Source organism: Lutra lutra, chromosome 14, assembly GCF_902655055.1.
Source record: "Lutra lutra chromosome 14, mLutLut1.2, whole genome shotgun sequence".
NCBI lineage: Eukaryota > Metazoa > Chordata > Mammalia > Carnivora > Mustelidae > Lutra > Lutra lutra.
The window spans coordinates 87,008,153-87,079,400 of record NC_062291.1 but is presented as its reverse complement, the minus strand read 5'-3'; the positions used below and the strand labels follow the sequence as shown (position 1 = coordinate 87,079,400).

The 71,248-nt window shown below is 54.2% G+C and overlaps 1 long non-coding RNA gene across 1 annotated transcript; it reads left to right on the top strand.

Moving 5' to 3' along the window:
• The first annotated feature begins 27,918 nt into the window (after positions 1-27,918).
• Positions 27,919-50,491, top strand: LOC125085197 (uncharacterized). Its single transcript, XR_007122804.1, has 3 exons — positions 27,919-28,073; positions 36,593-36,597; positions 50,478-50,491. It is a non-coding gene; the product is annotated as an uncharacterized LOC125085197 (long non-coding RNA).
• The last annotated feature ends 20,757 nt before the right edge of the window (positions 50,492-71,248 follow it).

Below are 71,248 nucleotides of genomic sequence, written 5' to 3'. Positions count from 1 at the left end.
AAATATGAGAAGTCAAAAATCAAGCCAAACAAAAACAGCAACAAAAAATATTTAAAGTTTCTGATAATTTCCCAAGAGCACACAGCACATGGAGGAATGGAGGAGCATCTCTGTGGGGGAAATCTGCGAGGTTCAGTGGGAACGGGGAGGTTAGGGTGTTCAAACCACACTCATGGGACGCCTGGGTCACCCAGGTGGTTACACGACTGCCTTCGGCTCAGGTTATGGTCCCGGAGTCCTGGGATCGAGTCCCGCATCGGGCTCCCTGCTCAGCTGGGAGTCTGCTTCTCCCTCTCCCTTTGCGTGCTGCTCCCCCTGCTTGTGCTCTCTCTCTCTCTCTGTGCCAAATAGATGAATGGAATCTTAAAAAAAAACAAAAAACAAAAACACAGTCATATCCTCCTCACCCCTAGTGCAATTAATGCTCTATGTTGGATAAGTAAAGTCCAGAAGACAGAATGAAAGAAGGAACTCCCTTACTAACCTCACAATACTAACAGAGATTGTAGGTAAAGACTATGAAAAGTTGATGTCAGTAAGTTACATAACTCAGATGAAATGCATTCCTATAAAGGTATAGTAGAAATTACTTAAAACTTAAAAAAACTTAAAAAAAAAAAGCTCCAAGTAAAATGCTCTTCCTAAAGTGATCAAGGAGGCTGATAAGTTCTATTTAAAAATAAGAAGCAACTTTTAAAAAAATGCAAACTGAGACAGACTGAAGAAGAAAGAAAAAATCTAAACAGACCTGTAACAGGTAAATTACTGAATTAGCAACCGAGACATTTAGAAAAAGCTGCAACCTAGATGACCTCACTAATGAATTTTACCAAATATTAAAGAATTATCCTCGATGCTTACGAAGTCTTCCAGGAGATAGGAAAGAGGGGACCCCTTCTCAAGCTATTCAATAAGGCTAACATGACCTTCATTCCAAAACCAGACATACACATGACAAGAAATTAAAAATATTGAATATGCTTTCTGACTACGGATAGGAAAATACGTGATAAGATAATAGCAAACCACATCTGACAACACATAGGAAGAATGAGACACTAGGACTAAGTGGGATGTTTCCCTGGAGCTCGAGGCTGGTTTAACGTCTGAAAATCCATCACCTTGACGTCCTGACTCAAAAGAATGAAGGACGACCTCTACAGGGTCCTGTCAACATCACGTAAAAACCATCTGATAAAATTCCACACCATCCTATGATAAGAAACGTGATAAAATAGGAATAAAAGGAAATTCCTCAACTGATGAGAGACATCTACAGTAAACGCACGTCTGACACAGTATTCCATGCTGAAAGAATGCTTTTCCGTAAGGCCTTCAACACAGCACAGTAGTCTGCCCATGCCTCTCCACGCTCACTCCCTTCTATTCTACCCTATTGCAAGTTCTCTCCAGGACAATCATGCAAGAAAATGAAATGAAACTCATCCATACTGGAAATGAAGTTGTAAAATTAACTCTATTTTCATATAAGATATTTTATATTAAAAATTCCCAGGGGTCTACTAATAAAATCTGTAAATGCTAATAAATAAATTAGCAACATCGCAGGATACAGAAGCAATACACAAAATCTACTGGTACTTCTAGTCACTAACAACAGGCAATTAAAAATGAATTCAAATAAAACATTTCTATTTATAATAGTATGAACAAGAATAAAATATTTATAGGAATTAACTTAATAAACTAAGCATAAGACATACTCTGAAAACTATGCTTGTAATAAATTAAAGTTTTTTTAAAGATTTTTTAAAATTTATTTGACAGAGAGAGTGAGAGAGAGCACAAGTGGGGTGAGGGGCACAAGGAGAAGCAGACCCCCCACTGAGCAGGGACACCCCCCGCCCCGATGCAGGACTCGATCCCAGGACTCCAGGATCATGACCTGAGCCGAAGGCAGACGCTTCACTGACTGAAGGGTGCCCCAAATTAAATATGATCCAAACGAATGAAGAGATGTCCCATGCTCGTGGACCTGAAGACTGACGATTGGTAAGAAGGCAATCCTCCGGTAAGTCGGACCTCCTCAAATCTGAGGAGCTGTGTGCTACGAATGACGCCATCGAGAAAGTGGAAAGACAGCCTACGGGAAGGGAGAAGATCAGTAAGTCGTACCTCTGGTGAGGTTAATATACACAGTTCGTAATGAACTCGTACCACTCAACAATCAAGAGACAAATAATAGTTAACAGTTGATCGCAGAATCTGAGTAAACTTCTCTCCAAACGAGACAGAGACATCACCAAAAATCGCATACAAATTCCCAAACATCAACATGATTAATTACTATCGAATCAAGACCACAAGGACGTGCCCCTCCCTACCCAGCAGGATGGCTTCCGTCTGGGAGACGAGTGCCCAGCGGCACCGGCGGGCCGGGCGGAGCGGGACCCGCGCACTGTTGGCGGGACTCCAGCCGGTCGCCCTCGTGGAAAACAGCCGAGCGCCTCCCTGGCGTATCAAACACAGAGTTACCCTGGGACCCAGCAACCTCTCCGAGAGAAATGAAAACACGTCCGCACCGAAACCTGTCTACAGTTGACCCTTGGACGATGCAAGAGTTAGGCCCAGAGTCCCTCGCAGTAGAAGGTCGTGCGTGACCGACTTTACCACAGCAGCTGCTGCTGACCGGAACCTCGCCAGACGCAGAAGCCATGGGTCAGCACGCACTGCCCATGTTCCATGCATGCATTCCGTAGTCTTATGACAAAATCAGCTAGAGAAAAGAAAACAGCAAGAAAACCCTAAGGAGGAGAAAACATGCCGACAGCCATGTGCCGTGAAAACCACGCAGCCGTGGACCCGCGCTGTCCGAGGGCGAGCCGTGTGAGTGGATGCAGCGGCGCCCTTTACAAGAGCCCAAGGCGGGAACCACTGAGCGCCGTGAGCTGATAGACGGGTAAACCCGTATTCAGCACATCCGGACCATGGACTAGTATTCAGCAGAGAAAAGGGATGATGTTCCGACAGGGGCCGTGACACGGAAGGAGCTTGGAAAACCTGCCAGGTGAAGGAAGACAGTCCCAGAAGACCACGTGTTGTACGACTTTGTTGATGCAAAATATTCCGAATTGTGACGGAAGTTGGTCAGCCCTTGTCAAAGCCTAGGCAGTGAGAGCCGGCAGGCACGGGGTTGCTCTCTGGGGTGACAAAGCTGTAGAAGTAGGTGGGGCTGGTGGCCATACAGCTCTGAATGCGCTTTAAAAAAAAAAAACCACTGAACTGTGCCCTTCCGGCGAGTGAACTCTATGCTGGGCAAATCAAATCCTAGTAAATGTTTAGAGAAAATGCGATGATGGTGATCAGACAACCCACGGAAAGTCGCGAGTGTTCGGCAAGAGATCATACGTGTCTCGTGGCTCCCACCTCCAGAATAGGAGGACTCAAACCTCTGTGGGGAAGGACCACAGAAATTCAGAGTCCAGCCCCAAGGGCAGCGAGGTAAGTGGTATGAGGGCGGAGGCTGCAGAGGCCAGTGGCTTCACCTCAGTCTATTTCGTCCTCGACGATACCAAACACGGACACGTGTCAGCCTGGACGGCCGAACCTCCATGTTTCTTTCATCTCCCTTTTTGGAGGCCGCGCTCCCTCTCCCCAGCATCCACAGCCGTCCTTCTGCCGTGTTTGTCTCTCTAGTTCTTGTCATTTGGTACACAGATTTGCATATTCGACTGCTGTCCCCTACCAGCCTCTGGAAGCCAGTCTCCACGGGGATGGTGACGTGGGCTTGTCACTCTGTGTTCTATCGCTTGCCTGGAAAAATACCCAGCACATGATAGGTTCCAAATAAACATATGCAAAATAGTAGATAGAATTTGAGAACAGAAGAGGAGACAAGATACTATCCTGTGGTATTCCTGCTCTGGTTGACTCTAAGCAGGATGCGAATTATCGGTTCCTGGGATGTTGGGCAGAATTCACCAGTAGGAACGTCTGTGTCGAGAACTTAAGGCTCTGAATCCCTAGAAACGAGTGAGGGATTGTGAAATTAATGTTTGTTAAACAGAACTCGAACCGGTAAGGGTTAGAGATGTATTACATTCGGGATGAAAAGCAATTATTCTTTTGGCTCCTGGTTTGAGGCCGCTTAGTGTGTGAATTTCCAAGCACACCCTGCACGGCGCTGATTTCCCTGATGAGAACGACCGCCATGTGGTGAAGACATCAGCTTTGTTGGATCAGTTTTATTTTATCCAGAAATAAATATTTAAATGTAGCATTGTCGCTTTGTGTTTGGATAAACGTCTCACCGAGGTCCTATCTGCACGAGTCCCCAGAGCGCTGACAAATTGGGGTGGACGTGTGTCGCCGACCGGCTCTGCTCAGTGCCCCGCACGGACAGTCCACATGGCAGGTCCCCTCTCCTCACGCTGACAGTGAACTCATGACACTATGGGCATCAGAATGATGTCCATCTGCTCCTGCGTGTCCAGAGCAGGGACCGTATCTTCCCATACACAAACCAGCACTGTGCCCATGTCTCATTTCAGAAAAAGATAAAACATAGGGCCCGGGTCTTCCAAAAACCCACGCCCAGGGGCGAGGTGGCTATGGAATGGAGACTCTGGGGTGAAAAGAGCTCATTTTACGGGTAAGTGGTGCCTGCATTCCACTGGTCCTGGGTCCAGCAGCATCTGGGAGGAAAGTACACAAGTACTTTTGGAGCAGCTGGAAACACGCAGCTCAGTAAATGATTTTTATGGGGTGACTCTTCCATTCTGCCACTTTTTACCATTTTCATGTGACCCAGCTGCAGACCGAGGACCCATAAAATCTGCCCCTCTCCCCCCATCACCCCACGCTTGGGACTGCTTGAGAAATTTGACTGAATTGTGATTGGAAATTCTGTGTCGACGGCCGCCAGTCAAATGGGGTCCGAGCTTCCCCAGGAACAATCTGGACACACATACGGGCAGTGCAGGCAGCAGGCTGGGTCCTCCCAGCTCTGGTCCTGGGGGGCACTCCAGGAGCCCCAGCCTGGAACAGGGGGATGGGCAGCCTGGGGTGTGCCGCAGGGGCCGGGTCAGCTCACTGGGGGCGCAGTGAGGTGCCTCCCCCACCCCTGGGGACACCTCCAGGTCCAAAAGCTACTTGCTCAGTTACAAGCAGTCTGAGGCTGTCCTCCCAGGGCAGCCCTGGGCCATGCATTTAGAAGGTGCACAGAAGCTCAGGTCTCTGAGAACTGAGACCCCCCAGGAGGGCGACCATGGAACTTACCACTCCCCACGCGTTTCTGATGGCACCAGAGGGAGCTGTCGAGAGTCACACTGGGAAACAAGGGTCAACTGGGCCTCCTGGGCTGACGGCTCCCCTGCCCTCGGGGGGACCTGGCCCAACCTCCTTTGCCTTCAGAGGCTCCAGCTCTGACCAGCCAGTGTGTGTGCAGAAGGATGAACCCCAGGGTGGCCGGACGGGACTGCTTCCTGTTCCGGCGCCACAGGCCACCCTCAGAGCGCAGCGGCTAAAAGCCCCGGGCACCTGACCAGAGCTCGTGCTTTGAGACCAAGAAGCTAGCCGAGCCCGCCACAGACGGCGCTGTTTCTGCCGGGACGGCCGGCGGTCCTCAGCAGCACTCCGTCGGGGTGGGCCTTGCTCGTGGGCCAGACGTCGCCGAAGCGAGGCTGCAGTGGCTCTGGCGGCCGGGGCTGGTGTCTCGGGTAGAGGGCTTCTCTGCGGCACCTCGGGGCTCCCAGGAAGCCTGGCACGAGACACAGAGCAGAGGCCACAGGTCTCCTGGGGCCTGGTGGGACCCGCCCGCCTGCCTGTGTGTTCTGATGGGCCAGGAGGCAGCCTACAACCTGGGGGCCCAAGGCCCGCACAGAGGGACTGGCAGGCCGGGGAGACTTGCCCTCTCTGCCCCCACTTGGCGGGAGCCCAGCTCCCTGTCTGTCCTCTGGCTCGTGCAGGTCGGCACGTTCCGGAGCAAGCCGGCAGTGCTCCCAGAGGCAGGGACTTAGGGAGACCTGCACCTGCTGGAGGCACTTCCCTGCGTCCCCACCTCGTGTGACTGACAGCCACCAGCGTGGGTCTGACCAGTCTCCTCAGCGCTGGTGACAGAACAGCGGCCCAGCCAGAACAGATGACCTTCCCATCACAGACGGAATGGGAGGGGCCCCACAGAGCAGACTGGGACCCCCGGCCTCACAGCACCAGGCCGAGGGCTGACCCTGGGAGCCTCCGCGCCACACCCCTAACCCCAGGGTGGAAACTCTCTCTCTTGGGTCAGAGTCTTCAGGTTCCTCGACGCACTCGACGTAACTGCATATTCTGCTTTTAAAGTCAGGTCTGTCCGGGGAGGCTGTGCACCCTGAAATTCCCCCTTTAGAAATGCACGCTCAGAGGAGTTCGGACAAAGCTGCTACCAGCAGAGACAAGATGCGGAGGTTCCCGTCTCCCTAGAGTCCGACTCCGGTGTCTGCCAACTGCACGCCCCTCCCCCCGCAGTCCTCCCGCCAGGGCTGGGTCCCGTCCAGAAGGTCCCACTGGTGGCCTCACACTCTGGGCCCCTGGGCAGCTCTCGTACTTGGCCTGTGCTGTGGTGTCCTCACGTGGCGGCAGGGGCCTCCGGCGAGTGGAGGAGTGGACCACAGTACGCTTCTGTCACAGCCCTCCCCGCCAAGGGTCTCTGGGCTTCCCCAGTCTGGGGCTCTTGTGAACAGAGCTGCTGTAAGCACTCACAAGGGGGTCTTTGCATCAGTGTTTCTTTCTATCCTTTTATTTCTCCCGGACAGCTGCGTGGGCGTGAGACTGATGTGCTGTGTGTGTGTGTACGTGTTCAACAGCTTTATTTCGGCTGAGTTTGCCCACAGAAAATGCACCCCGAGAGGGGGGATGGCGCAGCTGCGTCTCACTCTGGGGCCGGGGGTGTGATGCCGCCGTCCCCACGGTCAGGGTTCCGAAGGTCTCCCTCCCCACGAGCTCGTGCTACCCATGCACGGCGACACCTCCACTCCCGCTCCAGCCCTGAGCAAACCCTGCTCTGCTCTCTGCGTCCATACGTGGCCCTTCTCTGGGCCTTCTTTAGAAACAGCATCGCACCCTGTGTGGCTTCTGCACGCGGCGTCTTTCCTGTCGTGTGTGTTTGAAACTCGTGCATGTAGTGGCACTTAGCGGAGATCGTGACCTGAGCCGAAGGCAGATGCTTAACCGACGGAGCCACCCAGGTGCCCTGAAGATGGTCATTTTTATTCAATGATCCTGAGCAAATGGTTCCACGTAGCTTTCAAAAGTTGAAACAACCTCTCAGTCATTATAGGGAACTAGCTATATCTCTACTTAATGTTATAACTTAAAACTAAAATTTTCAATAATCTCTTACTTATGAGGGTGCCTAGTGGTCTCAGTTGGTTAAGTGTCTGCCTTCGGCTCAGGTCATGGTCTTGGGGTCCTGGGATCGAGCCCCGCGTTGGGCTCCCTGCTCGGCGGGGGGCCTGTTTCTCCCTCTGCCTCTGCCCGTCCCCTCACTCATGCTCTCTCTCTCTCTCTGTCTCTCAAATAAAAAATAAATAAATCAAAACCTTTATACAAAATAATAACCTTTTTACTTACAGAAATGTGTTTAATAAGGCCATGGACAGAACGATGAACACAAAATTCAGGGAAGCAGGGGGCAGGGAAGATGTGATGGAGGACGGATAGTCAGGGGCTGCCCCCAGATTTCTACTCCGTAAGCACAGAGACAGACGCGTTGCTGTTAATTATGTTGTTCTTTGTGCCTTAGAGAGTTGAGGTGTATTTTCTTGAACATACAAAATAATTCAAAACAAAAATTTTGAAGGAAAATCGCCGGCCCACTCTAAGAAGTGTTTTGGGCCCCCGCCGTTTCCCTCTTGTAGGGAAGGAGACGGCAAGAAAGCAAAGCACGTGCGAGCACATTTGGCGGTTGGAGCGTTTCTGCACCTTCCAGACCGTCAGAGAACATTTTGCATAAATGCTTAAGGACTGAAGTATTTAGAATCACCATCTACATAGCCCCACCCCTCCTTCTGAAGCCAGTTCATTCAAACATGATTTTTAAATGTGATTTAAGTAAAACTAAGCCAGCTCCTATCACGAGCACTGTGCCCGGCAGGGGCTCTGCAGACACCGGCTTCCGATGGCTCTTCTTCCTGCGTCCGCACGTCTCCAGCTTAGACGACGAAGTCAGGCCAGGCCGTCGGCGGAGCTGAGTTCCACTGACGAGACACATTGCTGAGTAATGTGGAGACGGGCTGTGAGGCCTGCGGTAGAACCAAATGCCACGGCCAAATGTCATTGGAAAGTTCGAAATGCTTCCCAGCTTCATGAATATTTAAATACTGACCATTAGATGTCTCCTTCATTTCCCCGCAGAGGACAGGCTGCGGGAGGCTGTGGGTCCCTAGGGACCTGGGCTGTGTTCCGTGGGAGCACCCTCAGAGAAGAGCATCCGGGGGGAGAAAAGCGTCCTCAGAGAAGAGCATCTTCTCATTCTGGAGAAGAAGAGGGGGCTTCGGTGGGTGACTAGACCTTAGCAAAAGCTCAGAGTCAGATGGAACTGCCCAGAAACCGCACAGGAGCAGCACAAAGTGAGTTAAGATGCATGAGCTCTCAGAACACCTCCCAGACGTTGGCTCACCTGTCCACCGCCATCCCCACCCCAGCCACACAAGGCCTCAGGTTGTGGGCAGAGCCCTAGGAAGAGCCGTGGAAGCATCCTGGGGCCACGGGCCAAGTGCCTTTGTTCAATTCCTGAATGGAAGGTTTGACACGTAAAGGACAGTATCTGCCCATCCCTGCCCTAGCGTCCCCCAGGTGAGAGGGGCCAGGCCGACCCAATCCTACCGCCAAGGAGACCCATCTGAGGCCCTATGGTTGCACACCCCCCCATTTTAATGAGATGCTGTGGGATGTGGGGTCATGTCTGGATTTGCCCCCCTCTCCAGGGCACCCCCTCTTGCAGCCCTGATCTGACGCGCATCTGAGTTTTCATGACAAACGGAGCTGAGGACCGGACTGTTGTCACTGCCATTGTCTTGTTGCCAAGATAGCAGTCCGCAAATGAGACAGTCCTCATCTGCTGGGCCTTTTGTGCAGTTACGGTAAACAGACAAGGATCCCACTGTCCAGGGACCCATCGTAGGATAGCAAGGGCCAGGTGCTGCTGCTGAAGCACGCCAGGGGAGCCAGGAAAGCTTCCTGGAGGAGGTGATGCCAAGCTGAGAGCAAAAGGACAGACACAAGTTCTCCAGGCAAACAAAGGGGACATGGTTAGCAGAGGTCGAGACCGAAACTCCAGAGGCCAGAGGGAACATGGCCAGCTGTGGAGATGGCTGTGACATAGGCACAAGGGGACTCGTGCAGAGACGGCTGTGATGTGGGCACAAGGTTACTCGTGCACAGTGGCTCTGCCATGAGGGCTGGAACAGGAAGCCGGTCAGGGGCACTTCCTGGCTCAGAGTAGGCCATGGGGTCAGAGCAGGAATGGTGTTGATTTCCCTGGTTCTTGGGCTCCTGATCGGTGAACAGTGAACGTCACCGGCACCGGTGTCCGCAGATGGTCATGCAGATTCCATAAGCCGACGGGTCTCTGTGTCGTCAGTGCGTGACCACGCAGGATGCTCCGTGGCCAAAATGTCAACCACTGTGGTGGCCACGGCCCTGCAGCCCCTACAAGGATGCTTGGCTTTGTCTCACGGTGAGTAAAGAGAATCCAGTGATATCTCGGTGTGACCGCACCGCTAGGGCGGGAGTGGGTGAGGGAAAGCTAGCGGAGCCGCAGCTGCTGCGACCTACAAGGCAGGGCCACAGCCTGCACTGGAACGGGACTGGAACGAACCTCAGTCACTAATTGAGAATTGGTGGAATTTGGCAGCTGACAGGATCTGAGGGGCTGCTGGGTAGGGAAGAGCCGAAGGACGCGTCCGACTGGGTCTTGAGTAACAAGGCAGGGACCATGGAAGTGGGCAGCACTGCCGGGGGACAGCCAGGGGGCGGGCAGGGCAGAGGGAAGAACCCTCCTGCTGGGGACTTCCTTCCGTGGCAGGCTTGCTGGGTTTGAGCGGTGGCTGTGATGCAGTTTTTGGAATGTAGGTGAGGTTGGTGGGGTCTGGAGCCAACGACCAAGAAAGAATTCTTGACACATCCTTGATGCGAAAGGTTTTATTAGAGCTCAGGGACGGGATGCAAGGGCAAGAAAGAGCTTCTGCCTCCCCTCCCCTGCCCCGGGATCATGAGGAGCGACTGATTATGTCCTTTGTGGATGGGGAAGTAAAGCGAAGGGAAGTTCCAAAAGGGCTTTCATCCGCTGAAGGAGACTCGCTGGACACCTGAGGCTGTTGTCAGGCTGAGTCTGTCTTTCCGTCTAGCGAGGCACTGACATTAGGACGCTGGGAGCTTCCTGGGGAGCTTCCTGGAGGAAGGTTATACTCTGCCTCAAGTACTCGTCAACGGGGTGCAGGTTATAATGCAGGTTATACATTGTTTTATCTCCACTTCCTTCTGCCTTTGTTTCCCACACCCACTGGATGGTCAGTAAGGGGTCAGGAGCTCTACCCTGGGGCAAGGTCTGGCCTGAACCCACCAGCGAACTCTCTGGTCTAGACAGCAGGACCAGGTTCGCAGAGCACAGCTGTGCACGTGTTGGCTCGCGTGGGTGGGATCCGGAGGGACCGGCTTTCCCTGCCAGACGTCCCTGCCGGCACCACGCGGCTGCCCTCCGCAGCCTTCCTGCGTCACGTGATCACCAGGTACATGGGACCGTGGGCTCCGTGAGTGCTCCAGCTTCCTGAGAAGTGTGTGCGCGGGTGTGTGCGTGTGCGTGCGTGTGTGCGATACATCAAACAGTATTCAATAGCTATTAGGATAACTGCATTTCTCCTTCTCTAGTGTAATTAGGGATTAGCTGCTATCACTCTGTCCTTTGTTCCCTGCTCGGGGCATGAGTGATTCACGCAGCACCGTTCACCGTTAGCAGCCCCCCCACCCGCCATAATTCTAAGGGCACCAACTACATCCATCTTCCCAAAGAAAATTACTAGCTGCTTATTTATTGTGGGCCCCGACAGGCTCGCCAGCTCTCATCCCAGAACGCGCCCCAGGAAAGAAGATGAGCCCCCTGGCAGGCCACTATCGATCATCGCCAGCTCCCGGCAGCCTGGCCCAGCTGGCAAGCGAGCAGACGCGGGAGCTGGTGGGCGGCTCAGGGACCCAGTTAGCGGAGCAATGGAAGAACGGAAGCTTTTACTGAGAGGGAGACTTGCCCTGGCGCGTTTCGCTCTCCGAATTTATGGGCCCGGAGTTGCTAACCGTCTGTAAAACAATCATTGCTCCTGTACCAGGGAGCAGTCTATTTTTAAAAGTTGAGGAAAGCTCTTTGAATACAGAGCGGAGTTGCAGTTCTGCAGACTGATTTATTTATACGGTGGCATCTTTCTCCTTTCAGTTGTGGGTGGGGCTGCGGCCCCTGGGGAGGAACGTCCGGGAGGACCAGGGCTCTTGCACGGACCTGCCCTTCTGACGGGCGGAGACTCAGCCCGTGTTCAGCATGGATGGTACTTGCTAAGCAGTCCCTCCTGGGCAGAGGAGCTGCCTTCACGGCTGGTGGGGGATGACAGTACAGCCCCCAACTGCCTGGGCAGGTGTCTTGGGCTTTTCCACCGACTGGTGGGTCTCTAATCGGTTTCCCACTTGCATGGCCCTGGGCGGGTCTATAGACCATTGCTTCTTACCTCCTTCTCTTTCTTTACATTCCGACAGCAGATGTGGGTGCTGATGCTGGGACACGGGCTTAAGGTCCCTCTCACTGGTCTGGTCGGGGGCTGACGCTGCCAACAACAGCCTTGCCCCTTTGATTCAATCCACAAATTCCCATTGAACGACGCCTACGTGCAGAGCATCTGCTCTAGGTGCTGCGATGTATACACAGGTTACAGAGGTTCACGTCCAGCGAGGGGGTCAGAGCTGGTCATGCTTAAAGCGATAAAGGAATCTAGATGGGGGGGGCTCTGATCATGGAGGGGCACGAGTGGCTCCAGCGCTTCTCTGGTCTGGGCTGTGCTCATCAGATACGTCTTGGCAATTTCACAGACGATGACCAGGGCCGGAGTGGAGCAGCTTAGTGACAGGACAGCGTAGGCTGTGTGGGTTCCGTCGCCTCCCCTCCAGCGCCCTCACCAGCCGGACGTGTAACCTGTGGACCAGGCCCGGCCTCGTTTCTGGGCTCATAAGGGGCAGGGGATCAGAGGGGTAGTACCTGCTGTCCACTTTGTACCCAGGGCCTGGGTGCTACGGCTCCTGAATGTCTCCTGGTCATTGGTATGTCCCAAAGTCAGTGAGAAAAGCATTCATGAGGTCAGAGTTGTTCCAGTCATCTCCACAAGCCTGCCTGTGCTGTATTTTTGACATTAATGACCAGACATGCCAGAGAAATCAGATATTTGAGCTTTACTCTGGCATCACTCTCAAAGATAGATCCTGACAAAATTATTTCAAGAAACCAATACACAAAATTGCATTGTGTGAGGATCTATTTTATGGCGCACATACGGCGCATCTAAACTTTTCTGTAAAAGTGCACCATCTTGGGGCGCCTGGGTGGCTCAGTGGGTTAAGCCGCTGCCTTCGGCTCGGGTCATGATCTCGGAGTCCTGGGATCGAGCCCCGCATCGGGCTCTCTGCTCTCTCGGGGAGCCTGCTTCCTCCTCTCTCTCTGCCTGCCTCTCTGCCTGCTTGTGATCTCTCTGTCAAATTTAAAAAAAAAAAAAAATTAAAAAAAAAAAGCGCACCATCTTGTGATGTCATCTCTTAGTGAAACTTAATGAAAGCACTGGAAATATGTGGGTCCTCATTGTTTTTCTTTAACCAGATTGTATTTTGAAATCCCAAAGCCCAGGACTTCTTTAGTGCAGGAGGGAGGAGGCCTGCTCAGGGAGTCCTCCTGGGAGGACTGCCCGTCTTCCCCGCCCTCCATGTCCCCCAGATCCTCAGAGCTGTTGGCCCACCCCATTGGTGCTGGAAAGGGCCCTCACTTCCTGCAGCCCAGCCTGGCTTAGGCTGCCCAAATCTCAAGGTATTTTCATCCCAAGGCCCAGGTCATGGCCCCACTCTTGTCCGAACTGGTCTGGAATGTTGGACAAAGGTCTTCAGTTCCCCGGAAGAAGTTTGGGCCCCAACAACATGCTGCCATGCCTTCAAATGAGGAAACGCTGATCATGTGTGACAGAAACATGTTCTGCTTTATTTGTGTTTGTAGCAGTTTTCAGTTGTAGTGGATAAGAAATTTGTAGTAGTTATAGAAGAATCGCTTTAAAATTCCATGAAATAACTCAGCTGTAATTGACAGATTGCCGGGAGCAAGGTGCAGACAGCTCTGTAAAGGAAGGACTCTGGGGGGGACCCAGTCCTAGGAGGGCCCCTGCTTATTGTGAAATTTACCTCCAGGACCCCCACCAGATTCTGACAGTAAATATCAGCTTCTGGCATCGGGAGGAGAAAAGGAACCACTCTGAAATGTGAGAGCGCCGTGTTCTCCACGAGACCCATTCTCAAGAGAAAGGAGCTAACCGGAGCCTAATGACCCAGGGAAGGCGACCCCAAGTTCATCCCACTCTAGCCAGCCAGTCCCAGGAGACGAAATTAGAAACTCTTGTGAAGGTCTCTGTCCAGGGGCAGAGACTCACTAAAAGCCTGAGACTAATCACGGCGCTGTGGAACACGTCCGTCCCGCTGGGCTCACCACCACTTCAATAACGGCCTAATTGCTGCGGTTCCTCTCCCCCCGGTACATCATGTTCTGCTATCAGGAAAAGTTACAAGGCACAGGAGAAAGCAAAAACATAACCTGAAGAGTCAGAGCAAACATCTGAACCAGACATGGTTTATTGAAGAGTCCAATGCAATCAATAACCCTCTAGCCGGACTAAGAAAAAAGGAGAAAGAGAACATAAGTCACCATCATCAAAGTAACAGAGAGGACATCACTATAGAGCCCGTGGAAATTGAAGGGATGTGCACAAATACAATAAAAAGTTCTACGCCCACAAATTTGATAACCTACTTGACATGAAGCGATTTTTTGAAAGACACAATCTGGCAAAATTAATACAAGAAAAAATAGGTGATTGAAATGGGCCTATATCTATCAAAGAAATTGAATCAATAATTAACCACCTTCCAAAACAGAAAGCTCAGGCCCAGATGGGTTCACTAGTAAATTCTACCAAAAATCTAAGCAGGAAATTACACCAATTCCTTTCAATGTGTTTCAGAGGATAGAAACAGAGGGAATAGTACCTAACTCATTCTGTTCTTATACCAAAATCAAAGACATTACAAGAAAATGACAGATCAGTATCTCTCTTGAACATCAGTTAGTATGTTCATATGTTCGACATATGTTAGTAAATCAAATCCAACAACATATGAGAAGAATTGCGCACCATGACCCATGACGTATCACAGATGTGATGGTCTGGGTCAACAATGAAAGTCGCTTAAATGTAATCCATCACATTAACAGGTGAAAAAAGAAAAAGCTGATGATCCCATCAATAATGCAGAGAAAGTATTTCATGCAATCTGACACCCATTCATTATTAAATATCTCTGTAAACTAGGAATAGAGGGGACTTTTCTAAAGTTGACTTATAAAAAGTATCTAAAACAACGTTTAATGGTGAGAAACTCCGAGTTCTCCCACTAAGGTCAGGAACAACCCCTCTTGCCACTGCTTTTCCCCATTACACTGGAAATCTTGTTAATGCAATAAGGCAAGAAAAGAAAATACAATGTATATAGATGGTGAATAAAGACCTAAAAGTGTCTTTATTTGCAGATGACGTGGTTATCCACATACACAATCCAAAAGAATTAATGCAGACAACAAAAACCCTCCTGGGACTAAGAAGTAATTGTAACAAGTTTTCAGGATACAAGGTTAACTTACAAGAGTCAGTTGCTTTCCTGTATATCATCAATGAATACGTGGGATTTGAAATTAAAACCACATTTATATTAGCACTTTAAAAAATGAAATGCTTAGGTACGAATTTAACAAAACATACAAAATTTTCATGAGGAAAATGATAAAACTGATGGACAAAATCAAAGAAGAACTAAATGGAAGAGTTTCCATGTTCATGGGGGGAGGACATGATATTGTCAGGATGTCAGTTCTTTTGACTGGCTCTAGACTCAGTGCACTTGCAGTACCAACTCAAGCATGTTATTTCAAGGACATGGACTATTTTTTTGATTCGACCTCTTTACCATTCCTAAGTGCATTTCCGGTGCTGGGGATAAGGGCAGAGAAACTCGTGGCTAATCATAGTTATTTACTCATTCACTTTTATCGCTTTCTTTAATGAGCACATTTTCTCGGTAATGTTGCCTTGATGTTCTCCTCTCCCGTCCTGGAAGCTGTTGTCTTGGATACGAAAACACTGACGCTGATGAATTGCATTTCACATTTAAAAGAATCTAAATTTCTGGCCGAGTGAACATTTATATAACGTTCTTTGCCACAGGCAAAACTTTTTTCTAAGGGATTTAATGATTCTTTTTTTTTCTCCCTGCAAAAAAGGAAGTTTTGATACATTTCAAATTATCCTCAGCTGAGGTGTCTGACTTTGCAATTATTCAGGAAACCGTAGTGTCTCATTACTCCAGCAGACTCAGTGATTCTCCACTCGCCTCCCCACTTTGACTGGTCCCCTTGGGGTCTCAGTGAGCAAATTCCCCAGTTTGACAGAGAAGCGTGGCTCTCTGGTTGAGCCGCGGTGGGCATGTGACACAACATGGCGGGGGGCGGCTCCTAGCCGCCATCCCATCTAACGCTGCCTTGTCCTTCCACTTGGATTTCCCCCTTGCTCCTCCCCACCAGTGTCTTTTGCTGGTTTCTTTCCTTGTCCCTGACCTCCCGAGGCCAGAGAGCACCAGGGCATAGTCTTCCAACTCATACGTCCAAGGGTCAGCTTAATATGTCCACTCGGGTGTGTGAAGAACAGCTCCAACTCAGCCCAGCCGCACCCACCCTTCCACTTGCTCTGGACAAAACCCGACAGTCATCTTTGATGCTTTGTTTTCTTCCACACCCACATCTAACCCATCCACAAATCATACTTGCTGTCTCTTGAAAACGTATCACGAAGCTGTCCCTTCCTACTACACCAGTCAAACCGCTTGAGCCCTGTGATATATTCTCTACACAGGAGACGTTTTTAACAAAAGTCAAATCATGTCGCTAAGATGCTTAAGCCCTGTAAGAGCTCCTCACGCCACTCAAAGCAAGATGTTCTGCAAACATCTAGAAGGTCCTTCTGCAACCCGTGAGTCCCTGCGGCACCCTGCACTGCTATCACGTGGCTCTGGCCACACCGACCTCCTGCTTTTCCTCAAACAATCCAAGCTCACTCTGGCTTTGACCTTTGTCCTGGGCACCCGTCTGCCTCAGATAATCTTCCTCTGTGCATTTCTTGGCTCAGTTCATTATCACCATCAAGTGTTTTTTCAAATATCAGCCTCTCGATAAGGTCTACTTTCCTGCTCCTATGTAACCCCTCTCTCTGGCTCTGTTTTTCTCCCCACTCAGGATCCGTCACCTTCTAACAGCATTTCTAATGTACATATTCAGTCTTCTGCTAGAGAGGAGCACTCCCGGGGATTGAGTGCCCTCGTGCTTCTCGAGGTCTATCGCCGCCTTTGGCACAAAGCAGTTTTCCCAGTAAATACTTGCTGAGAGAAGTCAGCCTGAACTGGATTCCGATCCCAGCTCTGGTCATCACCTTCTGTGTGATGCAGGGGGCTGGTTCACCTCTCCTGACCTCAGATTCCTCGTCTGGAAATGGAGCCCAACGTAAAGGAACTCTTGCAAAGATTACCCAAGGTACCATTTGCCAAGTGTAAGCCTGCTGTCTGCCTTGGAGTAAGTGAGAGGAGAAGCTGTCCATCTGGCCTGTATCCCACGGGGTTCCCTTGCCAGGCACATTCTCTTTTAGAATAAGCGTGATCTCACCCCTTGTCTGTTTCCTGTGGATGAGGAAGAGCCCATCGTAAGCCCCCCCACCCCCGCCAAAGGCAGGCACTTGCTAAGCACTTTCCCTGCATGACCCCATTGAATCTAGTAACAGTACCCCAAAGGAGGCACTGCCGTCGCACCCATTGCACGGACGAGGAACAAGCAGTACGGAGCCGTGACATTCCTCAACCGGGTCTCAAATCCCGTCCGAGGGCTGCCTGCTTCCAGAGCCCCCGATTTCACGGGAAACTTACCGCTTCTCTACCTGACCCACCCCGCACATGGGTTTCTACCAACACTGGCATCGCCAATGATTCTGTAGCCGGCATATTGGCACTGACTGTCACAAGTCCTTACCTGATTACATATTTGGGATCGACTCTGAAGGCAGAAATGCTTTTGAACATATTTGAGGTTCTTTGATGCTAGTTGCCAAATTACCTTCCTGATTTTTTTTTTTCACAATTTATAATCTTATCAACAGAAAATAAGAAATGTTCAATAAACAATATTATTAAAGACCATAGCTGTTTCGTTGAACGTGTTTTCCATTATATATTGTCAAATATTTGTTTTTAAATCTTAGCTTCATAAATAAGACTCTTACCAACATCTTGATGAATCAGGTGCTTTGACTTTTAGGAACCCTCCCCCCACAGATAGGCTTCTTTGATCAAAAGCTCATGATTCACACTTCAAAGTACACTTATCTTCCGGATGATAATGCTCCTCAGTCTCTCCGCAAACACTGAGGACTTGCTCTGCACCAACGCCGTTCTGGGTTCTTCCTCAGGATGGCCGCTCTGAAGTGCAGATGACTTCACTCCTCTCTGTGCCTTGAAATTCCTCATCATCTCTCATGACTCTTCTGTGACCTTGCCCCTAGGAAACCCCCCTTTCTCCAAGAAGATGCAGACACCCGTCCCGTCCCAGACCGCACAGCTGGCCAGGCAGCCTGACGAGCCCCAGAAACCCCACTGCCAGCCTGGGCCTCTTGCTGAGAAGACAGAGGTGACAGGACGCACTTCTCAGATGCTGTGTGGGTGGCGTGGGTGTAAGGGTTTCACTTTCACATCATTATTTACTGTATTTTGCTGCTATTCATCACTTGACAACATTGAAATAAGAGGTGAATATTTTCTATGAAAAAACAATGAGCTTTCGCAGTCCTTGGCTCTCTTTTTAGGGCCTCGTCTTCAACGTCTCTGTCTTCCAAGAAACTCGCATGGTGGTTGTTTGCTCATCAGAGGATGGTTCTTGCTGGAGGAAGCCCCTGGTGGCGTTTAAGCTATCCTGGAAGGCTGCACATCTGCGGCAGCCGGAGGTCAGTGCAGCAGCATGGGGTCGCGGCTGCAGGTGGTGGCCCGCAGGGGAGGACCGGGTGGGGTACCCTCGTGGCTTGCGCGTCTGTGTCCCCTCCCCTCCTCTCCAGCCACCGTCCTTGCCTGTCTTCTGACGCGACGCTGGGGCTTTCTCACCCGTGCTGTCCTGGAGCACACAGTCGAGAGGCCTGTGGTTCTGATCTCATTCACCCTCCACTTGGCCGATAAATTCTCGGGATTATTTAATTAAAGGCTCCCGCTGACACTTGCAGGAGTGTGCAGAGCCTGCGGGGCGGGGTAAGCCTGGAGAACTTGACGTTGTCTCTGTCGTGGCATCCAGCTGGCCTCGCTCTCGGCCACAGTGTAACTGGCTTCACGGCCACTGCTTTCATCAGCACCGCTGAGCTGTTAAATATCCTATAATTATGGGTTGGCTGGAGCGTTTGAAGATGTCGTTTTTCTTCTCAGGTGCTCAAGCTGGGCACCCACGGCTCACTACCTGGAGGGAGTCCTCTGTGCGGGGTGTGAGGGTCTCAGTGAAGCCTGCTGAAGCCCCGGGTGGTGGGGGGAGGGTTCACTGGCCCGGCTGGCTTCAGGGTCATAACCATCATTATTACATACTGTTTCCAGCCCCGTCTTTTAGCTTTCCTAGTCGCGTATACAGTTGTAACTAAGATCCCAAAGTCGCTGAAATCCACACACCCACAGAGGGACCTGGGGCCCTGCAGAGCTCGTCTTCTCAAACTTGGTGCCTCTGCAGGACGCTGTGACCGCAGGGAGAGAGGACTCGGGACAGGTCACGTGTGCCGCCAGTGTCCTCCAGAAGCGTGACGAGACCTTGCATCAGGGCGGAGGCCCCTTGCGACTCCTTCTTAACAGAGGTGCTCAGAGGGATCAGCTGGAGGCTAGGGAGACATGCAGAGTCTCAAGTGCCCCCGGACTTATTGACCCAGGACGTGCCCTGGAACCAGGTCCCCGTGCTCTACAAGAAGTCCTGGTTGGTCCGTGGGTGTGTCAGGCTCTCTGTGCAGCAGGATCACTTGGGAGATGGTTTTGAAACTCCCATGCTTGGTGCCCACCAGAAAGGTCCGCTTCCTGCTGCTCAGGGCGGGCAACGAGCCGTCCGTGCTGTAGAAGCCCCACATGAAGCAGGAGGAGAGACTCCCCCAGGGACAGACTGCTGACCCGTAGCCTCTTAATTTGGATTCAAGTTAAAAAATAACATCCAAACCAAGAAAAGCTTAAGCCATTGAATGCTGACTCAGAATGTTCTTGAAAAATAGTTAAGTTCACCATCCTGGTGGGCCCAAGGGAGAGGACAAAAGTAAACATGCATTTTGGCCTATTTAGGAAATGGAGCTATTTACTTCCTCAGTGCACCAGTGATAACGTAAAACTAGCAAATGTGACTCACCCCTTCCTGATGCTCCATCTTGCAGTGCAGATAAATTTAATGTCACGATGCTTTCAAGTCAAGAGGGTTTATAACAATGATAAAATTTTGACATAAAATAAATTTAGATCCAGGTTCGGTTTTATTTGGAGGCTGTAACTGACATCGCCCGGAAGGGCCTGGAAATCTGCGACAATAGATTCTGTGAATCCCGCAGTTTCTGGCCGGTTGCGTCCCAGCCTGAGAGGACACGGGAGGCCCAGGGGTGGCAAGCCAGAGACCACGGCTCTCCACGTGCAGCTTGTACCGATGCAGCGGGCCTGTGGCTCAGAGCCCAAGAGAGATATTCTCGTAAGAGGCTGTGCGCTTTTCCATACAAATTGGTTTTGTGCCATCATAATCACCACCAACCAGCACAAACGTTTCAGAGGCCTGGCCTTGATGCTAGGTCCTGGGAGAAACAGATTCTGGGCTCGCTCCCCGTCCTCAAAAAGTTAATAGGCTATTTGTTGACAGAAGTAGGGCCATTAGGATAATGTTCAACATAGGTATCATTGTCAAGTGCTCTGCCTTCAAGCAACGGGTAGTTCATTTATCAGTAACCATGTATTTTCCCCAAAACAAACTTTACTTTTTCCCTTTTTAAAAATATACATAATTTTGTGGGTTAGGCAATAGACTCATATGGTGGAAAAATGAAAACTCAGAAGGATATGTAACAAGGAGAAGCCTCCCCCCCACCCCATCTCTCCCGGTCTCCCACTCGGGTCCCCCCAACAGCCACCCTGAGGACTCTCCAGGATGTTTCCAGAGCCCTTGTGCATATACAAGGAAATATTAACACATCCCGTCTCTCGATGTAGCTGATAGTATACCACATCCACTTCCACACTCTGCTTCTCAATGAATCCATTACTCATCTATTGATTTGTTGAGCACCTACTGTGTTCCCTTCCCTGCTCTTGGCCTTGGGGAGACCACACTTGGCAAATCTACAGAGATCCTTCCCTGGGGAAGCTTCTCTATGACTATGAACACAGAGTAAGGACCCACGAGAGAAATTGAAGGACGGGAGGTGTTAAATGTTATTTAAAACAAACAAACAAACAAACAAACAATGAGGAGGAGAGGGATAAACGTGTGAATGAGCAAGTGGATAGAAGTAGCTTGTAGGTAGCCCATCAGTGTAAAAAAACAAGGCCCAAGATTCAAGACATCACAGGATTTAGCAGTTGTGCAAACATCAGAATGCAGAGTGATAGAGAGTCAAGAACAGAGGGCTTGCCACTCATTCCTCGAGTCTGAAGGACACCGACTGGTGAAGTGGGAAGGGGAGAGTTTTCCAGGCCAACAACACATTGACCTAACTCAACGGCCACTTTTGTAGGAACCTAGTCTCATCGCGCAGATGCACAATGATGAGGCCTTGCCTTTCCCAGCAACGTCCAAGGTCATCTCCAGCAAGTACCCACCATGGCCTGTGCAACCCAAGGAGCTGGTGGAGAAAGGTTATCTGGCATCATGCAAGGGTGAGGCCCGGCATAGGGGGTCCTGCAGCTTCTGGGAGCAGCGGTCTTATTCCCAACATCTTCATTGCATAGAGACGAAAGCAGAGCTGGATCCAGAGATCTCCTGAGTCCCCCCAGCAAATGTGTGGGCAGCTGTCTGGGTCTAAGTTCTGTTTGCTAAGCTCTGGGGCCATTTGCCCAACTGAGTTCTCACCCCTTAGAGTCCCTCTGACACTCTTTCCAATGGGGAAGGTCTGGGATCTCTTCCTCCTCAAAACTCAAGGCAGTCCTCATGCTTTCTCCATATTTGGTAATTTTTTGGATGCTTCTATTTGTCTGAGATCTCATTTTGGAAGGACTTTTTCAGGTTAGACCAATATCCCACCAAATATTTGGTTCCCTGACCAGCACCTTGACAAGCGATGGTCCTCCATCCTCTGCTTGATCTTCTGTGATGGTGAGGATCTCCTTGTTAGCAAGAAACAACTGCAGTTTCCTATGTTAGGTAGAAATTTGTCGCCCGTCCTTTCCTTTAATGGTCAATGGGCTGGGAGGAGTGAAGTGATATATATTTTTTTTCAGTGATATAGATATATATATATATTTTTTTTTTCCAGATGGCAACGTTTTCAGTTTTTGAAATCAGGTCTTTGAGCTTCCTCAATTGTCTCTTTACTAGTTATATACCCTTGGTCCTCCCCATCTGCTCTTCAGAGGAAAAAATTCGGGTAATACTGATGACCTGAGGCCCAACCAGTCTGTGGGACGTGAGCTCCCCTGTCCCTTCTGGGGACTCAGGGGCTTGGTGGCCATTTCTTCCAAGAGAGAAGACACGTCCAGCTGAGTCCTATTTAGCGGATGCATTTTACCCCTTTTTGATAAGGTATCACAACACTTTAAGAACTTCATCGTAGAATTGTACCCAAAATGGATATGGGCTTCACACAGGTGACGGCATTTGGCTGTGGCAGTCTTCCCTTTCCAACATTACAATATTTGCCATCTTCAGTGTCCTAGCATCCTTTATCACATTAAGCAGGCCATGTCCCGCTCCTCTCCCTGTCGTGGATGCGGCTCTGCGGGGTAAGGACAGAGCCCCTTTGGAGGAGCTGTGTCTCCTCATCACCCTGGGCTACCAGCTCCGCTGACGGATGTTGTTTCCACCTCATCTCCCATCACCATGGAGGAGGGGAAAGGGCATGGATTTTCGTGTCCGCTCTAACACCTACGAACCCAAAGATGTCTCAGAACGTTTCCAAACCCCGGTGTCTCCTGTGCACAGTGGACATGCGGTGGTCTGCCCACAGCGCTTGCCAGCCTTCACTGGAGACAAGCCTGTAATGCGTTCTGACATCAGCACAAAGTTGATTTTCAGTGTCTCCCTTTCCCTCGAAAGAGGACCGTCTTTTGGCCACCTCAGAACATGGAGTGTGTACTTGGCAGAACTCAGCTTCTCACCTTTGTTTGGCCACATCCTTCACCAGATGAGGGAGAGCCAGCTGCTCTCTCCAACCTCACTCAGCCCCATCAAAGGGCCTGTGGAGGAAGGAGAAGGGAGAAGCCAGATGTGCCTGGGCAGGCTGAGCCCCGGGGGCTGTGCAAGCCCTGCCCCCTTCTGCGTGGTGATGCACGGCACTGGTTTTCATGGCTAATTGTTAATTGTTTGAAGGACAAACTGGAGGAATAGTTCAGACCAACCCCTTCCCCAAAGGTATAAAGTAAGATAAAGTTGTTAGAAACATACCACAGCATAGACATAAAAGCCACGCACAGTTAGAGGTGCGCACGGAGTACGTCCCCACTCATCGTCGCAGCGGGGGCTGCAGAGGGACCCACGCTCTTTCGTATTTGCACATAAATAAAGCAATCGGTGTGTGCACGGTCACGTATGTCAGGTCTGGAATTTCTCAGAAATGCAACATGGTATTAGAAGGGGTTTATTAAAGCCTTTTTCACTGAAAATGATCAATAACGGGGAAACGCTTACCTTGAACACTCTGACAAAGCCAGGAGGTGAGTAGAAGAGGACCCAGGGGAGGGGTTCAAGCAGGATCAACCCCAACAACACAGCAAAGGCTTCTCGCCCACATCCATGATGTGCTCTCCTGCTTCACCCAGCCCTGAGCCTGGAGGGACCCGAGCTCTCTGACCTGGGGAGCCGAGCTGCAACGCCGCACATGTCGGTCGGACTCCGTCCCAAGCCACGGGCTTTCCCGCACACCACCCAGGGGCAGGTGAGAAACAAGCCCGCCCCCGGGACCTGGGCTCATAATTCTTTCCTGCAGACCCACTGCAGCTCTTGGTCAGTGTCCGTACGGAAAGGAACTGGCACTGGGTTGAGAGCGTCTAGCATTCGGGTACCTTCTTATAACACAACGTCGTACCAATGCATTCGGTGTGGGTTTCTGTTTTCAGATATCTGGTTGAAACTAGTTACTGTCAAGAACAGTGACACGTTAAAAAACAGAAAGGCTCAGTGGAACGGCCAGACCCTACATCCCCTCAATGCGAAATGCATTGAGTGGGAGTTAACGCCTCAACGTCCGGACGTGACGTCTCCCATCCGTGGGAATCATGAGCAAAGAAGAGGAACCAAGAGGACACTCCCCTGGCTTGGATTTACACACCCTCGGAGAGTCTCGCTTTTCAGATTTTACTCTATGAGAAAAGTACCTACTTTCATTGCTTAAAAAAAATAAAAAAAAAATAGAGGAAGTACGAAGAAAAGTCATTCCCCCCAGAGCTCCTCCACCTGATTCCCGCCGTGACAGGACATCACAGCGAGCGTCCGTAAGCGGGATGGAGAGCGGGGGGAGGTTAGTCAGAAAGCAGAGCGGGGGCTGGGGGGGGGCAGTGCTGTCGCAGGGACAGAAATGGGCAACCGTGGGTCTGGTGGTTCTGTGCGGCGTGAGTGGGCACAGGGTGAGTAAGAGGACCGCGGAGCCCTCTCGAGGGCTTGCATTCTGGGTGGCTTTGTTGCTCTTTGTCCCTCCTCCTTGGGCAAAGGGGATTTTTCAGACGCGGGTGAAGAGAACAGACTAGAAGGGATTTCTCTTCCTTGTAAGGCCAGGAGAGCGTATCTGGTTCAACTGGGGGTCTTCAACCTCGAGCACAATGTCTACCGTGGGGTGGGTGATTGTGGACACAAGGGCTGCGGAGTGAGGGTCCCCACGTGCAGGCAACCGGGGAGAAAGAGCGGCGCTGGAAGTGGGTTCAGAGCCCGGGAGAAGAACGTGGAGCTGCTGAGAAAGAAGGTGGCCCGAGGACGGTCTTTAAAGGACGCCTCTCTGGGTGTTGGCGCTCGCGTAAATGACCAGTGCCTGAACCCCCTGGGGAGGTCGCGGATGAGGACGGCTGTGTGGGGGAGCGCCTCTTTCCTCAGGAAATCTCCAGAGACTTCAGCTGTGGGGCGGGGGGCAGACGGACTGTGGATGCCCACCATGCCAGCCGCAGTGGCCCTCATGGAGACTCCGAAATGCCCCGTTTCCTGAGCTTCCTGCAGTCGCAGCCACCGCAGACCCGGGCACATGGCTCTCATCGTCCTCCGTGTGGATGTGCCACGGCGGAGAAGAAGTTTTACGTCACCACAGCAAGCCAGTGCCACTGGCTTCCCATCCTTAGAGGATGGGAACACCGTGAAAAATCAGGAAACCCCCTTTTCTGAAATGAATTTCCTGAAAAAAAAAAAAGCATGTTGGAATATTTATGACGAATTTCTCAGTAAGCGTTTGGAGAAATGCAACAAGAAACCATGAAGAAGAAACTAAGAAAAACTCGTGTGGAGGCACAGACTCACGACATGTGGCGGGGAACCGAGCAGAGCCGTGCGCCGCTGACAGGAGGCAGGCAGGACCGTGGAGGGTGCCCCCGGCTCTGCAGCCACAGGTCCAAGGGGGAAAGGCGGGCAACAGAGGTATGGAAGACGTCGTGGCCAGAAGCTTCTGAAGGCACATGTGGAAGACCAGACAAGTGTGCAGGACGCCGTGGGCTGTTGGTGGCTAGCCAGAACGCAGGGGTGTCCAGGGCCGGTCACGGTGGGTGACCTCAGACCCATGTGTGGGGACGGGGCACTGGGAGCCCCGTGGGCTGTGGTGGGGAGTTTGAGCTCCAGTCAGCCAACGACACAATCTGGTTCCTTCTTCAAGATTAAGAGCAGTGGGCACCATGACGGGCCACCCAGCGCTCTCCTGAGAATCAGTCTTACTCCCGTGGCTGCTGGCAGGGCCGCCAGCAGGTGACTCAAAGCTGTCAGCCCTATTAAGGGGCGGCCGTAGTAAAGACGGCTGCCAGGCCCGAGATGACACCTCCGTCCAGGACAGTCCCCCAGCCCGGCTGCTGTGGAGGGTCCCCCCCGACTCCAGGACTCCCTGGAGGGTTGGCTACTGCTTTTCAGGGGCCTCACGGCCCCTCATCGTCTCCGTCCTGCTCCTTCCTGTGTTCCTTCCACACGGGTCACCCCGGCACTCCGGAATATTTGGGAATGTCCCCTGGGTTGGGGACTCCTGCTGCACAAGACGAATGCTGTGTCGCGAGAGGACAAACCTAGTCCCAGTTCCAGAGATGTCTAGGCCAGTCTCGGGAGAGAGGAAACTGCACCTGGGTGTTCGCAGCAGCCGTGGAGATGTGGGACGCACACCAGATGCAGGTCATATGGGACCTCACAATCCCTGTGGTTTTCCAGCTCTTTCTAATCAAGGGAAGTGTGGCCCTGTCATCATCGGGATGAGGGTCCGCAGCCCCACGTGGTCCGTCACACGCTTCATCAGGGCAGCCCCTCAGCCCTGTGAATATGGAGACTGCCCCGGATTAAGGCCCCTGAGGGCTGTGAGCGCACACACATGTGCACATCGGGGGCGGGGCGAGCGGGGCTCACTCACGTGTGTCTGCTGGAACTAGCCCGAGCACACCTGTGTGAGCCCCCAGTGTGCTCCGGGTTCGGCTGTCCTGCTGCACTGTGGCGTCTCCCAGCACCGGTCTGTCCACGCTAGGCCCAGGTACATCCCGGGCACATGGTGAGGGTCGTCACCCCACCACCTGGAGTCTCTCTAGAGGTTTCTGATGCCACGTGTCGCCACCTCCCCAGCCCGAGGCGGGCTCCGGGCCAACCTGCTTGCTCGGGGCTTGGAACCACAAAGCACGACTTTTTATTTACGTCAGTCACAGCTTTTTCCCTAATCCCCCGTCCCCTGAGACTTGAAGAAGTGCAGCTATTGGAGCTAGAAACACGAGGAAAATCTAGCTAGATTCTCTATTTTGTAATTGGAGAGCCGGGGCCCAGATTGCTGACACCCGCTGCTGGTGGAATGGGGATGAGACCCTCGTCCCCCGATTTCTGCTCCTGGTGGCTCCTCTGTGCAGCCCCTTCCCTCCATGTTCTAAGCCCCCGCGTGGCCAGAAATACGGACAGAAGGCACCACACCGCAAACTCCATGCAGTACATCCCCTAAAGTGGGCGAATGGCTTTCTCGTAGAAAGATGACTTTTAATGGGTTATCAGGCCTCTAGTTGTCATCGCTGGGCCTGTTTCGACAATTCCATCAAATCAGGGAAACACTGAAAGACAGCAGTCTGTTGACACAAATGGCCGCTCCCGGTGCGTAAGTCGTCTCCATGTGTCTGATGAAGGGGAAAGTCTGAAAGCTCCTGTCAGCTTCACAAGGGGAGCAGGGAAAGCAGCGTGGGTGGGAGCACCCTCGTCCGGCCCCTGAGCCCCGCCCAGAGCTGGTGTCCACGGCATGCTCTGGCGTGTGCGTACGGTGGCCACACGCACCTGCTGAGACGCATTCTCTGTGTGCCAGGACCTCGGGTACGTGTGCAACGTGTCTGGAGTGCACGACGCCAGGGCCACCACCTGAAAGCATGATGACAAGAGCCACACACCTGCGGCCACGCCTCACAGGGGCACAGGACGGCAGAGAAGAAGGGACAGGAGGTCCGCATCTGGCCAGTTGGGTCCTGACGGTTTGGCCCGGGAAGAGGAAAACAGCCTCCTGTCTCACGTGACCAGAAGCAGTTCATTCTGTTCCTGCCAAGCCCAGGCAGGGGCCTGCGGCTGCTGGCGTGTTGGGTGTGGAGAAGGGTCAGGAAGCCGCGCCCCGGCCAGCAAAGCCAGCAGGCTCCCCGCGCCCCGGCACTGAGCTCTGCCTGTCTTCCTCCACGTGTCTTCACTTTGTCTTTTTTTAAATTAGGTTATCGGGTAGATTTATCTGTTACTTTCCTCAAAGAACTAGGATTTTTATTGATAAATTCTACACTTTTTACTTTATTAATTTATAATTTTATCTTTATTACTTCCCTCTTTTGGCAAACTTTGTCATTCCATTTCCAATGTTTTTTTGTTCTTTTTTATTATTCAAATGGAAGACAATGAATTTTCTTCTAGTCACTCTTCCCTGTCCAGATGCTCCGACACACTGATTTTATTATCTTCGTTTCCCAGTTCTCCCACCAAGTATTGTATTTCTTTCCCCAGGGAATTGTTTTAAGAGTTTAGAAACACGGGCCCCTTGGTTAGCTCCGTCAGTGAGGCACCCGACTCTTGGTTTTGGCTCAGGTCACAATCTTAGGGTCGTGGGATCGAGCCCCGCCTCGGGCTCCGTGCACAGCACTGAGTCTGCTTGTCCCTCTGCTTCTATTCGGCCCCCAATGATGCTCATTCTCTCAGTCTTATTCTCTCTCTCTCAAATAAATAAGTAAATAATTTTTAAAAACACCTCCAGAAGGAAGATCTGTGTGACAAGGGTGTCACTCATTCCTGGTGGTGTGGCACCGTGATCAGCGAATGCCTCCACCATCGTCCATCTGAGGACCCGCTGGGATGTCCATTGTGACCCCATGTCTGCTTGACCATTGTCGCTGTTTTACTCCTACGACATTTTCTCTTTTTCCTGCTCATTTTCATTCCTGTTCTTGTCGATTTCCAAAGACTTTGCCTACTACCCCTTATTTATTACCTCTTAAAGCAAACGCACCCCCTCTTGGGCGCTTTCTGGCTTTGTCTCCACCTTGGGCAGGCGGCTCGCGTCTCCGCTCTGATGCCACCTCACGTTAAGTCAACTCCCCTTTCACGCGTCTCTGGGTTCTGCCTGTTTGTCTTCTGAGTTCCTGAGATTCTGCCTGGCCGTGTGCTTTGTCCTCACCCTACGCTCCTGCGGGAGTAACTCATCCGGGCTGAGCCGCGTCCGGGTTTTCCTGGGCTCGCGTGTCTGCATTCGGAGAGAAGTCCCTCTGAGGCCGGCCGGCCACTCCTTTCCCCTCCGCGTGGCGCGTCCAGTCTCTGGCCGAGCGCGTGTGAGGCTCACAGGAGGCTGGGGCTGGGGGAGAGGAAGGCTCTGGGGCCTCCAGGGCTTTCTTGGGGCAGGACGCCTGCTTCTCCAAGTCTGAGGAGACCCACAGCTTCTAATCCACGATGTTCTTCTTTCCAGAAGGTGCAGAGGTTGGGGTTGGGGGATCTCCCCATTTCTAACACGATGCCTATCTTTGGCTTGTTTTCCCTCCTCAGCACACACCTCGTCACCTCACTGCTCGTCGGCGCGTGTGTCCTCGTCCCGAGTCATCGCCCTCTCCGGAGGACTGGGCGCTCCCAGGCCTGGTGCTCGTGCCCCACACAGCCGCCCTCCAGCTCCTCTCTTTGGCTCCCGTGATGGCCGGTGCTTAGGCCCGCGAGTACCGCTCCGCTCGGTGGGGCCGCTCTTGCTGGCTTCCCCTCCCTTCCGAGCAGAGTCCGCCGGGCTCTGAGCGCGCTCCGGGAGGACTCCAGGATGCGGGCGGTTATCTCCACACTCACCAGGTAGTGGACACGCGCGTGGTGGCCCGTCCTGCTGGCGTGGGGGCTGCGGAGCTCCCCTACACGCAGGGGAACTCGGAGGCGTGCGCACGGACAGGGATCAGCGTCCGCTGTTACCATTTTGGAACCAGAAAGCACCTTTCTCCTTTCTGTCATTTCTCTCCCGCGGAGCCCTGCTCAGACCTCACTGAGCTACGGTGCGCGTGCGGGCGCGACCTCAGTCTGTGACAAGCGTTCGTGCTCCTATGGCTGCGCGCTATAGACCTTTTCTCTGCGTCCTGTCCCGTTCAGTGGGCGGTGTCACTCGTTCGTGTGTTTAAGTGTTCTTCCATTACTGGATGCCGATAAAACAGTTATGTTTTTCTTTATTTAGAATTATTTCCTTAACCTGGATTTACAATCGTGCAATTAATTGGTGAATCAGTATGAAACATTCCAAGGTCCTTTGCCTCGTTTTCAAGTCATTCTCCAAGCCGTTTCAACGGCGTAAACTCCCAGCTGTATTTGGAAGTTTCTGGTGTTTGACCAGGACTTGTCCCCTCGAATGGCTGCTGACTGCGTTCTACGATGCCTTCTCTGCTTGTTGGGGGAGGATGGCCACAGGAGAAATTCACACCAGGCCGTGCAGGCAGAGCGAGGCCGCCGTGTCAGCCTCTGGAGGCTGTCTCGGGGTGCCGGTGTGGCAAGTGCCTGGCCCACCCCTGCTCCGGTCCCAGGGGCCCTCTTCCGCAGCTGGTTTAGGTCTGGAGTGCATGTGAGCAGCTCCAGGGCCCAAGCTTCCCCTCTGGGTCCTGTGTCTTGGAGGCTGGGGGGGCAGTTCTTCCTAATGGATTCTCATTCGTCCCTGCTTGTCCCATCTGTCCACCTTTCCTTCCAAACTGCTGGCCTGAGGATCGAAAGGGACTTAGGGTCCAAACCAGACACAGAGTCGCAGCCTTGAGCAATCTCCCTACCTTGGCCATGCCGTGGAGGGCCCAGTCCTTTTGTGTATCTGCTCTTGCCACGGCTAGCATCCTGCTTCTGTGACCAAACCCTGCCCTCCCGCTCTCACCATCAGCAGTGGTCCTGGAGGGGCTGGAACGGCATGTGTTCCCATGAAGCACAGTCATGGGGCCGGGCTGTCTGCCACTAATCACAGCCCTGGAAAGTAGAGTGCCCAGAGGGGCTCCAATCTGGGTCATCACAAGCCCACTGTTCTCCATTAATGACCTCGGGGGCGTCTTTGACACCAGCTGTGAGCATCTGGAAGCCAGGGACTGTCTCCTTTGCCCCCATCCTGACCCCAGTGCCACACAGTGCCCAACACATGGTGGCCGTTAGATTAACCTTTAAGGCCATCAGCCTCTCGGCCTCATTGTCTCCCTCCTGGCCCAAAGCTACTCTGAGGCCTATGGGATCCTTTTACCTGCTTGAAATGAAAGGAAGACCATCCATCATCCGTGGAAGGCTTGTGGGGTGTAATGAAACACTTAGTGCAAACTGTCCTGATGATAACTGGTGCCGCTCAGACAGGAGAGAGTGGGAGTCATCTATCCTGTGCAGTAACCAAAACCACAAAATATTTATTGAAAAGTTTTTTAAAGTGTCATTCTACTTGCAAATGTTGTGCCGCAGACATATGTCAACCAAGTATGCCTTCGGCACGAAGACGCAAGCGAACAGAGATATTTTAATTTGAGCTACAGTACGCGCCTCGTCTGACAGCTTTATGCTGAGTCTCACGGCCTCCGTATGCTGCGGCCGATGACGAAGCTGTCTCCTTTTATTCCCAGCACGGAGAGCGGGGTGGTAGGGCAGGGAAGAGGCCACGCAGTGAGCGCCTACTGGGTGCCAGGCATCGAGGTCAGTGATCGACTTTGCATTTTAGCAAATGCTCCCAGGAACGCTCCGAGAGAGCCTCGTCCCCCACGCGCATACGGGGAGACAGGCTCAGACGGGATGAGGAACCTGTCCACAGCCGCGCAGACGGTAATTGGCAGAGGCGCGGTTTTATCTCAGAACCGTGGAATAAAAAAGCTGTTGTTTGTTTTCCTTAGGCCCAGAGATAGCAAGGCTGCTCTCAGCAGGCGGACGAGACAGGAGGGCTGCACACACTCAGCATCTCTGTTACTGTCCCCGGGTAGCCGTCCCCAAGCCCAGAGGAGAGAACAGGGAAGGGCCCCAAAGCAGCAGGCTGGGGACGTGGAAGGGGTAGTCCTCCTCACTCTGGTTTCCAAGGAGGAGGCACATCTGGTGCAGGCAGGAGCTTGGACGAGCAGGGAGGCACTGGACGGGACAGCCAGTCCGGGCAGGGGAGGGCGTCCGCGGGGCTTTGGAGGGTCCCACTGTGCTGGAGGACAGCTCCACGCTCCCTGTCGGGAGGAAGCAAGAGGCGGCTGTGTAGCCACCCTGCCTACAAGCCCCCCACGGACACCCGCCTCAGGACACGCGGACCTCATGGCTGGGAACCTGTTCCACTCCACCTGTGGGTCCCAGTCCCAGTTCTCATGGTCTACACTGCCAGGGGACACCAGCCACAAACAAGCCACTTCTCTTCTTATCTGCCCCGTACATGGGAGAGCTTCAAGGTAAAGTCCCTCCCCAATTAGTAGTGCGCGTCTCTTCCAGAAGCCTGTCCACATCTGCCCTGTGGGCTTACAGCTGAGACATCGCGGGCTGTTACCCTGGGCTGTAGGAAATTCACAAACCCCTGAAAGTCCATATAAAATTCAGTCTATGTGTGCCTGCGTGTCTGAGTACGTCTATGTGTGTCTGTGTGTACGTGTGTGTATATGTGTGTCTGTCTGTATGTGTACGTGTGTGTGTACGTCTATGTGTGTGTACATGTGTGTCTGTGTGTGTGTGTGTGTGTTAGAAAACCAAATTCCAGGGTCCACCCCAGAGCAACACATCAGAGACAGGGGAGTGTGGACAGCAATGTGGGGCTTAACGAGCCCCCAGGAGACACAAATGCCCGCACAGGTCTGAGACCACGGCCCCGGGACGCAGAGGGAAGGTGAGCAAGGACGCAGCTCCGGGGCCTCCAGCAGAAGGCGGGCAGCGAGCAGAGAAGCAGCCATGAGCTGCCTCCCACGCCTACGGGCCTGGCGCTGATCTGAACCGTCACATGCTAAGTGACTCTTCATCTTCCTAAAGTGCTCACAACCATCTGCTTGTTTGGCTTGTGACAGGGATTTGTTTTTATCGTTAATATCAATATATCGAGGCTATGTGTGCTAAGAAAATTAGTTTCATATTTCAATCACATCACAAATGAGGCAGCGCAACTAGAAGCCATCTTCCTGGAGGCTGGGCGCCCCGCGCGGCAAACAGTGATCCGTCCTGCCAGCGAGCATCTGTCCGCCGACTGGACGGGTCCCCGTGGAGGTTCGGGGTCTGCCGGCAAGACGGCCACAGGCTCCTGGGACACGGCGGCCGCACAGCACCTCCGTGTGGGCTTCTTCGTGGCAAAGACTCTGTCCCGGACCAAACTTTGAACGTTCCTGGAGCCCTCTCTCCAGCTGGGCCTTGTCCTTGGACCTGTCCTTGGCCTGCATAGACCTGCAAGAATCCTGCTGAGTCGGTTCAGCGGGGGCCACTCCGGCTGTCCGCTCCCCTTCGCCATCCAATGGCTCCTCGTCCCCAGGCTTGATGCCCTTGGTCTGTCCCCAGCAAGAGTCCCGCCAGGTTGGTTCTACGAGGCCCTCCCCACCCTGATAGCCCCTCCCAGGTGTTTTCCACCCACTGACCAGACCCCGCTCTGGTCCCACTGCCAGTCCCCAGCTGTGTTTCCTGTGTTTGGAGTCGGGCTCAGTCCTCCTGGAGCCGCCCTGCCCTGCTGCGGTCGTGTCGACTGAAGTTGTCTCTTGCATCCTAACAAGCTGCTGGGTCTCCTCCCCCTCACAACACCTCTGCCTGCAGTTGCCACCTCCGACACCCCAAAGTTACACCCTTCTCACTAGACGTTGCCCACGATGTGCCCCTTCAGGGTCTGGCCCCGTGGGTGCCCGACTCCCGGAGAACTGAGGAAGAGCGGCCTTCCCCAGATTGGGGGCTCTTGCGCTCGGGACCTGCTGTTTACTCAGCAGTTCTTCTCCAGGCCAGAGCGCTCGAATGTCTTTGTGCATTAGCCGGAGAGGCTCGGTGCAGTTACGAGCACGTCCACACCCTGGAGACTAACACCACAGGGCTTCCCTCCTGCTCAAGCCACGGTCTAACCCGTGCTCTCAAGGCCTGGGCCACAAGATCCCCCTGTGCACACCAGCCAGTGAGGACAGAGAGAGGCTATACGAGGTCTGCCTGTGCCGAACCCCCTCTGCACACAACACCACCCTCCTGCCCATTTACACTCCAACGCTGAGAACCAGGCATGCGGGCACCAGGGTCTGGAATGTTCCAGCTCACTTCTCGGGGAGAAGGGGGAGGCCCCAGGCTGCCTCTGAGCCACAGTACAGTGGCTCAGTGACTGTACAGTGATTGTAATCTGAGCAGGTGGGGGGTCAGCCCCTGGAGTCTGGGCTCATGTGACAATAATGTTTCCATCACTGACCCGGTCTGGGCAGCGAGGCCATCCGTCCCTGGTAATGACGTCTTCCACCCTGAGTCGCGCAGTGCCCACCACGGGGAGCATGCTATGGTCTGCGCAGGACCCCCTCCCATCTCCTCCCATCCTCTCCCATCCCCTCCCATGCAAACAGTGCTTTTCTAGACTCCCTTCACTTCCCATCTCAGGATATCCCAATCCCACTGAAAACTCATGGACCCCATGGGAGCCCCAGCACCACAACCCCCATATGCTCTCTCCGTGTCCCAATGACAGGACATGCGTGTCCACGCTGACCTGGACTCCACAGTCTTTCTCCTCCCAGTCTCCCTGCTTGCATTACTGCCCTCATCGCCCCAAGCCCGTGACCTTGGCGCCACCTTGGGCTTGTCTAAGGGCCCCTCCCTGTATCTGTCACCCAATCTGATGCACCATGGGTTCCTACAGTTAATACTCGTATTAGTTACCAGAAAGTTATTCACACGCCCGTGTGTTCCACTAGATTTCAGAATGAATCCCTAGAAGAGATTATGGCTGAATTAGAATAACTCCCACCCAGACAGCCCCGTGCCATATCAGATCCGCCATGTTCTGGGGTCCACGTGGGGTGCATCTATCCCCCTGAGGGGTGCACACTGCGAGGCCATCTGGGGAGAGAGGCGGCCACTGCCATGACATCCACGGGTGTGAGAACCGATTCTATCCTGCGTGGAGCCTCCCAGGCCATGTCTTCTGCTAAGTGGTGCTGGGTTCACTTAGAGACAACCGGTGAGTTGAGACGAGTCTTCATACTGTCGAGGTTTTGTCCCTGGGTCTGGTGTGACTCCCCCTACCCTCACCCTACGGGCCCCCGAGATGTGGTTTAGACTGTGCTCCCTTGTGAGGTCCCCACACCCAGAGGAAGCATCTTCTGGGCTGTCCATGGAGAAATGTGCATTTTAGAGCAAGAGGGTCGACTGCTAGACGCCTGCAGTCAAAAGCCCAGGGTTGCACGTGGGGACCCACAGAGGTCCCCAGACACCTAGACCTCAGACGACATCCTGCCTCCTTTCCACCCTGCTTGGCCTCGACGGAGTGGCTGACCCCCATGCAGGCCCTCCTTCACCGTGGGGGTCTCCGGGTCTCCACACCTCAAGTGAGCATATTAGACGTTTCTTTTCTAAAGAAAAAACAATAATACTTAGCTCTCCTATGGAGCTCTCCATCTTCAAAGCAGTTTCACACACAGAGCAGTAAAAGCGAATGCAGACTTGTAAAAGTAACACTGTAAAGATGCCTGGGAATTACGAACGTGCCGTAAGTAAAATTAAATTGTGGTGAGAGTAGGAGCATTATTTTTATGCCTAGAAAACCTTACTTACAGATTAACTGTAGAGAATCCAGCAACTCATATTTTTAAAGTTCGTGTTTTAAAACCGTTATCAGCCGGGTGCGCATCCTCGACCGGCCTCTGCAGAGAAATCGACCGTGTTCTAGTGGCATTCGGTGGGATGCAGGGTTCCTGGGCCGGAGCGCCCACCTCCCTTCCGAGGCCCTGAGCCCTGCGGGGTCACGCCTTCCCGCGCCATGTGTAGGGACAGCCTCTCTGCCCAGGCCCCTCCGAGGGCGGCGGGAGGCTGGGCTGGGCCAGAGGTCTGCACTCCAGGGTCTGCGGGCTGTCCTGCAGGAGCCCGGGGCTACCCAGCACGGAAGCGTGTGTCCTGAGTCCCTTCTGTCTCTCGCAGGCCCCGGAGTTGTGAGCGTGCTTGCGGGTAAAGCAGCTCATCCCCCACCAATTTCCCCGTTTTTCCCACTTGCTCCTTGTTCGCCCCAGGGCTGCCCTGCCTAATCCGTCCCCTCCGTGGCCTCTGGCCACCAGCTGCAAGTGTCCTTCGGGTAGATCACAATCAGCCCCTGGCCGAGGTCCAGGAACCCACCCAGCAGCTTCTCCTCGTGCAGGAAGCACCAGCTTCCTAACCCAGAGCACCCCCCCCCGCCCCCGAGGTCCTGCCTCCACCCAATCCAGCCCATCCCTAGAGGGAGGAACACTGGACGGACACGTTTGCCACCCGTTGCCAAAACATCCTTCAAAACTTTCATGGTATTTATTACATTTCAAAAATGAGTCACCCCGGGTCCCATGTTAGGGAATGTCGTGACTGAATGAGAACGACCGCCAGGCCAGCCGGGCTATGTGCGGGGCTCACCTCCGGGTCTGGATCCCCGTGTCCTCCCGCAGCATCTACACGGGGTCCTGGTGCTCCTCTCCCAGACCTCCAGAGCTGAGGCTGCGCGTCCGACTCTGGGGAAGGTGCCCACTGGGGGCCGAGCCCACACCCGGGCTCCCATGTGTCCCGCCCCCACCCTGCCCTCCCGCGACCTCAGGAGAGCATGTGCAGGGGGAGCGGAGGCCTGCTTTCACTCGCGACACCTCTGACGTCAGGCACATGGGGTTTCCCACACCAACAGCCGCGTCTTCAACTCTGCGGACGCCGACAGGAGCTCTTACGATTCAGTTCAGCTCTGACACCGAGGTCGCGACGTTGGTGTGAGACTCCACAGATGTTCGGCCCCACAGGACGGCCCCCACGTGTCTGGGGCGCCCACTCAGCCGCAGAGCCGAGGGTTCCCACTCTCCCCTCCTCAGATGCCATCATCTTCTAGAACATCTCACAGACTCTGAAAGCACTTGACTTGCTGTGACCAGTTCATTAGAAGGGACACACTTCAGGAAGAGTCGAGGGGAAGAGAGGCACAGGGCGAGGGCGTGCGGGCCTCCCACGTCCCCCACGGCCAGGGCGCACGTACTTCCCGCTGCGTCCGTGTGTTCACCAGCCTGGAAACTCTCCAGATGCCATTGTTCAGAGGCATTAAAGAGGCTCCATTACAGGCGCCTGGGGGTCTCTGTGGGTTAAGCCTCTGCTTTGGCTCAGGTCATGATCTCAGGGTCCCGGGATCGAGCCCCACATTGGCCTTCTCTGCTCAATGGGGAGCCTGCCTCCCCCTCTCTCTCTGCCTGCCTCTGTGCCTAATTGTGATCTCTGTCTGTCAAATAAGTAAGTAAAATCTTAAAAAAAAAAAAAAAAGAGGTTCCGTTACCACACGGTGACTGATGGAGTCACTGGCCATCCGTGATCAACTCGCTCTGCAGCCACGTCCCCTTGCCGGGGGCTGGGCATGCCAACACTCACACCGGTTCTGCTGACCACCAGCTCCCACCCCGCTCCCGTCCAGAAGCGTCAGACCCCAGGCATCGCCCTCGCACATGAAAGACACTCTTACCTCCAGAGACCCCAAACGCTTTCTGAGTTCAGTGCCAGGATCCCGAGACGACAAAGACTGAGTGCGTGTTTCCTCTTGTGGCCCGGCCGCACAGGCTTCCCGCCTGGACACACGGCATCCGGCACGGACCTAGAGCCTGCACACGCCAGCCGCCATGACGTGACAGTGACCGTAGGAGCAGCTGACGCTCCAAGGTCACGCCAAGGACCAACTTCCAGGCACCCACCCCCCCTCCCCCGCTCCTCACGCTGCCCGGTGAGGGGAAGGAGAAGCGACATCACGTGACTGAGACCCTGTGCTGCACCGCAGTGACCAGGCTCTGTCGTCCACGGCTTCAGTAGCACCGAGCTGTGGTAAGGAAGAGCATCTTCTTCCATTCCCCTCCGACCCAGAAGAACTAACGCGTTCCTACGTTTTCCAAATCCCGGGGGCCTCAAAATTTCTTGCTGCTTTCCTTAGTCCTGTTCTCACGTCTCCAAATAGCTCATCCCTCAAATTCCCTTCAAGACTCCAGGTCCGTGGATCTCCTGTTTCTCTCTCAGACGCTGCTGCTCCAGGAGAAACCTCATTTGGGGAAATAACCCTGTGCCATTATGTCGCAATTGAAGGCGACTTGGCCGCCTCCCTGACTGCAAGTCCTGGGGACTTTAAGGCAGGAACAAGCCGATCGAGGTGACTGGAAACACACGCACATCTCTCCTGTCTGGGAACCACCCCACCAAGACCTGCAATTGGTACGAAGAACAATTCTGAAGTGAAGGAGAAACATTCATCGGCCAAGAGTAGAGGAATAATTACCTTCCCTTGCAGGAACCACTCAGGCCAGGAGTAACAGAGACGTTCACGTTCTCCAAACACCGTCCAGGAGCCGCCGCATCCTCGCAGTTGCCTTTCAGCTGGCGGGACGTGGGACGCATTCTGGCCGGTGGTCGTGAAGGATGAGGCATAGAAGAGGGGCAGTGGGACTTCCTCGGGCCCCTTCCACAGCTGGAGTGACCAGCACCACGTGCACGGTGAGGCCTCAGGCCCTGAGTGAGTAAGAAAGACCTGCCCCCCGGCCCGTGCTGCATGAAGCATGAGCCAACCAGGCCCGTCTCTCTTGAGCTGAGTCCGTGAAATTCTGGGGACACTTCCCGCAGCACCAGACCCTGCTGGAGCTGACTAACAAGTCGTGGGCTGAGGAGGTGACATTCGGAAGTGCTTGGTCAGGGCGGGACTTGGGACCAACTGCACTGAGCACTTTCGTGTTTCAGGGATCAGAGGCAGAGCCCAAGGGAAAGTACCAGAAATATCCCGGACATCGGAAGGTACAATCAGCTCCGTGGCCACCGTAAAGGGACAAAACGTACCAGAATGACAACTACCAAGCGTGTCATTGGACCAGGAGCATACGCCACGCTCCTGTGTCCAGTGGGCCGGCGTCTGCCTGACGCTGCCCAGCCCGGGCTTGGGGGATCTGCCTCTGGAAAGGCAGCTCGTTCCCTAGACGTTTCCTCGTGGAGTGACCGGACGTGCTCTTGTCTCCTTCTTACAATCCGAGCGTGGGGGTCGCCCGCCGCAGACGGCTTCCCAGACCTCGCTGTCCCTCGCGCTCCCGTCTCGCATGCAAGAGATCCGTCTCTGGCTTATCTCCCCTGCACGTCTGCCAGCGGTCACGCGAGTTACATGTTTCCGTGTCCAGGTTGGTTAGCAGACCCGTAAGGAGGGAGAGAGCAGGAACCGAGAAGAGTGAATCCCAGTGTAGCTTCTGGGTGAGGGGAGGAAGGAAAGCAGCTTGAGGTGGGGCTGAGACCTCAGAGCATCTTCCAGAAAAGAAGCAGCTGGCAGGGCCCTGCCCTCGATCTCCCCAGGGCCCGCAGGGGTGCCAGCAACGAGCAGCTGCGGGAGATGGGGTGAACGCCATCCTGGAGGGGTCTCCGCCTCACAGCACGCAGCTCCCCAGACACCCAACCCCAGTGCTGCCCTCCATGACCAAATCCCGCCCAAGAGGTTTCAGCAAGTGCCCCTCGCTCAGGATGGCCGCCCCGCTGGGCCTGGAAGCATGAGTTGTGGAAACGGCGAGCAACCAGGGCAGTGGTTCGCTCTCACAAGTCCTCATGCCGCTCACTCATCATCGGTCTTTGTCACATGCAGTCAGAAGCCGCTGGAGATGTGACCCCCACACCAAGGCGTGTCCAGCAAGTAACAGAGTCACGAGGTCTGTCTCTGCCAGGGCAGACTCTGAGAGCGGTTTCCACGGAGAGCATTTGCGCGAGGGGAGGCGATGAGTGTGGGAATGAGCGGACCGGGCTCTCCGTATCCCAGGATTTGTTCAGAAACGTTGTCTTGTCAATCTATATTCCGCAGGTGGTTGCCCCCTGTCTGCCCCAGGGATTTCGCAGGACAACACTGAGAGCAGCAGACTTGGTCCAGGTGTGGGACCATCAGGTGTTGGGATGCTTGTCCCCATGCTCTTTTAGTGCAGACTTTCTGTCCCGATGTTTCTGCCAATACCGCAGCTGTTGGCGGATGCCATGTCCCGAACAGCTGGAATGAGGCCGTCGCTAACACCAGGGCTAAACGACTTTAAGAAGCAAGCCCTCTGCTCAGGGCACCGTGGAGGGGACATGCCGGGGCACACCTACCCTTTTCTTGGCTCAGTCCTTCTGCTGTCCCCTGAGCAATGTCTACGGCATCCTGCTGTCCCTCCAGGAACCACGCCTACCGGGCGTGTCCACCCCGATGCTGACCTCATGCCTGTGTCCATCAGAGCTGCCATGCTCTGGTGTCAGGACGCCTGGTGCCACGGAACAAGTTATCACGACCTCAGCCTTCCGAACTCAACAAGCAATTTTAAAATCAGACGTTACTAACGCGCTTCTGAGGTTCTGCTTATCTGAATCCCAGGTGTCACGTCACCTGCGCACCGTGGGACGCCCGGAGCCTCGCAAGCCTGGAAGCCTTCCTCCAAGCCCGCCGATGGAAACACCTCCCCTGACCGACCAGCCAATGGGAGATGTCCTTACCGGCCTCCCTCGCTCTACACGGAAAACGGTAACCATCCGAGCGGGTTGCCTGGAGTCTGCACCCCCTGACCCTGCTCTCCACTGCGCGTCTGGAGGGAGATGCACGCGCCCCTTCGCGCACCATGCAGAGTAGCTAGATTTTCCATGGGACTTTCTGGAGCCCACATCCCATCTCAAGTGTAGACTTCCTCAGGGAACGGCTACTTAGGGGCCACGTTAGAGGCTTTTATGATATTGAAAGTTTCGGAAGCCTGAGTTCACTTACTGACAATGGTGTTGCGGATGGAACTGTGTTTCCTAAGAACTCAGTCAACTTCATCCCGACTTCCAGGCACTGCGTCACTAATACTGGCTCATTTTCCTACACTCTCACCATCAAGGGAGGGGGCAAGAAACGTGTCTACTTAAAACTAAAGGCATTAAGGAGGGATGCCCTTAAGCACTGTGGGATATTTTTTTTTTCTTTATGGAAATGATGGCTCTCTCTGAAGGGAGTTAGAGTTGAAAATCGTTGCTTTTACTGAAAACCCAATGGTCTAATGGTTTAGGCAGTTTTACATAGAATCTGCCTGTGACATACATAGCTTTTAGCAATAATTTTCAGAGAAAAAACTTTGCCATTAAGTACAGCACTTATCATGTGATATAAGATGTCACAACCCAGCATTCCCATTTGGGGAGCAGCAGGAGGAAGGAGACACATGGCCAGGGGTAGCTCAAGGGGGCTGAGTCCAGCCCATAACCGTGCAGCTCCGGTGGCCCTGCCAGTCTTTGGCGCTTCTCCTGGCAAGCGACACGTGTGCCTTTCAGTGGAGCATCTGGGGACATGGCCTTGGCTTTGCAGAGCGGCCCTGACATGCAGGATTCTCTTGTCAAGGTGACATTGCCACCCTTCCTTTAACCGATAGCCTCTGCAACGCAACGCAAAGCCGGAAGCTGCCTGAGTACCCCAGGAGTCCCTTCTCTGCATGGTCCTGGACTAGAATCGCCCAGAGAAGCATCTGCAAGACGCCGTCACGGAAGGGGCGTTTTCTCCGAAGACAGCTGCAGGCAGGCCGTGAGCGCAGGTGACATTCTTAGCAGCTCTACTAGAGGCCCCCACAGGGGCCTAAGACAGGGAGCAGGAGTTCCTAGAGGCTCTTGAGATTGGCAGAGGGCACAGTGAACCCACACTCTGCATCAGGTCTGATGCGGCCATTGGGGCATGACAATGGACTTGGCAAAGTCACTCTTCCCAAAAGCCCAAGGCATCATTTAAATGAACAAATAAGCAAAAGTAAGTACATCTTCATGAGATATGCGCCCCCGGGGGTGGAACCAGGAGCTGAGGGCAGAAGAGAATGCCCTACCGGTGGGGACAGTTGAACAGGGTGTTGACGTCTCAGCCAGGATGCAGTGGGGGCGGGGCGGGGGGACACTGGGCGACCACCCCTGAGAGTCCTACGAAGGTGGTGTGCAGTTGCAAACCCCACAAAAAGTGAATCGTGTTAACCAAGTGTACAGCATTCGTATGCAGACAAACAAAGTCAGAGGAACAAAGTCAGAGACGATGAAGTAAGTGGAGACGACCGCTCGTTCATGGATGCGAGGGCCCAGGACGGCTGTGGAGTCCGTTCTTCCCCAAGCAATCTCCCGATCAAGCCCAGTCTCCCTCGGACACCGGCCTGTTGTTCGTGGGTATTGACAAACGGGCTCTACCGTGTTCGCGAGAAGTTAAAAGATCAACACTGGTCAACACGACGCAGAGGAAGAAGGAAACGGGAAGGAGTCCGGCAAGACTAACGAAGACAGCGTGGTGAGAAGCAGAGATGGGTCGACGGATGGGACGGAAAGCCCAGAAACAAACCCACACGCACGCAGTCGGCTGGTCTGTGACAGAGAAGACGATTCAACAAAGCGTACTCTTCTCAACAAGCCGTGCTGGACCAAATGTCAAAAAAGAATCTAGGGGCGCCTGGGGGGCTCAGGTGGTGTTAGGTGTCAGCCTTCGGCACAGCTCATGATCTCGGGGTCCTGGGATCGAGCCCCACATCAGGATGCCTGCTCTGCGGAGAGCCTGCCTCTCCCTCTGCCTGCTGCTCCCCTGCTTGTGCTCGCATGCTCTCTGTCAAATAAATAAAATATTTTAAAAAAATGAATGTAGACATAGACCTTGTGGCTTTACAAAAATTAACTCAAAACGCATGGTAGACATAGATATAAAGGGCACTGCTGTAAAATACGGAGTAAGACATCTAAGAAAATGCATGTGACCTTGGGTGTAGCTGTGAGTTTTTAGACAACACCAAAAGCACGACTTGCAAAAGTAAACAATTAAGTCAGATGTTATTAAAATGTAAAAATTCTGTTCTTTGAAAGACACTGTTAAGATAATGAGACAAGCCACAGACTGGGAGAAAATATTTGCGACCTCAATCTAATGAGGGACTGGGATCCAAAATACACAAAGACCTCTAAAAATTCAACAATAAGGAAACAACCCAGTCACGGGGGAAAGGTCTATACAGACAGGTCACCAAGCAGAAATGCAGATGGAAAGTACACAGGTAAACAGATGCTCCCATCACCGCCCTGGGTATTACAAGTCACAGCAGCAGTGAGGTTTCACCAAACCCGGAACGTCCGACATCCCAAACGGACAACATCCAGTGTAGTCAAGGAAGCAGAGCACCGGGAAGTCATCTGTCCCTGGTGGGCATGTGGAAAGCTCCACAAGTCACTCTGGAAGGTGCTGGAGCCGTTCCCCACAAGCTAATAAACACCATCTTACTAAACAATATGGTAATCATGATTTTAGGTACTTATAGCCCATTAATTTGAGAGTTTATGTCTATAAAAAAAAAAACAGACGAATTAGGAATGTGAATGTTTATAGCACCTTAATTCATAATTGTTAAAAAACAGAAGCAGTTCAAGATGTACCTTCAACAGGAGAGTGGATGAGCCCATCACGTCCGTCTGGACAATGGGGTGTCATTCACAGATAAAATAGATGAGCTATCAAACCACAGAAAAGGACAGGGAGGAAATCTAGGTGCATGTTGCTGAGTGAAGGAAGTCAGTAAGAGAAGGCTACCTGCTGTACCACTCCAATTACACGACCTTTGGGAAAAGACAAAACTACAGAGATAAGAAAAGGTGTCAGTGGTAGAGTTTCGGGAAAGGGAGCAGACTGAGTGAAACACGGACTTTGAGGGCAGTGAAATATTCTATATGATGCTGGAATAGGTACACGGGTCAAAGTCAGAACTTCACAGAACAAAGAGTGCCCTTAATGTGAGCAAGTTAATACCATGAGGCAGGGGTCCCGGGCAGGAGCACGGATGGACAAGAGCATCTACCTGTGTTGCACGAGCAGGAAACGAGCTCCCTGGAGGTGGGCAGGGAAGTGTGGACGTAAAGGACTCGGGGGTGAGTGGATCTGTGAGACCTTGGACATCAACTCTGTGCCCTACCTGGAGGCTGGTGTCCCCAAGGACGCCCACTGACAGTCCCGGCGATGTTCCCCGTGCCTGGTGGGATTGAACAATTGAGTAAATCAATGATGGTGGCGGGAGCCTGGCTTCTTCTGTGAGGAGGAAACTTCCAGATAAGCAAGGGCAGGGCCAGGATGGGCGGTGAGGTAACGGACCAGCCTCCCGACATCAGTAGGAACACGCGTTCAGTCTCATACGGATGCGGATGTGCGCAGTCTTTGCAGCTGTGTACACGTGAGTGTGCACACATCTGGGTCCTCGCTCCGTCAGCTGGACGCCCGCAAAGAAATGACGTTCCAGGAGCAGCGAACACACCCGGGGCCTGTGTTTGTCTCCAATGACATAATCCATTAAAAGGAACCGGAGCTCCTCGGAGAAATGGATGATTCTGTGGGACCTGCCTGAGGTGACTCGTAGCACCCAATGTAAGGAGGGTTTCGGGAAAATTCCACAGTGGTTGGTGTTAGGGACCAAATGCTTCTGTGCCCCTGAATCCATGTGTTCAAATGCCTCAGTACAGAAGTATCGGGGGGGGGGGTGGGTCTGGGAAGTGATGAGGTCGAGGGCAGAGCCCTTGCGATGGGATTAGTGCCCTTAGAGAAGGGACCGTGGGGCACTTTCTGCCCTTGAAGATACAACAAGACGACCCTCTGTGAGCCAGGGAGGGGGCTCGCCATCGGATGCTGGATTTGTGTCCTGGCTCCCAGCCTCCAGCACGGTGGGAAACAAGTGTCTGCCGTTCGAGCTGCCCGGCACGTGGCCGACCCCGGCAGATGGCCATCCCGTTAGAGCAGCCTGACCGGACTAAGACCATGGGTTGGCCAAAGGGCCCGGGCACCAAGCGAAAGCGGTCTCCGTGTCCAATGCTGGAATCATCGAAGCAGGAAAACTAAATAGTATCCGATCAGAGCCCATGATACAAAATAAATATCCATGTGTTTGTCCCAATGTAAATAAGTGATTAACAGTTTTCAGTGGCCTTGGAGCAAATGACCACAGACTTGGTGGCTTGGAACAGAGAAATGCATTCTCTCACGGTTCTGGAGGCCGGAAATCTGAAATCTCTACCACGGGGCTGAGACCACGCTGTGGTAGGGCCACTCCTTCTGGGCAGCCTCCTGCACGACAGCCTCCTGCCACTCCTGGTGGCTGCCAGGGGCCAGCTGGTGGCCTCCCCACGGCCTTCCAGCCCAGCACATGCAAACCTGCCTCTGCCCTGTCATCAGGCAGTCTTCTCCTATACCCAGCTCCCCCACCCACTGCTCCTTAAGTGCAGGCTGCCCATGATGACTTCCTCCCAGACAGCAGAGTGCGGAAAGAGGGAGAGGTGACCTTACAGTGGGAAGACTGACAGACCCAAGCCCAGCCAGGGGCGCAGGCAACAGCGACAGTCGACAGTCGTGGATCACTCAGGGTCTGTGCCCTGAAGAAGCTGTGATGAAAGTGACACGGTGTCTCCATGGTCTCTCCCCAGACCCATCACCCTAGTCCCATCGTGCAAACACCACACAGATTCTAATAGAGGGGCACGCCAAAAACACCGTGGCGGCACTCCTTAAGATTGCCAAGGTCAAACACGATCACGAAGACGGTTATGGAGTCACAGAAGGCAAACATCAGGCAAAAAATTGGGGAATCTGAATAAATGTTAGTCAATAATGAATTTTTGACATGTTTGCATTGGTTGTTACAAATGCATCGTAGCAACTCGAGATGTCAGTGAAGGGAGACCTGGGCACATGGTACGTGGTGGGGCTCTGTGATGGGCTCAGGTTTGTCTGTGACTCTGAAACCGCTTTACAGAGGAGTCTATTTACTTAAAAAGTTAACAAAAATTAGGAAGGAGTCCCCGTCCACTGTGTCCTCTGCACCAGAGAAACGCACGTCCGTGCTCTCATTCATTCTCAGGATGGAGGGTCCGTGAAGGCATGGCTGTCACTCAGGTGTTTCTCAGGAGCAAAGCCTCCTGGTTTGCTTCTGCTTCAGCTTGTCCTGAAACGAGTCAAGTCTGGGTTTTGATGTGGGTGTAGAAATTGCTTTCGGAAACGTGCATGCTGCTGGAAGAGAAACCGTTGTGAAACCAGCCCAGAAGCGGAAGCCTGTCTGAGGGTCTCCCCGGCACAGGAAGCTGTTTGGGGATGGTTAGTACTGCGAAGCTCTTCTTTTCCTATCAGATTTTGAGGCAGGCAACCAGACTTCCTGTCCTAGAAACAGGATTAGGTCACCTAGAGGTGGTCCAGAACTGAGCAGTACCAAAAGTTCCAGAATGTTCTAAATCAGCCAGGTGCCCTCTCATGGGATCCCACTCTCTGGGGCTCCCTCCATCCTTCTCCTGCATCTCTGTGGAAGAACTCTTCTCTCCGCCACGGAGTCCCAGAGCTCAGAGCGAGGGGGGGGCGTCCGTTTACTTGCAGCAGACTCAAGGGTGGGCCCCAAGCCCACCCCATCTCAGCCTCCTCCCGGCCGTAAACCCCGACTGCTCTGAGCTCCACTGCCTCTCTGTGAAGTGCAACATCGCAGAGCTGGTGTGGGAGTTCATGCAGGTGAACAGTACAGCACCAAGAGGGTGCGGACGGGAGGTGTGCGGTCCGTCTCAAATGGCTTTGTTTTCCTTCCTTTGCAAAGAACGGGAAGCTTGGAGATAGTTTGATAAATGCAGCTGGGCCTCGGAGAATCCGGATGAGCCGCGTGTCTCCTCTGTATTTGCCGCGAGCCAATTGTCTGCGGGACTCCCAAGGACGAAGACGCGTCTGAGCCAGCCCCGGCCCATGGGCCAGCAGGAACGCGGTCCAGCCCCGGGCTGACCTCCTGCTTTCTTCGTGCTGTTTAGAGACCGGATGGAAGGTGTCCTTCAGGATGTTGGTGGCTTCTGTGTGTGTGTGTGCCGGGGAGGAGGCAGGCAGGTAGAAAGATCTTATGTACCATTTTGGGGCCAGAGTTTGGAACATTTTCTTTGTTGTGATCACCAGGCTCAGAACTTCCTCCTCAATTCAGCAGCATGATGAGGAGGCTCCGTTGTTCCTTGTGGTGCTTTCACAGACATCCCGTCAAGGCTTTCTGCCAAGTCCCTTGCTCTGCTCCACGTCCCCCAACCTGAGTACACGTCTGTGCACTCAGGTCTCGGTCATGGACGGGGCTCCTCCCTCCGATGTCTTTGTGCATCTGGTCACAGACTTCTTCATCTCGTGAGTCACCTGTTGAGAACCTTGAGTCCGCCAGGTCCTGGGATAATGAGGGGACCTGGAGGGTTCGGACAGAGCCGAGGGTCAGGTGAGGGGCCCAGCCCTGTCCACCACCCCCATATGTATAAGTTGAATGAATCAAGGGTGATGTCCAGCTCCACGTAACATGTCTAGGGAGGGTTAATTCCACCGGAAGATGAAACGCAAGGCCTGATTCAGTAAGCGTCCCCCTGAGCCAGAGCCCAAGGAGCTGCCATCCCAACAATGAAACAGGAAAAAATGATGTTGAATATAGCAAAAAATCAGGAAGGCAGAGATATAGCTTCTACAGGAGAGAAAAATCAAATCAATTGTGCCATTTTGATGAAAAGTCTCAACGGTTCAGAGAGACAGTATTTTTATGGTGCCGCAGGTGCACTGTCATTGATCGAAAATGTCCTTTCTCCATGGAAAGCTTTTAGGTCCATATTTGATCTGGACCATAAATCACATCGCCTGTGCCTCTGGGTTCACATGCACAATGGGGGGAGAGCTCTGAGAAGGTTTCTGATGGATTTGCTCACTTTTCTCCAGTCTAAAAGTAGCCATGGGGTTGCTGGCAAAGCCTGGGGTGTCATTCACCCATCACGTCCAAGGAGGGCAAGGCCAGCTCCCAGGACACCTGGTTCATGGTATCCAAGGTAGGAATGTGGAGGAACCTCCCTGGGCTGGGGGTCTCCAAGGAGCCTGGGGCCCTGACAACACAGTGACCCCAGACCAGTGTGGGCCCTTCTTGGTGCCATCCTGCCCATAGGGGTCTCAACACTCAGGCAGACCCCGTTCGCAGAGGCTGCACTAACTTCTGCACGGACGCCAGGCCAGCGTGGTACTGACCGTTGGTTGCACAGGTCTTTCACCGGGGCTACTCCCTGGACAGACCAAAAGAGGTGGTGCTGGGGTCTCATTGTGGCTTTTCTCTGGGTCAAGTATCCTGGGGGCCAGTGTTAGGTGCTGAAGCAAAATCTTTGACAACTTTAGAAAGGTTCACTGCACCTTCATCCCATGGTCTCAAAGGCTTCCAGCACAGCTCAAGAAGGGAGAGACTATACATGAATCAGGGTCACCTCCAGGCCCTGTCTCCCTAATCGCAGCACAATCTCCATCCCCCAGGTCACTAAGACTGCCTGTCCTAGAACAGGACTTGATGATTGATATTTTAGAGTCCTTTCTTCTGAGGAGTTCCTGATATTTTAGGGTCTGTATCACTAATTAATCTGTCTAAATTGTAGGCATTCTCAACAGGAAACTTGAAGTCCCCTCGTCACTCCTGCCAACACCCAGCTGCCATGTTCATGCAACTTGTAATTAATTAGCTCATTCATTCATTTGACTACCGTGCTTTGTGTGACTAGTACCAGGTGCCACCCTGGGAACTAGGGGCTTGGGGGTAAATCAGACAAGGCATATACCTTCACTGACCTTTCTGGTTGAGGAGGTGAACTGCTTTTACACAAAAGATAAATAAAAAGAAGGCATACATTCCCACAAACAAAAACAGGCACACACCTTAATTTTTTAGAAAATCTATAAACAGATTAATCAGAAAAGAGGACAATGAAAGAAAACTAAGCCATGGGTAGGAGGTAACACTAAGGGATGGGAAGAGAGGATCTCACAGGAAGGGATGGACTGGAAATAGGCAATCTGACATGGGCACATGGCCCCCAGATTTAGAGGAAAGAGCTGGGAGTAGGACCCAGTTACCTACTTGTCATCCAACCCTATGTTCTTGCGACTATGCCAGGCTCTTGGATAGCAGTTCAAGGATAACTCACATAAGACAGAGGGAGTGTGGTAGGAGGACCTCGCTGCACAGCCTCAGGCACACTGGGGCTTTCCTTGTCAACCAGGAGGTAGGACTGACTCCAAGGCATACAACGGTGTGAGCCCACAGAGAGGGCACGGTGGGGCAAGCTCATGCTTCTAGAGAGTCAGAGACTTGGAAACAAAGTCTAGTAGAAGCTCAAATGTCCACAGTGAATAGGAAGGCGTGAAAGATCTTAGGGCAAACAATGATAAAAACTGAGTTTGGGGGAACAGAAAAAGCTTTCCCCGGTACGACAATCACAGTGTGGGAGGTCGTTTTCTGAAACAACCATTTAAAGTCTCCGGAAACTGTCCTACGGGCATATAGCAAGTGGAAAAACATTGATCCAAGGAAATTTGTTAACTCTCAAGCCCACTTGGAAGATTTTCCTAGACAGAGAATTGCCAGGGCATAAGAGAAGCCCTAACAGTTGATAAGGAATCAAATCATGCAAATATGTTTTCCAACTGTGATAGACTAAAATTGGAAATCAATAACAGCAGGAAATTTAGTAAATTTATGAAGGGGTGGGAATTAAGTCACACACTCATGAATAACCCATGGGCCAGGAAGAAACTGCATGAGAAATTTAATAAAATATTTTGCAGAGTAAGAATGAAACCACAGCAAGCCAGGACTCACAGGGTGCAGCTAAAGTCTCATTTAGAGGGAAAGTCTTGCTCATGATTTCCTGGAATCCTGGGCTGTTGGTGTGGTGGGGCGGGGGGAGGGGGCAGCTAGGCTCGTCTGTCCCTGCCCAGGACCAAAAGAGAAGCTCAGCTCGAAGCAAACCGAGGGTCTTAGGGATGATGAGAGAAAGAGGAACCAAAACACAGCCCCAAGATAAAACTTGGATGACGATCAAGCCTTCGTTAGCCTTCCCCACAGTTGATGCTTAAGGGATAAATCAGCTTATCGATTACAGAGAAATTTATGTCTGACTTTTTAGATATTTGGATATTTACATACAATTTTGCACACATATTGTAATAAAAAGAAGTGGATGGCAGTTTCTTACAAAGTTAACCATACTCTTACCATGTCACCCAAAATCCCACTTACAGAGGTTTACCTGAGAGAAATGAAAATACACATTCAGATAAAACCAGTATGTGAAATTCACGGAGGTCTTATCTGTAAGCACGTCAAGCAGGAAACAGCCCAAATGGATGCATAAGGGTGTCGTGGGCCATCCCCATGCTACACTAGTCACCACTGAGAAGGAAGGAGCCAGTGGAGAATCCATCACGAGGGTGAAACCCAAGCACGTTTTGCAAAGCTAAGGAAGCAGGGCTCCAAACAGTACCTAGATTCCACTGACACGCGGTTCTGGAAAGGGAGAACATGAAGACAGAATCAGTAGTCTCCAAGTGATGGGTGAGGAGAGAGGCTGATGACAGATGGGAAAGAGGAGGCCTTGGGGGGATGTGGTCAGGACTGGACGGATGTGTGAACTCTCATGGACCTGTACCGCAGACCGTGGACCTTATTGGATGCAAAAAATACATCAATAGATCTAACTAGGAAAAAACAAAGAAGAAATGCAGCGTAACCCCCCTAGAATACCATTCTCTTCATTTGCCGACTGGTCCAACAAAAACTTGGCACGGGAGAAGCCCAGCAAAAAGTAGAGTGGAAATACTGGGCTGCCTTTCTCAGGGTCAGACTTTCTGGAAAATAGATTTCCCAGTTATCAGTTGGCACCGAGCAGAGGGGAACACTCCCAAAGTCACGAAGATTGAGTGAGTCAGGACAGAGTGTAGACGCAGACCCAGAAGGGTTTGACGGGAAAGGCCAGTGCCTGGGTTTCACGAGCGGAGCCAAGGGCACCTTTGTTGTGAAATGAAACTGGAGAAGATCAGACCCTCCTTAAAACGCACACAGCACCCTTGCCCACGCACCACCAGGGGCTGACTCTGGGCCTCGGGCTGCGTCCACAGAGCTCTGCACCTGCCTGGCTGCTCTCCGCCGGTGTGAGGGCGGGGTTGCTTCTGTCCCCAAGCCCTGGCAGCTTCCGGCCAATGATGTCAGCTGAAACCACCATGAGGCTCGTCACTTTCACTTCCCTTTCACAGGTGGGAACCCCGCACGGCACGCACTAGGTGCAGAAGGAGAGGGGGCTGGCTGGGTCTGTCTCTCCTGACGTCCCTGCACCTCACTGCCCAGCAGCCCCGTGAAGAAAGGGGAGGAGCCGAGGAGGAGAATTTCCGAAGACCCAAGCACTGCCCTGCCTGACAGCCACATGCCAAGGACAAGTCTAGTCTCCACCGTTGTGTGGGCCGAAGAAAGTACCTGTCAGAAGAAGGGTCAACAGCCTGGCTGGGTTCAGAGCCATCGCAGGTTCTGCCCCTCGAAGCTGGGTCTTACGAGCCTGACGCGGGGGCTCTCGCAGGCTCCTGGGCTGCTGGTTCAGGGGCTTTGCCCGGAGACACCCGCCCAACATTCTGGGATCCATGCTTTGCTGCTGCTTTCCCAAGGATTCCCGAAACTCTGCGGGGAGGCAGCCTTTCCACAGCAATTAATCTGTTTCCTGGTGATGGTTTTCGGGACCGCACGTGGACCAGCGCTGCCCTGGCACCGTCCAGCCTCCCTCCTGCCATCTCTCCTCACGGTCAGACCAGGAGCTCCCCTTTGTCCTGTCCAGGTCTTTCCATTGAGGGCAGGGATCTCTGGTCCTGGGGCGCTCAGCGGCCTCTCAGGGGAAGACCGTTGTTCAGGAGCCCACAAGCCCTGACAGGTGAGCCCTGAGAGGGTCCCAGTTAGAAGAGGACCACTTCGGAAGCAGGAACAGGCAGGGTTCAGATCTTGCAGCTTTGAACAACAAAAACTTAGGTCTCCCTCACCCTGTGTCCCCCGCAGACCCTCCGGCTCGGCTTTGTGACTCTTGGATTCAGGGAGGTCAGCCAGCTGGTGCGGCATCCGGACCCCACGGGCCTGGCCGGGCTGCTGTGGTCGGGGCGGGAGGCACAGCCGAGAACCGAGCCTGAGTAGGGGGCAGGGTCAGGCCTGGGGTGTGGGGACGGAAAGGCCGTCGGGCTAACCCCCGGGGGACTCGTCCTGAGTGCCTGGAGCTGTGACTAGTAAGATCACCTGATGAGCTCAAACGGGGGTCTGCAGGCCCTTGTGCCTGTTTACAGAAAGGGGCTCCCGTGCAGCTACGGGCGTCCCTCTAGCCCTGCCCCGGCCCCTCTGAGTGCCTTGGGAAATACCCTGTCACCACGCGGACCTCTGCCAGCTCTGACTTCCCGTGACTCCAGACTACTCACACTCAACACCACGTCTGTCCTACGACGCACATGCATGCACACATGTGCACACGTGCAAAAATGTACGCACACGCACGTGTACACACATGCACACGCGCACACATGCCCACACAGTTGCACACATACACACATGCGCACACCTGTACACACAGACACACATGCACACACGTACACACACACACGCACGCACGCACATGCACACATGGCGTTCCGATTTACTCTTGGCAGTCCAGAACATGAGCTGTGTCTCGCCTACAGCCGAGAGGGCCTCACGGTGTCAGGACAGGCTTCTAGAAGGACCCTCCACCCCAGGGACCCGCCATGGCCTTGGTCCGCGGGGTCCTGGGCAGTCAGCGGCAGCCATGTCTAGGGGACCATGACAAGACAGTGTCACAGAATGAGACCTGGTGACACCGCTGAGAGCGGCCATAGCTGGAACCGTCCCAGACAGAGCCCCACAGTAGACATCCAGGGAGGCGTCCCCAGGAGACCCCCTAGTAAGAGCATCACACCCACTGTCAGCCCCCGCACAGGAGCTAACAGCCCTCCTCCACATGGCCAGTCTCCAGAGACACGGTCACCGACTCAGAGCGGGGAGCTGGCTGACAGCAAAGCAAACAGACAAGTCATGCTGAGAGAGGGGAGTCAGAACCATGCGTCCCTTTGACCAAATCAAGGCCTCGGCCTTCCAGCAGCTCTGGGTTTGGGGGAGTTGGCATTGTGTCAGAGCAGGGTGACAGGTGGTCCTGGGAGAGAGGACCGGGGATCCTCGGACGACTTGGAAGGGAAGACTCTACCGTGCTTTTGTCCAGTGGAACAGAACAGGGAAGCAGAAATGCCAGGGAAGACTTTCTCCATCACTCTCTGCACACCTGGGCCACCTGGCCTCAGCCTTGGATTCCCGTTTCCACATTGTGGACCAAGTGCCTGCCACGGCCAACTCTCGGCACTGATGCAAACATCACGGGTAAGACACCCTGCCCTGGCTTGTCCTTCTCCCGAAGCTGCGGGGCGGGTTCAGGATCGCTTTGGAGTGGAAGACGCAGGAGCATGAGGGTCTGTGATGCCAGCTGTCCCAGGGGCCTATTCTAGTTTGAGCATTAGCTTCCTGTGTACGGAGCCTCTCAGGTCCCTCTTCAGTGGAGAGTCACCAAACCGGACGGAGGAGCCGTGGTTGGCATGGGACGGCTTCAGGGGCAAGTCTGCGCCATGGCACCCCAGCAGGGGTGAGGGGAGCAGGTACGCAGGGCAGTGTAGACAGGAAGGAGAGCCACGAGCAGGACCAGGCCGGGCTGCAGAAGCTTTACTAGCCAGGAAGAGGCACTGCTAGAATCAGACTGGGAGGGGGCTCCCCACTGTCCCCCCTCCCCTGTTCTTCCCTGGCCCCCCTGCAGCTCCATCCTCACGAGACATGGGCGGGGGAGCAGGCTCTGCCCTGCTCTGGCCTCTGCAGAGGACCTGTGTTGCAGGAGAGCTTCCCCGGGGACAGAACGGGCTGGGGATTCCATTCTATGGAGCAAAGGGTCCCCAGCCCGTGAGCCCAGGGGTGCAGCCCAGCACGGACACCATGGAGACGAAGGGCTGGGAAGTGGCGACTGCTGCTCGGAGAGCCCGTGATCCAGCGGCTAGACACCTGCTCTGGGCCTGGAGTACCGGTCCTGCCCCAGGATATTCTGTCCCCAATTTAATGGTTTACTTTGAAACCAGGAAAAGTGCCAATAACATGCCTCTGGCTTCAGGCTGAAGCACTTGAAGTCGTCAGAGGAGTTAGCAACAATAGGCCTGAGCCTGGCTTTAAAAGATGTGAGGGTCTGGGCCCAGAGCGATTGACCTAAAAGCACCGTCTGTCCGCGCAGAAGCCGACTTCTCAGGGTCCCGGGCTCTGAAGCTGGCACAGGCTCCTAACGGAGCAGAAGCCCTTGTCCCGGGAGTCGGGCGCTCCCTGGGGGTCAGCCGTCCCTCGGATTCCCTGTGACACCCGAGTACCTCTCAGGGCCCCCGCCCCCCGCCACAAGGGAGGCTTGTGTCCCGTGGGGCCTGGGGGCCGAGGGTCACTGCCCCATCAGATGGGAGTTCCGTGGGGGCAGCACGCCATCCAAGACCTCCGGCTCTGCCGTCTGGACCAGTCGACGCCCGGAGGGTGGTGGTGACCATCACTCCCTGAAGACGTGACTGGTCCTGTGAGAGGGTGTGACCCGGCCTCCCACAGTACACACATGTCCCCCCACTGAGTTACTCAAGACCTTGTCCTCACCACGTGCGACGCGAAACTGTTTTATAGCAGAATGGCACTGGTGCGGTGTTGGAAAGCAGCCCTTTTAGCAATAAAATGAAACTCAGTGAATGTCATGCTTTCGGCCCGCTCGGCCCTCGGGAGCTCGAGGTAAGCAGCGGAGCCTCACAGCCGAGATCTCCCAAGTCCCGCTGCAGGTCCGCTTGTCTGGGCTTAGGTGTGTTCAGGATTTAACCCTCCAACCACCCCCCGACCCCGCCCCGGAGGAAACGGCTGCCCAAAGTGCTGTCTGCTTCCCATTTTTGATTTGGTAAAGCCAGGAAAGGTGCCAGAAACCACAGAGAGCAGAGCCCCAAAAGATGCGACCTCGAGAACAGGGCCGGGGCAACATGGAGCCAAGGGTCACTAACTCCATCTCCTGCCTGGAAACATTCCTCGGCGATTCCTAAACCCGCCCCCACTGGTCGCTCCTGGGACTTTCCTAAAGGGCGTCTGGCAGCCAAAGCGGGGAGCCGGCCCCCCTCCTGCCCCGCGGTGCTCCATCCCCTTGATCTGAGCCTGAGGAAGAGCCGAGCCCTCCCGACCAGCCTCTGTCCTCCCCGCCCCCCCTCCTGCAGGCTGCAGGGCCCCGGGGGAGACCACCCCTCCTGAGGCTCTAACCTGGGCTGTCCGGGACGTAGCTGAGACCTTTCTCACCCGCCAGGTGCCCGGGCCTCACCCCAGGGATGGGTTTAGTTGACCCGGAGGAGAGGTGGGTAGATGAGAAGGCCTCGGGGCAGTTGGAAGCGCAGCGGGAGTCGTGAGCTTTGGCTTAAGTCAGGCCCCGAGGCCGTTCTCCTGCCCGCGGGCTCCGGGCCACTGGCCTTCCGTGGGAGCAGAAGCTGTTAGGAATTTCGAAATCCTTTGAGGAGGCTCACTCATGACCCCTTTTGCTCTAAAAATGGTTTTAAAAACCTACCAGCCAAGAAACGTCTTTGTTCAAATGTGTTTACCTCTTACTCTAAACACAGAAACCCTATTGGCCCCACGGGGGGACCCTGGGATTTACTACTGAAAGGGAATGAAAATACATCAGTTCACGGAGGCTGTCAAGGAGCAGATTAGAAACAGGACCGCCCATGTCCATGTGGGGGCGGAGGTGCCTGGAGAGGGCCCGTGGGCGTGAGGGGCCGGCATGGGGGCCCCAGGTCTGGTGGCTCAGCTCCGGCCCCCACGCGTGCCCCACCCTCGCCCTGGAGGCGAGATCAGGAGCTGGTCGCTTGAGGGGACAGCCAGCCCCTCAGGCATGAGCAGGAAGGTTGCAGCGGGTCATGAAGAGACCCGATGAGGAGGCCCCATGTGTCCACAAGAGCTGGGGAGGCTCTGCTGGCTTGGGGCCGGGGAGACCCTTCTGGGCCAGTGGCCCACGGTCACTTCACCCCTCCTCACAGGCCAGTACCCTCTGCCCTCCGGGACCTCTGCTGACCAGGACGCCCCATTGGTTGGTCCCCTTCACTGACCTAAGCCCTCACGGGACCAGACCCCTCCTGTGGGCAGGAACCCCCTGCTGGCCTGGCGGTATCTGGGAGAGACTAGAGAGCAGGTGTACCGGCCTCTTTCCAGCACCTCCTCCCTCCCGGATGCTGGTTCAGACTTAGCTGCAGAAGACACTAACTCCAGGAGTACACAGCTGGGCTCTGACCCCACGGGGCTCAGGCATCTCCAGGAAGGTGTGTGACAAACGCATCCCAACCATAGATCCACACGGGGCCTCACCTGCCGCTCGGCACACCCTGCCATGCAAGGGAGCCCAGCAGAGTCTGAGACATCTCTGTGTCTTTCTCAGCCTGCAGGGTGGGTGGACTGACCTTCTTGGGCCTGGGAACCACAGACCCCCTGCAGGAAGCCCCCCATGCTGGCCTCCGCGTGCCAGCTCACTCTCCCAGAGCCCCCATGCCCTTGAGGGCCATCTGTGGGTCACTGGCCAGTCTGAGGCTCTCCTGTCCCCAGCTCGGATCCTGGTGGGCCTCCTGGTGGTGTGCTTCCTGAGCAGGCCAGCACCACTCCCCAGAGCTGGAGGGGGCGAATGGGAGGCACTTCACAAAGACCAGGAGAGTCTCGCCATGCTCCTGAGCATGACGGAGAAAGGAGAGGGAGGAGTTGTGTCTTACTCCAAAGTCCACATTCTGCATGCCAACCATACCGCCCTTTCGAAAAGTGCTAAGACTTGATTTTCCCTGAAAGTAATTACAATTAATAGAATACATCATTTTTGTAACTCAAGTCACACCAGTGACATTTGTCATCACACATAAAAATGAAAGAAAGAGGATCACGTTGAGCTGGTGAAGCAGAAGACTGAAGGCCTTTGATCATGGGCTCACGTGCTGAGACTGAACATGAAAATTGCTTCTGAGTTCAAGATCTTTTAAACTGGAATATTCCCAGTGGACAGAGCGATGGTTCTGGGTGGGAACTTCCCTGTACAGGGACCAGCCAGAGATGACGATCACCCTGACGTAGCAGCAGTGCCTCGGGGAGACTCTGCTCTGGCCACTGACCTGGGCCCTGGGAGCTCCAGCTCTGAGCCCCTCGCAGAGCAGGAGGCAGGGACGGGACACTGACCTAGGAAAGCAGCTGCAGTTCGCTAATGCACCACTGGGCCAAGCAACTCACTCCTCCAACGTGCTTCTCCCGTGGCTCCTGATCGCCGTGTGAGCAAAGGACGTTTGTGCAGCCCTCCGTACAACGTCTCTGTCCCTGTCTCCAAGTGTCCCTTCGCCCCTCCTTGTCCCGTACCTAGGCTGCAGCTAACGGGCCTCACGGTGCGCTGAGCGGATCCCTCCTCGCTGGGATGTTCTCATGCTGGCGTCCGTGCCAGAAGTGGGTTCCCCTGCTGCCCGTGGTCAGAATGCAGTGCCCACTGTCCCCCACATCGGGCTGCTCAGAGCTCTCCGGGAAGCAGCTGAGACTTCGGGAGGGACGTAGTTGCGGACAGAGCCCCTGCAGGGAGAGGGGCTTGTCAGTTTCAGACGACTTCCGGTAAGTTGTCCCTGATGGAGCTAGGGGGAGATTCGCCCTCCGCACTGTGCTTAGCAAACCCGGTGGCCTGTGGTCTCAGGCCCCGAAAGCGTGACATGGTAGCAGTCCATGTGGACAGCCTCGGATGGAGGGAGATGAGAACAAGAGCGGCGGACGAGTGGACATCCTCCCAGGCGACCAGCCCCAGCTCCTGGGGTGGTTTGCCCACGCCACCTTCTCGGAACGCACGCACCTCTCCGCCTTGATCCAGCTCCAGGTTTCCCATCCAGTCAGGGCGTGTCCAGGGCACAGGACCACTCCTGGCAGTGAGCTGCGTGTTCTGGAAAGACAGGTCATTTCATCGAAGACAGGTGACGAGTTTCACCAGCAGATGTTCCTAATTCCCCGGACACTGGCCTTGGCCTCCAAACCTCCACGAGTGGCGCCAAATGGTGCCTCGAGCTCCGTCAGAATAACGGGGACCCTGGTGAATGCCCACACAGTCCTGTGTGTGTTCAGGCTGGGGATCTTCCTATTTTTTTCTTACGTAGGTGACATGAAACTGTGTCAAGCTGAAAGCTGTGAGACTTGAGGTTCCACGGAAACTCGGCTTGTGTTTACTGAGAGAAAGGCTTCTAACCAAGCACTGATGTGCAGGTGGTTTTTTCTGTCTATATCAGCCAATATTTTTTCTAACAAATTGGCTCTTGGTGTTAAGCTACTGAAAATACAGTATCGGTCACCTTCCCTCCTGACCTCCTTGCTCCTCCAACAGCCCTCAGCTAACTATCTGGAGTTTCCTGGTTGTCACCAAGGACCCAGTGCCTTCCCCATAAGGGAGGAGATAGCAAACAAGCAGAGTCTATAGGCCAAAAGAGGGCCCTGCCGCGGTCCCCACACTGTCCAGGAGCCATGCAATCTTGCAAGGACCTATGCTTCTTCTAAGGTGACGCCATGTTTTCGGTTCTGCCACGCTGGGTATTCTGCAATCTTTATCCTTGGTTTACTTTTAAAAAATAGTAAGGAAATGTAAGGAAATTTACATCGCTTATATATACCTTAAGTAAAACAGAAAATTGACCATGCCAGTGTGGAAGGCTGGTTTCTTGATCTGTGGACGAGTCAGGATACATGTTTGAGGCTGGACGCTTGCTGGTCCGTGTGTCTCATATCACCTCCGACAGCGTCCGGGTGGCCTGGCAGTCAGACGTACAGACGGGTCTGCAGAGAAGGCATGAATACTCACACGAAGAGGAACAAATGAAGATTACAAACGGCTTCACGTCAGCTTACACTGAGTTTCGCTGCCAAAGGAGTTCTGGGCCGTAATGAAGAACAACAAAAAAGGGGTTAGCTTTTTGAGTCATAGAACGGCGCCCAGAAGACCATGGCCTCGTTCTTCCCCAGCGCGTCTTCCTTGCAGGTGGCAGTCACCACCCGAGACCCACAGAAGATGAGCTCTACGTGTTGCCATTGTGGCCAGGTGGAGACAGCCCCAAGCATCCCCATCAGTCTGACTCATGACCCCAGTGTGGCATCGAAGACATAGCCCCCGGGGTCCCAGGCTCATTGATCCACAGCCCGACGGCTCCGAGCCCTGGGCCAGCAGCCAGGACAGCTGCAGAGAGAGACACATGCTGAGGACAGTGGCCCCATCAGGAGCCCCAGGAATGACGGGGAAGGGGATCAAGAGGGAAGGCGAGGGCACAGAGAAGCAGAAAGCGTGAATGTTCAGGTCCCCACAGTGACAAGGGGCTCATCAGTCCTTGAATTTGTAACTCTATGTATTACTCCCCTCTTGGAGCTGTTAGTATCTCCACAGACCACATCTAGACCAAAAATGAAAAAGATTCCCACCAAGATTTTTTCCAGCCACTTGGCCATGCTCTGTGAGTTCTTTTTACTAATGTGTCTCCTTCCCTTTCCTCCATCTGCCCCGACGGGATGAAGAGGGCTTGTTCTTATCCCCATGATTGCGACTTGTGAGCCAAAAACAAATGCATTTTCTTTGCCATGACCATAATCCTACCTCCCACCAGTGGCTGCCTCCCCCATGGGGTCGCCTTGACACCCAAAGCCAACATGTGTCTTTTCAGCACCTGCATCAAGTCAGTGATCTAAAACCTGGACTCTTGGCCCTCAACCCCAGGGAGGAAAAAGGTATAGTCGTCAGCTCCTCTTGGCCAAGAGAAACATCCTTCCCCCATTCCGCTTTTTATTTTTTTTTTCCAAAAATCACCCAGATTGACTGATGGCAGTGGGAGAGGCAGATAAAGAGAAGACAGAGAGTGTGATTGGTCTGAGTCTCTTTCTGCAATCTGCAAGATACAGTTTTTCATTTAGCTCATGCTATTTCTGCAGAAACCAGAACATGCAAATATTTACTTGCTTCTCAATACTCCCGGACATCTGTCCAGTTTAAGAACCGACAAAAATGTCACTTTATGTAAACACAGCCATTCATTAACCAGAGAACAGCTTTAAAGAAAGCCTCGAAATGCTTTAAAAAATGCTTATTGAATCAGTGGCAGATATGAGAAGTAATATTCCCGAGCCGGAATCCTCATAAATAGAAACTAAGTTTAAACAGAGCCGTGGTGATTCCTATTGCGTGGGGCTGTTCCTTCGGTTTCTGCAAGAGTTAGGATGGTTTCCCTGAAATGCATATGGGGGTATTTCTAAGTTCACGGGGTCTGTATTGACGTCCACAGCCCGTGGCAGGCTAGGTCTTTCCTCGACTCCTCAGGTGAGAGTGTTAACTGAAGCCCATTTTCCTCGAGCCCCTGAACTTACGTGACTTTAGCAAGACGGGGGGCGCCAGGGGACTGGAGAGCATTTGCCACAGAAAAGCGTTTGACACAGCTTTTTTCCGCCGATGACGCCACATTTCCAGGCCATTCCCATCACCAGTAACAGGAAGACCCAGAACAAAGGTGCATATGTGCGTGAGGGCACGTGCGTCTGTGCACACTTCAGGTTACAAGCCAGGGTGTGCCGGCCCAGCCAGCGCAGGGAGCAGCCGCGCCACGGGGCTCAGAGGCAGCTGCCATCAGACTGCTGGTGACTGGTATGACAACGTGGAAAGGCTCAATCTAGAAAGAGAAGCCTCGTGCAGACCGTCCTCCTTGTCAGCCCCACGCCTGCACACATTCTTTTATTTGTAACAGAGTGTCCGTTTGGGAGTCATTCTGAATTTATACAAATGTTGTAAAGGTAATACAGGGAGTTCTGGTAGACCCTTCGCCCAGTTTCTTCTAATGCTCACCAGTTACGTGACCACAGAACATCCGTGAAAACGGAAATGTGAGCACTGGCCCTCCGCCGCTTACTCGAGTCCAGGAAGGGTGTAGCTTTAATCATTTGTCCACTGTCGTCCTTTTTCTGTGCCAAGGTGCAGTCCAGGGCCATGTCGCAGTTAGGATTATGTCTGTTATCCGTTCAATGACTGCGTTTGTGGTGTGGACCTCCCCAGCGAGTCGCCTGGAGACCGACCGTGACACACTGTGACACGTGTGACACGCTCCACAGCAATCCAAGCAATCCTTCCTCTCTGAGCTGCCATTTGCCCCTCTCAACGCAAACACGCTGGGCAGAGACATCAAGAGCTCCCATGCCCGCACACTCCTTCCTAGCAGTAGAGCCGACCCCGGGACTTGGACCTCCGACGCTTGCCCCTGCCCCAGGGGGGCACGGATCCCTTAGGGAGCTGAGCGGGAGAAGTGTTCACCGGCACTGATGGCTCAGCCCTCGGAGGGGAGGGCCGGCTGGGGGGAGACACAGAGTGAGGGGGAGCAGGACGTGCAGAGCCCCATCCCACCCGAGTTTTCTTCGGGCCTGCAGGGGAACACCTGCCTCCAGCCCTCGCTACTCTGGGCATCCTGGGAATGGTCAGTCCTGCCCAAAGACACATGCAACCGTCCACAGCCCGGCTGAGGACCTGACTCCGATACTGAATCAGAAAGCAAGGTCTGCCAGCCCACGCGCTCCCCACTCCGGAGGGAAGCTGTGCAGGTGTGAGCCATCACCCCAGGACCATGGCCCATCTGGGGCCTTATTCCGTGGTTGGTCCTGAAGGCACCTGCCCGAGCACAGCTCCATCAAGCCAAGAGCCCCACAGAAGGTCCAGAGGCGGTGGGAGCCCCGTGCCCTGCACCCTCAACTCCCACGGGCTTGACCCCCGGCTTTAACCGCCAGTGGGGCATATGTCCTTTCACCCCCTCGTCCTTCTCCCCTTTAGACAGTAAAGCTTTATCGAGCTGCCTACCACGCGCCCAGCAGAATTCTCGGCGCTGCTGCCACCAGAGCTACTGTCATGAGCCTCGTCCCTGCGGAGCTGGCTCTGGGCCGCGAGGAGGTGGACGGTCCGTTGAGGACTGCTACGGGACAGTGCTAGGTGCTGTGGCCCAAGGAGCTGGCAGCCCACAGGGGCACCCAGCAGGGCACGGGGCCCGCCAGGAGAAGAGCGGGTGAGTCTGAGCGCAGGGATGAGAGCAGCGACCCCAAACAGCGCCCGCATGAGCCCGGCAGGCCAGGGCCGGGCGGGGCGGTCAGGACCTTCCACACAGACTCCGGCTGAGCAGGACCCACCTTTGTCAGGGCATTTCCCAGTTCAAGTGAGCGAAGCAGACCCCACCGTCAGAACAGGAAGCCACGGTGGGTACGGAAGGGGGCTTTCCTTCCGCCTTCCGAAAGCCCTTCCTTGGAGGCTGGGAGCATCCCCCCGAGGGTCGCTCCCTGGTCCCTGTCTTTGCTGCCCGTCTCACCTCTCCTCTTCCCTGGTTCTCTGTCCCCCTCCACCTGGTTTGGGCACACTGAGCTGGAGCACAAAGGGATGCTTTCTACTTTCTCCCACTGCCAAGACAAGAGGAGTTCTAGGAGAAACAAGGATGCCAAATGGGGCTCAGGATCATCCGGTTCAACAGGACATTTCCGGGCTTCATAAGGTGATTCAGACTGAGGGCAGTTAGTGTCCCCAACTCCAGCCCTCACACCTTCTGGGCTTCCCGGAGGGGACCAGGCCCAGAGGCGGCAGCTGGGTTGGTGCCATCGTGATACACAGGGAACCATCCGTGCAAGAAGCAAATAATAAGGAAAATGAGCAGCCGCCGCAGCCACGGGGGCGTGGGATTGCGAGGTTTCCCATCAGCGCATAATGTACGGTTATTACTGGACTTATAATGGCTTAGGAATCATTTAGATACTCTCTTTAGTATGATTTTTTAGTCTGTTATTTAGACAGATGTTTAAGTGAAGGGCTGGTTTATATTTCACTGTAAAATCTCAGAATGCAACCAAGCACCAGGCATTGCTTCTGGCCAAGCCCCTCCCTGCCTGGCCACTGGCTCGGCAGAAGGAATTGGCCTGCGTGTTCTGCAGAGGATGCCCCAGGGGAAAGGGGCAGGACGGCTGCCAGTGTCTCTGCACCCGCTGGGTGTGCGTCCCTCAGCCCCAGCCAGCCCTACATGTCTCTGCTCCTGAGGCAGATGCTCCAGAGGGCAGATACTCCCCAGGGCCCTGCTCCCCAGGCTGGGTGCTCTAGGAGTCCACACCCAGCGCGTGTTCAGCACGCTGCAGGCAAATGGCCTCTCCCGCCTCGCTTCACGGAGCAGGTGGAAACACTGGTGAAGCTTGTCCAGGCTGTGGCGTCACAGGTGTCACCAGCCTCAAGGTTGTCCCTAATGTCAGCCTGATGACATTCAGCTGTTTCTCCTCGTGCTTGGGAGCCGCTCCCCATCTGGGATGATATGCACATACATGCATGTACACGTGCTGTCACACGTGCTGTCGCACATGCGTACGCAGGCACACACACCTACATATGGAGTGTGTGCACACATGTATGCACACACAAACGCACACACATACGTGCGCGTGCACAGGTGCACCCTCCCAGGGAGGCGCCCAGGCCACACGGAGGCTCCGTGACGCCAGTCCCCAAGACCGCCAAGAAGGAGGCGGCCCCTCAGGCCTCCTGCTGCACCTCAGGGCCGGTGAGTGGGCTGCAGAGCCCGCGGTGCCTGCGGGCGGCCATGTGTCCCTTCACTTGAAGCAGCTTGTGTCCTCCTGTGAGTGCCAAGGCACTTAGTTCCTGGAAGCTTCTGGAGTGTCAGTATTGGGAGCATAGGCCATGGTGTGACGTCAGCTGACAGGTTGTGCTGCTGACCGGATCCCGCTGATGCGGAGGTCCGTGCTTTGCTACCTGAGCCCTGTCAGGGTCCCAGCGATGGGCACCACAGTCTTAGAGCATTGGCCCATGCTGTTGAGGACGCTGGGCCTGAGGGGAGGACGGAGATGACCTCCAGGAGGGATCCAAGCACCCAGGCATGAGACGGCCCTCCTCGCCCCGGCACGGCATCCCCCGCTTCTGACACTGCCCTCCCACCCCTCTGCACGGAGCCCGCGGGGACGTGATAGAGCCTCGGTGCTTACGGGCCCCCAGCGCTGAGATCCCCTCTTCCCCCGTGGCCACAGCAAGGAAACACACAGCCCTCCTGCTCTCCTGCCAGGAAAATCGGGAAAATGAGCCCTGCACAATTACGGTGCCACGGAATTGATTTGTCAATTTCTGAAATAAGGAAAAGCAAAGACAACTTACACCCTGGGAGAGATTATTCACGACGCTGACAAAGGCTTGGGGTCAGGAGTGCTCCCGCAAATCATAAGGAAAGCGAGCCCCGCCTAGTGCAAGACCGGGCCCGGATGGGTAGCAGAAGAGGAAATACCCCATGGGAGCAAGTCAGGGAGGCCCTGCCGCCCTCATCGGGTGAGGGGATGCTGCCCAGACCATGGGACAGCGCTTTCCCCTCAGCCCACGGCAGAAACGAGGCGTCTGTGCACCCCGGGCCTTGGACAGTGGGCTCCCCTGGCCATCTTCTGGGATGCGGGTGGAAGGGCCAGTCTGCACAGCCACTCTGAAAACAGCTTGCATTTCCCTCCAAAAACTGTCCCCGCTGGGCTCCCGCCCGGCGTCCAGCATCCAGGGGCTCCTGCACTTCTGGGAGACGTGGTCAGCACCAGCCCTCAGGCATATGACAGCGGATGAGACCCAGAGGACCCTCATCAGAGCGGGAGAGGGACAGAGGGGTGGGAGGAATGAGCAGTGAACAGTGGCTGGGAGAAGCAGCTGTGGGAGCTGTGGACAGAAGAGTAAATTAAATGCTGAATTCAAGGTTGCTTTCAGCATCTTGTCCTCTTCTGTGAGACAAAAGCAAACTGCAAATGTGAAAGCGTCCTCTGGGCATATCGTGCAGAAGCACAGACTCCGTGGAAAACGGGAAAGCAGGGGATAATGACATTTCTTTGGGGTGAAGGGGGGCGTGGCTGTGGGGTGTGGGGCACAGGGCAATTTGCCCCTTGTTGTCAGAACTCCGGGCACTGTGCAGACCGGTGACGTCACAGGAGGGCTGTGCCCACGGTCACCGGTCCTGCCTCGACTCCAGCCGCCTCTCCCGACCCGCTCTGGCACGGGGCGCGCACACCCACGTCCACACGGCAGCCTCTCAAACCAGGAAGGCCGCTCCCCGGGGCACAGCCTTCCCACCCGTGGGCCGACGTCCACTGTTTTCCTACCGAAAGCCCGCGCAGGCCAGCTGGACCCCTCCTGGGAGCCCTGGGGGCCCCCAGCCCCGTGGCCGTCCTTGAGCTCAGAGGCCCCGGCAGACCTGGGCGGCGCCTCCCCAGAGAGCCCAAGTGCTGGCTCTGCGGGCCGCTCCTCCACACGTCCATCTCCCACCTCCTTCCCTTCCTCCTCTGGCGGAGGGTGACCACAGCTTCCTTGGCTGCCCTGCCCTCCCGTGCTCTCTGTCCTCACCTCGTCTCCAGCAGCGTCTCTTTACACTGAATGCTGTAGGTTCAAACGGCAGCGGTCCCTCCCGGTTACCGTCTTCTGCTCGCCTGACAGCCAGGCTAGTGCAACCTGCCAACGGAGGCCGGATCCAAGCCCCACCCGGGCAGCAGACCCGGCCTGGCGTCCACAGGGCAGAGAGGGGATGTGAGTGGCACATGCGGTGGCCACCAGCATGATGAGTCCTGTGAGTGCAGCAAGACAGACCCTCGTGCTCCCCAACAGGGGAGAGGCCGTCGGAATCTTACGATGACGCTGGGCGTCCTCTTCACAGGCTCCGGAGGGAGGCCTCCATCCCTTCTCACTTGGTCAGCAGGTACAGAGAGAAGGTTTTCCAACGGAGAAGAAATGGGTTTCCCAGGCCCAGCCAATGTCAGGGGTGCTGGGGACACCTGCCATGTGTGCCCCACCTACCGTCAGCAAATCAGGGTGGGTGATGGATCCGCATTTCACAAAACGAGGCTCTGAGTCTGGGCCGCTGCTCCCATGTCATTCAAGACAGAATCAGGACTCAGATCCTTCGAGTGTCTCCACAGCCTGGCACACACAGATGCACCGCCCTGGATAGGAACGGCATGGCTGCGGAGACGGCGCGGGGCTCGGAGCCCAGGCAGGCGCCACACCCCGCATCGCACGCGTCTGGGCGAGTCTGCGGAAGCCTGGCCTCAGGCCTTCGTCTACGCGCCGCGACGGCCGTCCCCACCCGGGAGGCCCGTGCTGCCTGCTGCCCCTTCCCTCCACTCTGACTCTGCGTCCACACGTTTACGTTTCCTATCGTAGGGCCCACCGGAGAACCAAACAACAGCTTCTCTCTCCTTTTCCTAGAATTGGGTATTTCGATGAGTTTGTGTGTTAATTAAAACCGGACGCTGGGAGCCCGTGGAGTCAAGCCTTGGCCGCTTCACTCAGAGCTGGTCTGGCTCGTGCCCGAGGCCCCTCCACGTCAAGGGCTTAAATGAGCAGATGGTTTAAAGCTCGTTTTCCAGAGACCTGCTTCCCTCAGTCAGATGTTGTGTCCTTTCAGAGCCCGGGGACAAGCATCTGCTGTCTCTGCGGGAGCCTGGACTCAAGGTCCGCTGACGGGGTGACAGGGTGACAGGGTGACAGGCTCCCAGCCTGGACCAAGGAGGCCCCGCATTCCTTCCCCAAGGGAGCCTCCCAGAACCCCTCCCAGCTCACACCAGCCTCGGAGCGGCTGGAGCCCCTTCCCCTTGTCGTCAGGGAAGCTCCTGGCGTTGGGGGCAGTTTGCCTCGTTCTGGGGTCTCCATGCCAAAGTAGACACGGGATGTATGTCACGTGTGTGTCCATACAGTGTGCATCACCAGCAGCCCCGATTCCCCTCCCCTCGTCCACATGTATGTAATCCCAGCCCCTGTGACGGCTGAGCACTTGCTCCCTCCCCGTCCTCGGCCTCTGCTCGAGGCTAGACCCTGCCCTTGCTGTGGCCCTGGCGTGTCTGTGGTGGGCTTCACGGTGTGTCTGAGACGGACCTGGGTCTGGGGACGTGCGTGTGTTTTAAAATCCTCCTGGTTCCCTGCCTGGTGTCACACAGCCCCTAAGAAAACAGCGGGGACTCCCCCAGTCCCAAGTGAGCCTGAGCCGTCAGAAATTGGCACCAGAATTCACTTCTTCCTTCCTTCATTTAGTGCATCTGAGGAGCGGACATGGTGTCCTGGGCACCCAGAGGTCAGGGAGACCTCACTCAAGGCCGCCCCGGGGGACAGGGACCAGGAGCAGGTGACGAGGCGTGTGGAACCAGGGACACTCCCTTGTCTTCCTCTCTAGGACCATCGTGAGGAGCCAGGGTGTGGGTGGGGTGCGCAGCGTCCCTGGGGGAGCCCCTGAAGCCCAGCCCTCCTGCCTGCGGGTCCCCCCAGGAGCACAGCCCACGGAGAGGCGCAGAGCGGCTGCCGTCCCCACGGTGCCCCTGCAGCCCCCCTCCTTCCCCGTCCTCCTTCCGCAGCCACGTTACCACTTTTTAAAACCAAAAACCTACACGCGCCAGAAAAGCCTCCCACATAAGCATCATCGTGCTAATCGATGTTGTTTGAGAGCTAATTAGCCAGACCCCGTGCTGAGTACCTGACAAACAAGAAAGGCAGCTCTGAGAGCCTAACTCCCTCCTGCAGAAGATTCCCCTCCGAGGAGCCTAGGAGCCAGGACAGGCCTCCATCTGACTGCTGAGCCCATGCCCTCAGACTCTGTGGGGCGGCCCATTTTCATTATCTCCCAGAAGCCTGGCAGCACTCGCCAGCACGGCCTCGGGCCGTACCCACAGCAGCTGGGGGCCAAAGGCTGGGCGTGCTGAGCTGCGTCTCTGCGGGCACAATCCCAGCAGGTATCCTGGTGGTGGTGCCCACAGGCTGCAGTCCCCTCCCCTGGGCAGGAAGCCCCGTGCATGGACACTGCACCAACATGACAGCCCAAGCCCCAGGTCCCCCAACCTCTGCCTCCACCCCTGGCTCCCAAGTGACTTGGAAATCTGGAAAGTTATAGCACTCATTTTCCAGATGGCTGTCCTCCTGGAGGACAAGCCATGCCAGCCAGGGGACGCTGGGATCCACTCCAGGAAGGGGAGTGGGCCTCAAATTTGTGGCTTCAGTCCCTGTGTGTCTCCTGATGACCTTGGCCAGGCCCCTTCTTCCATTCTGGCCTCCTCTAAGACCAAGGTCCATCCAGTTAAGACCCAAGGGTCCCTCCAGCTGTCACTGCCTGCGTCTTTGGGATGTACAGTCAGCCAGGACACGTGACGGAGCTTGTATTTTCCTTGGTGTCTCTTTCCAGAAAGTGGTTTCACTGGACACAATTGCATGGTTGGAATCCCTCTTTCTCTGAGGTGACAAGAAGGGAAGGGCTTCACGGGACAGTAGATGGGGAGCACTCATGGCTCACAGGGCACACCTTCAAGACATTACAGTCCTGTGACCCTGAAGGAGCCCTAGGACCCTGAGCGAATGCCCTTGCAAACGCGTCTGCAAACGTGCCGAGTGTGGTGGGTGCCGGACGCGGCCACCTGCGCCATTTGGCTGCGACTGTGTGATTCTCTGAGTGACACTCGTTGTGCTGAAACTGCTGCCCATAACCTGCTGCAGCTGGGAAGCCGTTTCGTGATTATAGGAAAACACTGAAGAAAACAAGTTGTGAGCAGAGAAGTTTGTCACAAGTGATTGTCTCCAAGTGTGATCAGTGAAACTGGAAGCTTGTTTATCCCTCCTGCTAAATTTTACCATAAAATTAGGTCATTTTCTTTATGCTCGTGGAAAGACTTGGAAGTTACACGAAGTAAATCATGTCCATGTCCTAGCGACACTCCCTTGGAAGGAGGCAGCCTGGGAGCAGGGAGAAAGCAAACGTGTCTGCCTCACCCTTGTCTTGCCATCAGGGAAACAGCGAATGGTGATTAAATACGATTTTTAAAATAAAGTCTATAAAATGCAATGGAGGTCAATGCACCTTCACCGGGAAGAATAAACGGTCGGATTATTGTGCGTGAGGCACAGACGGTCAGTAAGCAAAGGACTCAGGGTGTCGACTGGGGAACCTGGCGGTTTCCAGCAGGAAGAGGTGGCGTGAAGACCTGCCGGCCGGGTCCTCCTCTGCGCCCCGGGCTCCTGGCTGTGGCACTCGCTCCGTCCAGCCACCGGCTCCCAAGGATGCCCTCCGGGGTTCGCTCAGTGTCTATAGACCACTGAGGGACCTGCGGGAAGTCCGTGGTCTCCCCGTGAACCCAGACAATGGCAGCACGAAAGACGGGCACCTCTTCCAACAGTGCCGCTTCCGTACACAATCAAGCATGTGTGAGACCCCGTGACTTGAGTGCAGCCCCGGGATGTCACACCTTGCAGCGTGGTGGGGCTTGCCAACCCCATCAATATCATGGTTGGGCTGTTGGTGAGGGACACACAGTCACAGGGGGAGAACTCACTGAAGAACTCCTCGTGTCCACGACAGTTCAAAATGGGTTCTCGGGCACCTGGGGGGCTCCGTGGGTTAAAGCCTCTGCCTTCGGCTCAGGTCATGATCTCAGGTCCTGGATCGAGCCCCGCATCGGGCTCTCTGCTCAGCAGGGAGCCCTGCTTCCTCCTCTCTCTCTGCTGCCTCCTGCCTACTTGTGATCTCTGCCTGTCAAATAAATAAATAAAATCTTTAAAAAAAATGGGTTCTCAGTAGATTCCTGATGCCAGTGGAGCAAATCCGAGCAAATGCCCAAGGGAAATACAAGGTAGAGTTAGATGGGATGGCAGCCAGGAGCCGTCCCCCCACTCTCATGTCACCCGCCCACCGCGGCTCAACCAGAGAGCCACGCTTCTCTGTCGAACTGGGAATTTGCTCACCGAGACCCCCAGGGGACCAGACAAAGTGGGGAGGCGAGTGGGAGTCAATGAGTTTGTTGGAGTAAAATACGACGTTAAGGTTTCCTGAATAATCGTGAAGTCAGACACTGTCGTGGAGGATAAAGTGAGATGCATCAAATTTCCTTTTCACGGGGAGGGAAAAAAGAATCTTCAAATTGCTTAGAAAAAGTTTCACCTGCGGCAAAGAATATTCTAGGAATGTCCACTCTGGCCAGAAATTTAAATCGTTTTAGATGTGACGTGAGATTTATTGGCGCCGGTGTTTTCGTATCCGAGACAACAGCTTCCAGGACGGGAGAGGAGAACATCAAGGCAACATTACCGAGAAAATGTGCTCATTAAAGAAAGCGATTAAAAGTGAGTAAGTAAATGCTGCCCATTACCCGCAAACTGCCCGCCCTTCTCCCCAGCCTAAGAGACGCGCGTGGTGTCCCACGGAGGCTGTGGCAGGTGAGAGCTGCGGGTCGGAAGAACGAGGCTGTCCCGGTGGGGAGTCTCCTGTCGGGCGGCAGGAAAGGAGGCTCTTGGAACTCGAAACATCCAGACGTGAGAACAGGATTTGGGGGGGCCCCCTCGTTTTTTTTCTAACTCAGCAGCACACATCCCTTACCTTCCTCATTAATAGGCTGCTGAAGGTGTTGGCAATTCCGTAAAATGTCATGTCTCTCACGGAGGTTCTCAGCAAAATGCAGTTAGCACAGCGTGTCCCTGTGGCCGTTCCTGTGTGGGAGTCACACTGTGTGGCTTAGTAAGATGAATGAAAGAGATCCCTAAATACTGTTTAGATAAAGGCAGGACATCACCCATCTGGAGAGGGAAGCTTATCTGCGGTAGATAGGTGTTCATTGAGGGTAATTGGCCGCACCTTGACACTTGCTGCCCTGTTTTCAAAGGACACAAAACCCCCATTGATGAGCCCAGTGGTCTAACAAGAAGCCCACCCCCAGGCTCCTCCTCCAGATCCGCTGGGCTGTTTCTGTCCGGGGCAGACAGAGATTATCCCAGAGCAACGTCAAAGTGGAGAGGAGAACGGGGATACACGTGTCATGGACACTCGGGCTCACGGCATACTCTCGGAAGTAGGAAAACATGGTTTCTGGAGGGACGCAATCCGTGGACTGTCGAAATTCAGGCTGTGTCTAAATTGGTACAAATAATCCAGTGACGACTTGAGTCTAAACACACACTCGAAGAATCCTTCCCTCTGCCTCTCCAACTGAGGGAGGTGGGCAGTCATTTTCCTTGATGCAACGTGGGAATTTCTCAAGCTCATCTCTTCCAAGCTCAGGAGACCTTTCCTTCCCCGCTGTTTGTAAGGGTATTAAGCAGCTGTGAAGACTTTGCATGCAGCCAATGGTTTGTGTCACTGGACCGTGTGCTCTTGTCCCGAGGGATAGTCTTTCAAAGACACTCGTGTCCTCCCAGGAAGCGATCGGGCTGTCATTGCTTCGGCAAGTGAAAGGATATTCATAAGGTATCGACAGCCTACGACCTAATGGAAATTATTTCATTTTATTATGTGGTGAGAGTTGAATCCTGAGTGTGTCTCATACAGGAACAGACTTTCCTTTGCTATTAAAGATAGCACAGAGAGTCTGACGGCTCTCGTGGGGGGTGAACACTGAAGCCGCACAGTTGCGGTCGGACGAGACGACGGCCTCGGTCTCTCTCGATATCTGCGTGTTCTGAAAACCGCAGCTGATTTCAGAGACAAAACCAAGTGTTTGTCCCTAACTCTGCTCTTGGTCGTGACGGAACAAAAGACAATCTTCGTGGCTTCTCTCATGCAACACTGTGTCCCCCATTACTGTTACTGAAACGTCTGCATGTGTATGAGTGTCCTGGCTGGCCGTCACGGTCACTTGGAGTCATCGCATGGGCAGCTGGCTTGGCGTCCCCCAGCAGCCCCGTGTAAATGCACAGGTCACGCCCGCTGGAAGCAAATGACAGTGACGGTTGACATTGGCTTAAAGCTCTAAAGTGAACGTGAGCTGTTCCCAGCACCCAGCTGCTGGGGCCACAGGATGTGCCGCACAGAAAACTCTGTTCCTGCTCAGCATCCTCGTGGGTCTCTGCCAGTGTCCCGCATTATTACAGACATGGCAGAGAACCGAGTGTCTCAGTCAGGATCCAGTCATGAAACAGGAGACACCCCATTATTTAGTGGAGATAAATTAAATATGTTGTGGGGTGCCCGGGTGCCTCAGTCGCCCCAATAGCTCACCCTACTTTTGATTTCAGCTCAGGTCATGAGAT